The 72,089-nt window shown below is 47.5% G+C and overlaps 2 pseudogenes; both read left to right on the forward strand.

The window, feature by feature from the left end:
* The first annotated feature begins 2,480 nt into the window (after window positions 1–2,480).
* On the forward strand, window positions 2,481–45,851 carry LOC137345197 (uncharacterized; annotated as a pseudogene).
* A 307-nt stretch (window positions 45,852–46,158) lies between these two features.
* Window positions 46,159–46,699, forward strand: LOC137345344 (keratin-associated protein 12-2-like; annotated as a pseudogene).
* Window positions 46,700–72,089: the final 25,390 nt, after the last annotated feature.

Raw genomic sequence — 72,089 nt, forward strand, 5'->3', positions numbered from 1 at the left:
GACCGGACACACACAGACAGGGCACACACAGACCGGACACACACAGACAGGGCACACACAGACTGGACATTCTCAGATTGGACCCACTCAGATTGGAGACACACAGACTGGACACACACAGACCGGGCACACACAGACCGGACACACACAGACTGGGCACACACAGACCGGACACACACAGACCGGGCACACACAGACCGGACACACACAGACAGGGCACACACAGACTGGACATTCTCAGATTGGACACTCTCAGATTGGAGACACACAGACTGGACACACACAAACTGTACACTCTCAGATTGGACACACATTGACAGGAAACACAGACTGGACACTCTTAGACCAGTCTAGTACAGACTGGAAATATACAGACTTGACACACAAATACTGGTCGCATTACTGGACACACACAGACTGGACACACACAGACAGGGCACACACAGACTGGACAAACACAGACTGGATACTCGCAGATTAGACACACAAAGACTGGACTCACACAGAATGTACACACACGGCCTCGACACATACAGACTGGAAAAGAAATAAAGAACACACAGACTTTACACACACAGACTGGAAACACACAGGCTGGAAACACAATGACGGGGCATAAACAAATAGAAACACACAGACATGAAACACACAGACTCAAATGAAACAGTCGGGAAACCTATGGATTGGATACACATAGACTAAATATTAATAGACTGAGCAAACACAGACAGAATGCTAAGAGACTGGAAAAAGACAGACTGATCATTGGCAGAATAAACAACAAATGACTGAACACACAAGGACTGGATACACACACGGGATACAAACAGACTGGACAAACACTGACTGAACACACACAGATACATGATAGACATAGAGTGAAAACACTTAGAACAGAAATGTTCAGACTGGAAACACGAAGACTGAACACACAAACTGAACACACAGACAGTACACACACAGACTGAACATAAAGGAAGACAGGAAGCACAAGTAGTGGACACGTACAGACTCGGCACACAGACAGAACATACACAGGCTGAACACACACAGACTGAACAGACACAGACTGAGAACACACTGAAGGGATACACACTTATGGAACATTTGCTGACAGCACAAACACATAATTGACATACAGAGATGCTGCTCACATGGAGTTTGCATGGAGTCTCCCTGTGACCGCGTGGGTTTCCGCCGGATGCTCCAGTTTCCTCCCACAGTCAAAGACTTGCAGGTTGATCGTTAAATTGGCCATTGTAAATTGTCCCTAGTGTAGGTAGGTGGTAGGAGAATTGAGGGAAGGTGGGGATGTGGTAAGGAATATGGGATTAATGTAGGATTAGTATAAATGGGTGGTTGATGGTCGGCACAGACTCGGTGGGCCAAAGGGCCTGTTTCAGTTCTGTATCACTCGATGGCTCTATGTGGGATACACAGTGACTGGAGAGTGTAGATTATCCCGTGTGCCCTGGTGTCCATTGTATTCAGTATTTCAAGTGCAGCAATGTTTTCTACATCTTCACTTTAAGAGGAAGTTACCTTTAATGTAAAAAGCAGGCAGTGTGAACCATGTTATTGGGAAGACATGCTGCTGGCGCCACCTACTGTTTACAGACCAGTTTGTCAGGGTATAAAAGACCAGCACTGGGGCACAGTCTCTTCATCAAATATCATGCTGATGAGGTTACCAGGACAATATTCTGTCTTATGCACCTCGATGTGAATGGACTGGGATCCGAGGTTGAACTTTGCACCCACAGACTTGGCAAAGCAAAGCAAAACAAAGTAGAATTAGAAGGGAGGATGTATGAGCAGTTTTTGCAGGCTTGCAAGTGGATAAATCCCCAGGCCCAGATGAGATGTATCCCAGGCTGTTATGTGAGGCAAGGGAGGAGATTGCAGGGGCTCTGACGCAAATTTTCAAATCATCTCTGGTTACAGGAGAAATACCAGAGGACTGGAGGACAGGGAATGTGGTACCATTATTCAAGAATGGTAGTCGGGATAAACCAGGTAATTACAGGCCAATGAGTCTAACATCAGTGGTTGGGAAACTATTGGAATAAATTCTGAGGGACAGGATTAATCACCACTTGGAGAGACAGGGATTAATCAAGGATAGTCAGCATGGCTTTGTCAGGGGGAGATCATGTCTATCAAATTTGATTGAATTTTTCGAGGAGGTGACTCGGTGTGCACATGAGGGTAAAGCAGTTGATGTAGTCTACATGGACTTCAGTAAGGCCTTTGATGAGATGCCACATGGGAGATTGGTTAAGAAGGTAAGAGCCCATGGGATCCAGGGCAATTTGGCAAATTGGATGCAAAATTGGCTTCGTGACGTGAGGCAGAGGGTGATGGTCGAGGGTTGTTTTTGTGAGTGGAAGCCTGTGACCAGTGGTGTACCGCAGGGATCGGTGCTGGGATCCTTGATGTTTGAAGTGTAGATTAATGATTTAGATGTGAATATCGGAGGTATGATCAGTAAGTTTGCAGATGACACAAAAATTAGTGGTGTTGTAAATAATGAGGAGAAAAGCCTGAGATTACAGGACGATATAGATGAGTTGGTAAAATGGTCAGTGTAGTGGCAAATGGAATTTAATCCTGAGAAGTGTGAGGTGATGCATTTTGGGAGCAATTCAAGAGAATATCCAATGGATGGCAGGACCCTAGGAAGTACAGAATGTCAGGGGGACCTTGGTGTACTTCTCCCAGACACACACACACTGGACACCGACAGGCTGGACACACACAGAGCAGCTCTACACAGTTTGAACAGGCACCCTCGGAACGCAGTGAAAATAAACACACGGACTTGATTCACACAGTCTGCACATAAAAAGACAGGACATTCACAGAGAGATACACAGAATCTCGACATACAAAGTCTGGACACAGTGCAGACTGAAATCACTCAGACTGAAAAAATAAATTGTTAAGATACACTTAGGCTGGATGCACTGAGAATGGACACACGTAGGCTGGACAAACACAGAGTGGGCACAGAAACTGGACATACACAGACTGGACACACACAGATTAAATACACACAGACGGGACACACACAGAGTGGACACACACAGAGTGGACACAGAAACTGGACATACACAGACTGGACACACACAGATTAAATACACACAGACGGGACACACACACAGTGGACATACACAGAGTGGACACAGAAACTGGACATACACAGACTGGATACATACCCAGACTGTAAACAAAGAGACTGGAAATAGACAGAGACAGAACATACACAGAATAGACAGACAAAGATCATACAAACATAGACTGCACACACACACACACAGACTGGATACACACAGACAAGGCCGATACAGACTGGAAACACTCAGACCAGTCTAGTACAGACTGGAAATATAAAGACTTGACACACAAATACTGATCGCATTTCTGGACACACACAGACTGGACAAATACAGACCGGATACTCGGAGATTAGACACACAAAGACTGGACTCACACAGGCTCAACACACACAGCCTGGAAAATAAATAAAGAATACACAGTCTTTACACACACAGACTTTACACACACAGACTTTACACACACAGACTTTACACACACAGTCTTTACACACACAGACTTTACACACACAGACTTTACACACACAGTCTTTACACACACAGACTTTACACACACAGACTTTACACACACAGACTTTACACACACAGTCTTTACACACACAGACTTGACACACACAGACTTTACACACACAGACTTTACACACAAAGACTTTACACACACAGACTTTACACACACAGACTTGACACACACAGACTTTACACACACAGTCTTTACACACACAGACTTGACACACACAGACTTGACACACACAGACTTTACACACACAGACTTTACACACACAGACTTTACACACACAGCCTCGACACAGTCTGGAAACCCACGGATTGGATGCACATGGACTGAACATACATAGACTGGGCAAACACAGAGTGAACACAAAGAGACTGGAAAAAGACAGTGTAGATAATCCCGTGTGCCCTGGTGTCCATTGTATTCAGGATTTCAAGTGCAGCAATGTTTTCGACATCTTCACTTTAAGAGGAAGTTACCTTTAATGTAAAAAGCAGACAGTGTGAACCATGTTATTGGGAAGACATGCTGCTGGCGCCACCTACTGTTTACAGACCAGTTTGTCAGGGTATAAAAGACCAGCACTGGGGCACAGTCTCTTCATCAAATATCATGCTGATGAGGTTCCCAGGACAATATTCTGTCTTATGCACCTCAATGTGAATGGACTGGGATCCGAGGTTGAATTCGCACCCACAGACTTGGCAAAGTAAAGCAAAACCAATTCGCATTGAAAGGGAGGATGTATTAACTGTTTTAGCGGGCTTAAAAGTGGATAAATCCCTAGCTCCAGATGAGATGTATCACAGGCTGCGATGTGAGGCAAGGGAGGAGATTGCAGGAGCTCTGACACAAATTTTCAAATCCTCTCTGGCCACAGGACAGGTGCCAGAAGACTGTGTGTTTGTGTGTTTCCAGTCTGAACATGTCTGTTCTAAGTGTGTTCAGTCGATGAGTGTCATGTATCTGTGTGTGTCCAGTCTGTTTGTATCCCGTGTGTGTATCCAGTCCTTATGTCTTCAGTCAGTTTTGGTTTAGTTTGCCAACGATCAGTCTGTCTTTTTCCAGTCTCTTTGCATTCAGTCTGTGTTTCCCAGTCTGTGTGTATTCAGTCCATGTGTCTCCAATCTGTGGTTTTCCCGACTGTTTGTGTCAAAGCTGTGCGTGTAATGTCTGTGTGTGTCCAGAATGTGTGTAAAGACTGTGTGTTCTTTATTATTTTTCCAGTCTGTGTGTGTCGAGGCCGTTTGAGTTCATTCTGTGTGTGTCCAGTCTGTGTTTGCCCAGTCTGTGTGTGTCCAGTAATGTGACCAGTATTTGTGTGTCAAGTCTGTATATTTCCAGTCTGTACTAGACTGGTCTGTTTGTTTATTTGTTTGTTTGTATCTAATCAGTTAGTGTCCATTCTGTGTGTTTGTCCAGTGTGTTTTTGATGAGACTGAGTGTGTCCGGTCTGTGAGTGTACTGTATGTGTGTTTCTTGTTTGTGTCTGTCAATCTCATCGTGTCAATTTTGTGTGAGTCCATTCTTGATTTGTCCAGTCTGTGTGTTCTCAGCCTGTGCCTGAGCAGTCTGTTTGTTTCCAGTTGGTGTGTGTTCTCTCTATATGTGTCCAGCCTGTTAGTGCCCATTCTGTGTGTGTCCAGTATGTGTGTTCAGTCTATGTGTGTCTAGTTTGACTATGTTCATTTTTTAAAATATTCTTTCCTGGGATGTGGGCTTCGCTGGCCAGGCCAGCATTTATTGCCCATCCCTAATTGCCCTCGAGAAGGTGGTGGTGAGCTGCCTTCCTGAACCGCTGCAGTCCATGTGGGGTAGGTACACGCACAGTGCTGTTTGGAAGGGAGTTCCAGGATTTTGACCCAGCGACAGTGAAGGAACGGTGATATAGTTCCAAGTCAGGATGGTGTGTGACTTGGAGGGGAACTTGCAGGTGGTGGTGTTCCCATGCATGTGCTTCCCTTGTCCTTCTAGTTGGTAGAGGTCGCGGGTTTGGAAGGTGCTGTCTAAGGAGCCTTGGTGCATTGCTGCAGTGCATCTTGTAGATGGTACACACTGCTGCGACTGTGTGTCGGTGGTGGAGGGAGTAAATGATTGTAGATGGGGTGCCAATCAAGCGGGCTGCTTTGTCCTGGATGGTGTCGAGCTACTTGAGTGTTGTTGGAGCTGCACCCATCCAGGCAAGTGGAGAGTATTCCATCACACTCCTGACTTGTACCTTGTAGATGGTGGACAGGCTTTGGGGAGTCAGGAGGTGAGTTACTCACCTCAGGATTCATCGCCTCTGACCTGTTCTTGTAGCCACGGTATTTATATGGCTACTCCAGTTCAGTTTCTGGTCAATGGTAGCCCCTAGGATGTTGATAGTGGGGGATTCAGCGATGGTAATGCCGTTGAATGTCAAGGGGAGATGGTTAGTTTCTCTCTTGTTGGAGATGGTCACTGCCTGGCACTTGTGTGGCATGAATGTTACTTGCCACTTATCAGCCCAAGCCTGGATATTGTCCAGGTCTTGCTGTATTTCTACACAGACTGCTTCAGTATCTGAGGAGTCACGAATGGTGCTGAACATTGTGCAATCATCAGTGAACATCCCCACTTCTGACCTTATGATTGAAGGAAGATCATTGATGAAGCAGCTGAAGATGGTTGGGCCTAGGACACTACCCTGAGGAACTCCTGCAATGATGTCCTGGAGCTCAGATGATTGACCTCCAACAACCACAACCATTTTCCTTTGTGCTAGGTATGACTCCAACCAGCGGAGGGTTTTCCCCCTGATTCCCATTGACCTCAGTTTTCCTAGGGCTCCTTGATGCCATACTCGGTCAAATGCTGCCTTGATGTCAAGGGCAGTCACTCTCAGCTCACCTCTTGAGTTCAGCTCTTTTGTCCATGTTTGAACCAAGGCTGTAATGAGGTCAGGAGCTGAGTGGCCCTGGCGGAACCCAAACTGAGCATCACTGAGCAGGTTGTTGCTAAGCAAGTGCCACTTGATGGCACTGTTGATGACACCTTCCATCACTTTACTGATGATTGAGAGGAGGCTAATGGGGCAGTAGTTGGCCGGGTTGGATTTGTCCTGCTTTTTGTGTACAGGACATACCTGGGCAATTTTCCACATTGCAGGGTAGATGCCAGTGTTGTAGCTGTACTGGAACAGCTTGGCTAGGGGTGCGGCAAGTTCTGGAGCACAGATCTTCAGTACTATTGCCGGAATATTGTCAGGGCCCATAGCTTTTGCAGTATCCAGTGCCTTCAGTCGTTTCTTGATATCACGTGGAGTGAATTGAATTGGCTGAAGTCTGGCATCTGTGATGCTGGGGACTTCGGGAGGAGGCCGAGATGGATCATCAACTCGGCACTTCTGGCTGAAGATTGTTGCAAATGCTTCAGCCTTATCTTTCACACTGATGTGCTGGGCTCCCCCATCATTGAGGATGGGGATATTTGTGGAGCCACCTCCTCCAGTTAGTTGTTTAATTATCCACCACCATTCACGGCTGGATGTGGCAGGACTGCAGAGCTTAGATCTGATTCATTGGTTATGGGATCACTTAGCTCTGTCTATCGCATGCTGCTTACGCAGTTTGGCATGCAAGTAGTCCTGGGTTGTAGCTTCACCAGGTTGACACCTCATTTTGAGGTATGCCTGGTGCTGCTTCTGGCATGTCCTCCTGCACTCTTCATTGAACCAGGGTTGGTCACCTGGCTTGATGGTAATGGTAGAGTGGGGGATATGCCGAGCCATGAGGTTACAGATTGTGGTTGAGTACAATTCTGCTGCTGCTGATGGCCCACAGCGCCTCATGGATGCCCAGTTTTGCATTGTTACATCTGTTTGAAATCTATCCCATTTAGCACGGTGATAGTGCCACACAACACGATGGACGGTATCCTCAATGTGAAGGCGGGACTTCGTCTCCACAAGGACTGTGCGGTGGTCACTCCTACCAATACTGTCATGGACAGATGCATCTGCGGCAGGCAGATTGGTGAGGACGAGGTCGAGTATGTTCTTCCCTCGTGTTAGTTCCCTCACCACCTGCCGCAGACCCAGTCTCGCAGCCATGTCCTTTAGGACTCGGCCAGCTCAGTCAGTAGTGGTGCTACCGAGCCACTCTTGGTGGTGGACATTGAAGTCCCCCACCCAGAGTACATTCTGTGCCCTCCAAGTGGTGTTCAACATAGAGGAGTAATGAGTCATCAGCTAAGGGAGGGCAGTAGGTGGTAATCAGTAGGAGGTTTCCTTGTCCATGTTTGATCTGATGCCATGAGACTTCATGGGGTCCGGAGTCGATGTTGAGGACTCCCAGGGCAACTCCCTCCCTACTGTATACCACTGTGCCACCACCTCTGCTGGGTCTGTCTTGCCGGTGGGACAGGACATACCCGGGGATGGTGATGGCAGTGTCTGGGACATTGTCTGTAAGGTATGATTCCGTGAGTATGACTATGTCAGGCTGTTGCTTGACTAGTCTGTGGGACAGCTCTCCCAACTTTGGCACAAGCCCCCAGATGTTAGTAAGGAGGACTTTGCAGGGTCGACAGGGCTGGATTTGCCGTTGTCGTTTCCGGTGCCAAGGTCGATGCCGGGTGGTCCCTCCCGTTTCATTCCTTTTTATTGACTTCGTAGCGGTTAGGTACAACTGAGTGGCTTGCTCGGCCATTTCAGAGGGCATGTCAGAGTTAACCACATTGCTGTGGGTCTGGAGTCCAATCGACAATGGTTTCATGGCCATCATTAGACTAGTTTTAATTCCAGATTTATTAATTCAAATTCCACCTTCTGCTGTGGTGGGATTCGAACCCAGGTCCCCAGTGGAATACCCTGGTGCTCTGGGTTATTAGTCCAGTGATAATACCACTACGCCACCGCCTACCCCAGTCATTTTGTCTGTTTCCAGTCTGTGTGTGTCCAGTCTGTGTGTTTTCAGACTGTGTGTGTCCAGTCTGTGTGTTTTCAGACTGTGTGTGTCCAGTTTGTGTTTGCCTATTCACTCTGTGTCCAGCCTGGTCGTGTCCATTCTGTCTGAGTCATGTCATTATGTTTGTCCTGTTAAGTATTCCCTGTCAGTGTCTGTATTTATCCAGACATTGCACATCCAGTCTCTGTGTGTTCAGTCAGTGTGTTTTTTAGTCTGTATCTTTCCATTCTGTTTGTTACCTGTCTTGATGGATATCCAGACTGGGTGTCTTCCCTCTGTGTGTTTTCAGTCAGTATGTCTTCAGTCTTTATGTTGATGCTGTGTGTGTAGATAGTGTGTTAACAGTCTATATATGTCCAGTCTGTGTGTGCCAAATCTATGTGTTTTCAGTCTATGTGTTCTGTCTGTGTGACCAGTCTGTTTGTTTCCAGTCTGTGTGAATACAGTGTATGTGTGTTTGTGTGTTGCTTTTATGTTTAGGCAGTTTTTGTCCGTACAGCCATAATGTGTATCTCTGTCCTTTCTTAATATTCAGTCTGTGTGTGTCTAGTCTGTGTATATCCAGTCTTTGCGGCACAGTGGCGCAGTGGTTAGCACCGCAGCCTCACAGCTCCAGGGACCCGGGTTCGATTCCGGGTACTGCCTGTGTGGAGTTTGCAAGTTCTCCCTGTGTCTGCGTGGGTTTTCTCCGGGTGCTCCGGTTTCCTCCCACAAGCCAAAAGACTTGCAGGTTAATAGGTAAATTGGCCATTATAAATTGTCACTAGTATAGGTAGATGGTAGGGAAATATAGGGACAGGTGGGGATGTTTGTTGGGAATATGGGATTAGTGTAGGATTAGTATAAAAAATGGGTGGTTGATGTTCGGCACAGACTCGGTGGGCCGAAGGGCCTGTTTCAGTGCTGTATCTCTAATCTAATCTAATCAATCTGTGTGGTCACTCTGTCTGTATCAAGTGTGTACGCTCAGTTTGTGTGTGTGTCCACTCTGTGTTTGTCCAGTCTTTCTTCATGTTCAGTCTGTGTGTATCCAGTCTTTGTGTGCTTGCTGACAATGCTACCACTAGGTGGCGCCGCATTGGCACATGCGCAAATGCAGCCTCTGCCACTAAAACGTCACAATCTCTGACGTCAGACAACTGCCAGGACTAAAGATGGCGCTGCTCAAATAATCACACAGGGTCAACAAGATGCACTTGCAGCAGCGCAGCAAGGCTCCTCAGGCCGCTCATCATCTCCATCTGCTGGTGTCCCTCTCTCACTGCAGTTACTGCCCCTCTCTCACCATCGCCATCTGCTGGTATCCCTGTCTCACTGCAGTTACTGCCCCTCTCACCATCTCCATCTGCTGGTGTTCCTGTCTCACTGCAGTTACTGTCCACCCTCACCATCTCCATCTGCTGGTGTCACAGTCTCACTGCAATTACTGCCCACCCTCACCATCTCCATCTGCTGGTGTCCCTTTCTCACTGCAGTTTTTCTCTCACCCAGGACTCAGATCTGGGGGTGACTTGGAAAGGTTCTCCCTGGCTGAGAGACGGCGGTTAACCTTCTCCCCATCGGCTTCAGGGAATCAAACAGAGGGAGACACACACAAATACTCACACACACTGACTGGCACAGGGACGGGAGGAGGCCATTCAGCCCTTAGATCCTGTCTCACCCCATGTTAGATCATGGCTGATCTGTCCCTTCCCCCATCGGGCCACAACGAGACAGGCAGAGACAGTCGGGGAGCAGATACACAGAGAGGCAAAGAAACACTGGGCTGGACTCGGATGTGGTGCCAATGGTGCAAACCAGGGTGGAGGGGAGGAGGGTGCTTGTGAATCGGCTGCCCGTTCAGCATCTCTCCCCTGTTTTTACCTCAATGGGAGCTAAGCTGGACAGAGATGGAAAGCAGGATCCCGGTTCACAATCACCCTGTACAACACCAAGGCAGCGGGTTCAAATCCACCCCCAGACAGAGGGAGAGACACAGAAAACAGATCCCAGGATTAGGACAGAACAGAGCGAGAGAGAGAAATGGAGACATACACAGAGAGAGAGACAGAGCTGGAGGTGTAGAGAGCGAATGCAGCAGCAATGTCTTCTTCTTCTTCTTCTTCTTTGGCCTCCTTGTCTCGAGAGACAATGGATACGCGTCTGGAGGTGGTCAGTGGTTTGTGAAGCAGCGCCTGGAGTGGCTATAAAGGCCAATTCTAGAGTGACAGACTCTTCCACAGGTGTTGCAGAACAATTTGTTTGTCAGGGCTGTTACACAGTTGGCTCTCCCCTTGCACTTCTGTCTTTTTTCCTGCCAACTGCTAAGTCTCTTCGACTCGCCACACTTTAGCCCCGCCTTTATGGCTGCCCACCAGCTCTGGCGAACGCTGGCAACTGACTCCCACGACTTGTGATCAATGTCACAGGACTTCATGTCGCGTTTGCAGACGTCTTTGAAGCGGAGACATGGATGGCTGGTGGGTCTGATACCAGTGGCGAGCTCGCAGTACAATGTGTCTTTGGGGATCCTGCCATCTTCCATGCGGCTCACATGACCAAGCCATCTCAAGCGCCGCTGACTCAGTAGTGTGTATATGCTGGGGATGTTGGCCGCCTCGAGGACTTCTGTGTTGGAGATACGGTCCTGCCACCCGATGCCAAGTATTCTCCAGAGGCAACGGAGATGGAATGAATTGAGATATCGCTCTTGGCTGGTCAACACCAGGCCTCGCTGCCATAGAGCAAGGTACTGAGGACACAGGCCTGATACACTCGGACTTTTGTGTTCCGTGTCAGTGCGCCATTTTCCCACACTCTCTTGGCCAGTCTGGACATAGCAGTGGAAGCCTTTCCCATGCGCTTGTTGATTTCTGCATCTAGAGACAGGTTACTGGCGATAGTTGAGCCTAGGTAGGTGAACTCTTGAACCACTTCCAGAGCGTGGTCGCCAATATTGATGGTTGGAGCATTTCTGACGTCCTGTCCCATGATGTTCGTTTTCTTGAGGCTGATGGTTAGGCCAAATTCATTGCAGGCAGCCGCAAACCTGTCGATGAGACTCTGCAGGCACTCTTCAGTGTGAGATGTTAAAGCAGCATCGTCAGCAAAGAGGAGTTCCCTGATGAGGACTTTCCGTACTTTGGACTTCACTCTTAGACGGGCAAGGTTGAACAACCTGCCCCCTGATCTTGTGTGGAGGAAAATTCCTTCTTCTGAAGACTTGAACGCGTGTGAAAGCAGCAGGGAGAAGAAAATCCCAAAAAGTGTGGGTGCGAGAACACAGCCCTGTTTCACGCCACTCAGGATAGGAAAGGGGTCTGATGAGGTTCCGCTATGCTGAATTGTGCCTTTCATATTGTCATGGAATGAGGTGATGATACTTAAGTAGCTTTGGTGAGATCAATGAAAGCAATGTAGAGGGGCATCTGTTGTTCACGGTATTTCTCCTGTATCTGACGAAGGGAGAACAGCATGTCAATAGTGGATCTCTCTGCTCGAAAGCCACACTGTGCCTCAGGGTAGACACGCTCGGCCAGCTTCTGGACCCTGTTTAAAACGACTCGAGATATTGAGAAAGATCGCAGACAAAGAGAGAGATGCAGAGACAGAAAGATGTGGAGGGGCAGAGATACAAAGTAAGATGTGTTTACAGAATAGAGAGGGGTGTCCCGGGACAGGGCAGGTGGGGGGAAATGCGGAGATAATCTTGCAGGAAAGGAGGAGCAGAGATGGAAAGATTCAGAGATTTGGAAGTGAGTGAGAGAAGAAATGGACTGAGAGAGAGAGAGACAGATAAAGATACAGAGAGTCGCAGAAAGAGAGTGACAATGGAAACCTGTGAGACTCTGGAGAGGGGCAGAGATAGAAAGGATGTTGAGAGATACAGAGATAGGGATTTAAAGATGTGAAGAAACAGTGCTAGGAACAAAGAGGAAGGTGCAGGGAACAAGTTGCAGCAAGAGCTGGAGAGAGGGAAATGTATGGGATTACATTGACTCTTGTGGAGCAGAGATTCCCAAACTATTCCCTTCGGAGCACCATCCAGCCCCCTCCCTTGTGGTAAAGAAATCCACAGAGCCCCGAAAACACAAAATCAAAATCCTGCGGATGCTGGAAATCTGAAATAAAAACCGTGCTGGAAATACTGAACATTTCCAGCACTTTGTTTTTCTATCAGCTCCGAAAACACACAGTCTTCTTTTCTGTATCTAGAAATGAATTTGACAATGACACATATCTATTTATTATTATTTTCCCTCTCTGGTTAAAGCTCTTGTCGGAGAATTCCACGTGGCCAAAAGATTCTCCCTCTGCATCATCACAGCTGCAGCTTCCGAAAAGATTCTCCTTGGGAATAAGAGAAATAAAATTGATTCAAACAAAGCAAAGCATTTTTGCACAGAAATAAAACACAGCGAGAGCCCAGGGCTCTTTCTCTCATTCACTGACATAAAACAATCTCTCAGGTGACTTACAAACACATCCCCCGACACAGAGCCAGAGACTGGGAAGTGTGGATGTGTTTACCCTGTCATTTCCTGCTGTCTCTCTGTCTCTCTGTCTCTCTCTATTTCTCTGTGTGTCTCTCTACATCTGTTTCTGCCTCACTGTAAAAACACACAAACACTGGTGACCCCCATCCCCTCTCCCGTAGAAGGATAGAGAGAGAAATCCACATTCCCATCCCTGAAAATCTGAATTCAAATGGTCCCCCGGTGTTTCATTTCACTGTCAAATTCAGCCCACAGCCTCAAACACCAGCAATATTTGGGAATGAGAACAAGCCTTTACAAACCTTCTCATTTCAGCCATGTAACGGCTGATTCACAGAAGTATTTGACACTCAATGAATTAATTTTTAAAGTTCTCATCAATGTTGCAATGTTATAAATACTGTAGGCCATTGGTGCACAGCAAGATCCCACAAGCAGCAGTGTGATTACAGCCGGCTACCCCTCTCTCCCCCTTTGATTCCCTCCATGTTTCCCTCACTCTCCTGCGTCTCTCTCCCTCCTGTTACTCTCATTCAGAGAGAGAGAGAGAGATTGACAGAGAAATCCAGTCTCAGAACATCATTCACAATTCAATTGGCTGCTGCACATTTCATTTCACCCTCAAATTCACGGCACTGCCCAAAACACCAGCATTATTCGGGAATTATACCGGCTTCAAGCTCCGGACTTTAATTCCAGGCCATCGGGAGAGCTTTACACACAATGAATTCACTTCTAAAATGCAGTCACTGTTAGAATGCAGGGAATTCTGCAGGCAAGCTGTGCACAGCAAGATCCCAGCAATGGAGACACTTCAACATTCAGTTTACCACGGTTTTGATTGTGGATTCCTTTCTGTCTCTCTCTGTCTTTCTCCATCTTTCTCTGCCTTCCCTCCATCACCCACACTCTGCCTGTCTCTCTCTCTCTCTAACCTGCCACCTCCAGCTGTTTCTCTCTCTCCCTCTTTTTCTCTCCATCTGTTTCTGCCTCAGTGTTGTAATGTCGGAATTGATGCAGGGAATGTATGCACAGCAGGATCCCACAATGTGATATTAGCCAGATATCCCATCACAGTCCTCAGAAAATGCTAAACTCCATCTTTAAACTTATAACAAACCTTTAGACAGCTTCACGTTCAGCCTTTATAATTATTGGCCCTCAGGAGCAGTTGACACTCAATGAATTAATTTTGAAAGTGGTCCTCACTGTTGCAATGCAGGAAACCTGCAGGCAATTTGTGCACAGCAAGATCCCAGAGGCAGCAATATGACAATATGTAGATAATGTGTTTTCAGTGATGTAATTTTAGAGATCCCAGAGGGAGGAACATTCCTGCAGTTTGAGAATCTCAAACTCCCCTCTCCCTGTCTTTCTCCTGCTCCCCCCTCCCCACCCCGTCCACATCTGTTTCTTTCTCTCTCGATCTGGGATTTAATCTGGATTGAAACGTCCGCTGAAGTGTTTCTGCCACCGTTTAAAATAACCACACATCACATCCGAGTCATAGAGAGATACAACACTAAAACAGGCCCTTCAGCCCATCATTTATGCTAATCCTACATTAATGCCATTTTTTCCCCTCTCACATCCCCACAATTCTCCTACCACCTACCGACACTAGGGGAAAATTTTATAACGGCCAATTTATCGATTAACCTACAAGTCTTTGGCACGTAGGAGAAAACCCACACAGAGAACTTGCAAACCTCTGCACAGGCGAGGCCTAGAACTAAACCCAGATCACTGGAACTATGAGGCTGTGGTGCTAACCACTGCGCCACTGCAGGAACATCCGTCCCTCATTCATCTCTAAACTTACATCACTGAAAACAGATTATCTGCATATTATCATATTGCTGCCTTTGGGATCTTGCTGTGCACACATTGTGGCACCTATTGATTAATGGTTAAAATGTGTGTCTGTGTGTCTGTCTCTGTATCTCTCTCTCTCTCTCTGTTCCTATCTCAGTCGCTCCTGTGTCCCTCTCTCTCACTCTCTCTCTGTCCATACCAGGTTTTCCTCAATAAGCTATGAAAAAGTGGTTGTCACTGTTGCAATGTTGGAAATGCTGTCGGCCATTGGTGCACAGCAAGATCCCACAAATTGTGCGATAACAGCCGGCTACCCCTCCTCTCTCCCTCCGATTCCCTCCATGTTCTCATCACTCTCCTGCGTCTCTCTGCCTCCTGTTACTCTCATTCAGAGAGACAGGTGGGGAGAGACAGAGAGACAGAGAAATCCACTCTCAGAACCTCACTCTCATTTTAAATGGCTGCCGCACATTTCATTTAACCCTCAAATTCACGGCACTGCCCAAAACACCAGCATTATTCGGGAATTATAACAAGCCTTTAGACAGTTTCACCTTTTGGACGTTTAATTTAGTCCAGCGAGGTGGGCCCCAGAGAGGAAATTAAACCTGGGACTAATAAACAGACACAACTCACGTGGGCCCTTTGGGTGCAGCCTGTGGACAAGGCCTCAGTCCGTCCCCTCTGGAGGAAGCTCCTGTCCAAGGATTCCTCATCCCAAACTTTCCCTCTTTTCACCTTCACGGTGCAGTTTTCAGAATTAAAATTCCTCAGGGGAAAGAAGGAGAAAAATTTTCATTATAATACAAACTGAGGACATTTTTACACAAAATAGCACAGCAAGAGCCCAGGGTTTCCCCTCTCAGTTACACAGACAATCAGCAATATTCAAATACAATCAAATCACAGTTGTAAACCAGATTGAGACAGAGGGAGCACACACACACCCACACACACACACAGATACACAGACACACACACTGAACCAGACTGGGGAATGTGTCCACTCTCTCCAGAGAGAGAGTGAAAGGTGGGTTTTATGACTGGAACTGAGATCTTCCTGCCCAGTTATATCCTGAGTGAGCTGTTTGCAAACTCCACCCCTTGAGCCTCTGACATGTTGGGCTGTCTCTCAATCTCCTGCCTCAGGAGCGGGGGAGGGGGCCTGTCCATTGATATGTTAATCCCAGGACAGGACCTTCCTGACTCTTCCAGTCCATTGATATGTTAATCCCAGGACAGGACCTTCCTGACTCTTCCAGTCCATTGATATGTTAATCCCAGGACAGGACCTTCCTGACTCTTCCAGTCCATTGATATGTTAATCCCAGGACAGAAATGCTTTCAGCCATTTCTTGGTTAATTTTAAACCTTTAATTCTTTCCCTGCAGTTTGAAAATATCATACACTGATCCAACCCTCCCCCCTAAAACCCTCACACTAAACCCACAATACAGGACTGGGCAGATAATGGGGATTGTTACTGAGGTTGTGTTTGGGGATTTTTACTGACTTCAGTCTGGATTGTAAACTCTCTCCCCTTACCTCACTTCAAAGCCTCTCAGGATTGTTGTGCACTTGCAGCTTTTTCAGTGTCTAGCCCCTTTCAACTTTTAATAGATTTTTTTGAACACAAATAACTGTAAAGTTTCTCCAACAAGCTGTTTCGTCCTCACTCTTTCACTGTCTCTCTCTGTCTCTCTCAGGACAGGGCAGACACTGGGGATTGTTACTGTGAGAAACGTAGCCCACTTGATAATAATTTACACCAAGTCAAACTCTGAAGAAGTAAGTTTATTTAACGGTCTTGCAAGATCGGGTGTCCTACAAGCAGGCACACCGATCAACATATTCAGTTCATGTTTATACAATACAAATCCATTTGTCCACGCCTTTATTTTACATTATTGGTTATAACGTATTATGACACTAACCTATCCTATGGTTGCTACAGTCTCCTCCTCTGTTTACTTCTCCCCCTACTCTAACTTTCTAGCCCCTAACTCTTGTTTTTGTTTTACCTTATTTGGCTCTCCATTATGTGTTTTAACTTGCAGCTGTCAGCCTTTATCTTAGTGGGGCAGTTTCTTATTCACTACATCCGTTGTTCTAACTCTTGCTGTTTCTCTGTTATCTGCCTAAGCACAATTTTTAAGTGATGTACTGTCTTAAGGTCTCCACTTACATACCCTTATCAGTTCTCTTTTTCAGTAATTTCATTATGTTGTGCACAAATGACTTCTTGGTAACTTTCCACAAGCTGTAGAAACAACATTTCAATATTTCTTATTCTCACATTACTGAGGTTCTGTTGGCCATTTTTACTGACATCAGTGTGGATTGTAAAATCTGTGTGTGTGTGTGTGCTCCTGTGTTTGTCCCTGTGTGTGTTTGTCCCTGTGTGTGTTTGTCCCTGTGTGTTTGTGTCTCTGTGTGTCTCTGTGAGTCCCTGTGTGTGTGAGTCCGTGTGTGTTTGTGTCTCTGTGTGTCTGAGTGTGTCTGTCCCTGTGTGTCTGTGTGTTTGTGTCTGTGTGTGTGTGTGTCTCCGTGTGTTTGTGTCTCTGTGTGTCTCTGTGTGTTTGTGTGTCTGTGTGTCTCTGTGTCTCTGTGTCTGAGTGTCTCTGTGTCTGAGTGTGTGTGTCCCTGTGTGTCTGTGTTTGTGTCTGAGTGTGTGTGTCCCTGTGTGTCTGTGTGTGTGTGTGTGTCTGTGTGTGTGTGTCCCTGTGTGTGTGTCTCTCTGTGTGTTTGTGTCTCTGTGTGTCTGTGTGTCTCTGTGTGTTTGTGTCTCTGTGTGTCTGTGTCTCTGTGTGTCTCTGTGTGTCTCTGTGTGTTTGTGTCTCTGTGTGTCTGTGTGTGTCTGTGTGTGTTTGTGTGTGTCTGTGTGTGTCTGAGTGGCTGAGTGTCTCTGTGTCTGAGTGTGTGTGTCCCTGTGTGTCTGTGTTTGTGGCTGTGTGTGTTTGTCCCTGTGTGTCTCTGTGTCTGAGTTGTGTGTCCGTGTGTGTGTCCCTGTGTGTGTGTGTGTCTGTGTGTTTGTGTCTGTGTGTGTGTGTGTCTGTCTGTGTGTGTCTGTCTGTGTGTGTGTGTCCCTGTGTGTGTGTGTGTCTGTGTGTGTGTCCCTGTGAGTGTGTGTGTCTGTCTGTGTGTTTGTGTGTGTGTGTGTGTCCCTGTGTGTTTGTGTCTGTGTGTGTGTCCCTGTGAGTCTCTGTGTCTGAGTGTGTGTGTCACTGTGTGTCTGTGTCTTTGTGTCTGTGTGTGTGTGTCCCTGTGTGTGTGTGTGTGTCTGTGTGTTTGTGTCTCTGTGTGTCTGTGTGTCTCTGTGTGTTTGTGCGTCTGTGTGTCTCTGTGTGTCTGTGTGTCTCTGTGTCTGAGTGTCTCTGTGTCTGAGTGTGTGTGTCCCTGTGTGTCTGTGTTTGTGTCTGAGTGTGTGTGTCCCTGTGTGTCTGTGTGTGTGTGTGTGTCTGTGTGTGTGTGTCCCTGTGTGTGTGTCTCTCTGTGTGTTTGTGTCTCTGTGTGTCTGTGTGTCTCTGTGTGTTTGTGTCTCTGTGTGTCTGTGTCTCTGTGTGTCTCTGTGTGTCTCTGTGTGTTTGTGTCTCTGTGTGTCTGTGTGTGTCTGTGTGTGTTTGTGTGTGTCTGTGTGTGTCTGAGTGGCTGAGTGTCTCTGTGTCTGAGTGTGTGTGTCCCTGTGTGTCTGTGTTTGTGGCTGTGTGTGTTTGTCCCTGTGTGTCTCTGTGTCTGAGTTGTGTGTCCGTGTGTGTGTGTGTGTCTGTGTGTTTGTGTCTGTGTGTGTGTGTGTCTGCCTGTGTGTGTGTGTCCCTGTGTGTGTGTGTGTCTGTGTGTCCCTGTGAGTGTGTGTGTCTGTCTGTGTGTTTGTGTGTGTGTGTGTGTCCCTGTGTGTTTGTGTCTGTGTGTGTGTCCCTGTGAGTCTCTGTGTCTGAGTGTGTGTGTCCCTGTGTGTCTGTGTCTTTGTGTCTGTGTGTGTGTGTCCCTGTGTGTGTGTGTGTGTCTGTGTGTTTGTGGCTGTGTGTGTGTGTGTCCCTGTGTGTGTGTGTGTCCCTGTGTGTTTGTGACTCTGTGTGTCTCTGTGTCTGAGTGTGTGTGTCCCTGTGTGTCTGTGTGTTTGTGTCCCTGTGTGTGTGTGTGTGTGTCTGTGTGTGTGTGGCCCTGTGTGTCTGTGTGTGTTTGTGTGTGTGAGAGAGTCTCAGAGTCACCTTTCTCCATCTCTATCTCTCCTTCTATCTTTGTTTCTCCCTCTTTCTCTCCCTCTCTCTCAGTTCGCCTCTCTCATAGAAACATAGAAAACTGGAGCAGGAGTAGGCCATTCGGCCCTTCGGACCTACTCCGCCATTCAAAAAAGGTCATGGCCGATGATCTAATACAGTACCCTGTTCCCGCTTTCTCCCTATATCCTTTGATCCCTTTGACATTAAGAAATATATCTATCACCTTGAATAAATTTAATGAATTGGTCTCCACTGCCTTCTGTGGTAGAGAATTCCATAGGGTCACCATCCTCTTCCCCATCTCTCTTTCTCCCCTCCTCCCATCTCTCTCTCTATCATCCTCTCCCTCCATCTCACTTTCTCCCCTCTATCTCTCTCTCCCCAGGGAGAACTTGCAAACTCCACAGAGGCAGTCCCCAGAACTGAACCCAGCTGTGAAGCTAACCACTGCGCCACCCTTAGAAAGTTAAGAAGCGCAATTTAAAAGCAGCGCCTGACTTGAACCTTGGACCCTCAGATTAAAAGTCAAATGTTCAACCGACTGAGCTATCCGGGCTCGTGAAGTCTAATGTTGCAGACTGTGATGTTTTAGTTACAGAGACTGTATTTGCACATGTGCCACTGCAGTGCCACCTAGTGGTAGCAATGTCAGCAAATGAAGCCAACAAATAAACTGTACACACATATATAAGGCACAGACTGGATACACTCAGACCAGACACAAACAGGTTGGACACAAATAGACAGGACACACACCGACTGGACGCAGACAGAATTGACACTATCAGATTGAACAGACACAAACAAGAAACACGCACACAGTACACTCACAGACTGGACACACTCAGACTCGCCACAAACATACTGGACAAACACACAGAATGGAATCAGACAGAACGGAAACTAACTGATTGGATACAAACAAACTTGACACACAGGTACAGTACACTCACATACAGGGCACACACAGACTGTACACTGTCAGATTGGACACACATGGACAGGACATGCTCAGGCTGGACACTTTCAGACCAGTTTGGTACAGACTGGAAATATATAGACTTGACACACAAATACTGGTCGCATTACTGGACACACACAGACTGGACGCACACAGACTGGATTTCTTTCTTTTGGGCCTCCTTATCTCGAGAGACAATGGATACGCGCCTGGAGGTGGTCAGTGGTTTGTGAAGCAGCGCCTGGAGTGGCTATAAAGGCCAATTCTGGAGTAACAGGCTCTTCCACAGGTGCTGCAGAGAAATTTGTTTGTTGGGGCTGTTGCACAGTTGGCTCTCCCCTTGCGCCTCTGTCTTTTTTCCTGCCAACTACTAAGTCTCTTCGACTCGCCACAATTTAGCCCTGTCTTTATGGCTGCCCGCCAGCTCTGGCGAATGCTGGCAACTGACTCCCACGACTTGTGATCAATGTCACACGATTTCATGTCGCGTTTGCAGACGTCTTTATAACGGAGACATGGACGGCCGGTGGGTCTGATACCAGTGGCGAGCTCGCTGTACAATGTGTCTTTGGGGATCCTGCCATCTTCCATGCGGCTCACATGGCCAAGCCATCTCAAGCGCCGCTGACTCAGTAGTGTGTATAAGCTGGGGATGTTGGCCGCTTCAAGGACTTCTGTGTTGGAGATATAGTCCTGCCACCTGATGCCAAGTATTCTCCGAAGGCAGCGAAGATGGAATGAATTGAGACGTCGCTCTTGGCTGGCATACGTTGTCCAGGCCTCGCTGCCGTAGAGCAAGGTGCTGAGGACACAGGCCTGATACACTCGGACTTTTGTGTTCCGTGTCAGTGCGCCATTTTCCCACACTCTCTTGGCCAGTCTGGACATAGCAGTGGAAGCCTTACCCATGCGCTTGTTGATTTCTGCATCTAGAGACAGGTTACTGGTGATAGTTGAGCCTAGGTAGGTGAACTCTTGAACCACTTCCAGAGCGTGGTCGCCAATATTGATGGATGGAGCATTTCTGACATCCTGCCCCATGATGTTCGTTTTCTTGAGGCTGATGGTTAGGCCAAATTCATTGCAGGCAGACGCAAACCTGTCGATGAGACTCTGCAGGCATTCTTCAGTGTGAGATGTTAAAGCAGCATCGTCAGCAAAGAGGAGTTCTCTGATGAGGACTTTCCGTACTTTGGACTTCGCTCTTAGACGGGCAAGGTTGAACAACCTGCCCCCTGATCTTGTGTGGAGGAAAATTCCTTCTTCAGAGGATTTGAACGCATGTGAAAGCAGCAGGGAGAAGAAAATCCCAAATGGTGTAGGTGCGAGAACACAGCCCTGTTTCACACCACTCAGGATAGGAAAGGGCTCTGATGAGGAGCCACCATGTTGAATTGTGCCTTTCATATTGTCATGGAATGAGGTGATGATACTTAGTAGCTTTGGTGGACATCCGATCTTTTCTAGTAGTCTGAAGAGACCACGTCTGCTGACGAGGTCAAAGGCTTTGGTGAGATCAATGAAAGCAATGTAGAGGGGCATCTGTTGTTCACGGCATTTCTCCTGTATCTGACGAAGGGAGAACAGCATGTCAATAGTCGATCTCTCTGCACGAAAGCCACACTGTGCCTCAGGGTAGACGCGCTCGGCCAGCTTCTGGAGCCTGTTCAGAGCGACTCGAGCAAAGACTTTCCCCACTATGCTGAGCAGGGAGATTCCACGGTAGTTGTTACAGTCACCGCGGTCACCTTTGTTTTTATAGAGGGTGATGATGTTGGCATCGCGCATGTCCTGGGGTACTGCTCGCAGATTAGACACACAGAGACTGGACTCACACAGAATGTACACACGCGGCTTCGACACACACAGACTGGAAAAGAAATAAAGAACACACAGTCTTTGCACACACGGACTGGACACACACAGGCTGGAATCACAATGACAGAGCACAAACAAATAGAAACACACAGACTTGACACACACAGCCTCGACACAAACAGTCTGGAAACCCACGGATTGGATACACAAAGACTGAACATACACAGACTCGGCAAACACAGACTGAACGCAGAGACTGGAAAAAGACAGACTGATCAATGGAAAGCTAAACAACAAATGACTGAACACACAAGGGCTGGATACACACACGGGATACAAACAGACTGGACAAATACAGACTGAACATACTTTGAACAGACATGTTCAGACTGGAAACATGAAGACTGAACACACATACTGAACACACAGACAGTACACACACAGACTGAACATAAAAGGAAGACAGGAAGCACAAGAAGTGGACACGTACAGACTCGGCACACAGACAGAACATACACAGACTGAACATACACAGACTGAGAACACACAGAAGGGATACACACTTATGGAACATTTGCTGACAGCACAAACACATAATTGACATACAGAGATGCTGCTCACACCGACCAAACACACACTAACAGGACACACACTGACTGGACAGGTACAGACAGGAAACAAACAGACAGGCCAGATACAGACGGGACACACACTGGTGAAGCAGATAGATTAAGGGTGGCACAGTGGTGCAGTGGTTAGTACCACAGCCTCACAGCTCCAATGACCTGGGTTCGATTCTGGGTACTGCCTGTGTGGAGTTTGCAAGTTCTCCCTGTGACCGCGTGGGTTTCTGCCGGGTGCTCCAGTTTCCTCCCACAGCCAAAGACTTGCAGGTTGATAGGTAAATTGGCCATTGTAAATTGTTCCTAGTGTAGGTAGGTGGGAGGAGAATTGAGGGAAGGTGGGGATGTGGTAGGGAATATGGGATTAATGTAGGATTAGTATAAATGGGTGGTTGTTGGTCAGCACAGACTCGGTGGGCCCAAAGGCCTGTTTCAGTGCTGTATTTCTTTAAAAAAAACACTTAACAGGATAAACATAATGACATGATACACACAGACTCGACACGACCAGGCTGCAAACAAAGTGACTAGGCAAACGCAGACTGGAAACTGACTAACTGAACATAGGCAAACTGGACATACATAGACTGAAGACACAGACTGGGCACTAACAGATTATACACAAATAAACTGTACACACAGATATAGGGCATAAACAAACTGGATACAGGTAGACAGGACACACACAGATTGCACAGGCTGACAACACACATACTGGACACAGACACAGAATGGACTCACACAAAATTGACACTATCAGATTGGACAAACAAGAAACAGACAGACTGGACACACTCAGACTCATCACAAGCATACTGGACAACAGACAGAATGGTTAGTAACTGATTGCATACAAACAAACTGGACGCACACTCTCAGACCAGTTTAGTACAGACTGGAAATATACAGACTTGACACACAAACACTGGTCGCATTACTGGACAAACACAGACTGGATACTCGCAGACTGGATACGCAGAGAATGGACACAAACGACCTTGACACACCCAGCCTGGAAAAGAAATAAAGATACACAGATGGGTTGGAAACACAATGACGGAGCACAAACAAATAGAAACGCACAGCTTTGACACAAACAGTCTGAAAACCCACAGATTGGTTACACATGGACTGAATGCTAAGGGACTGTAAAAAGACAGACTCAGCATTGGCAGACTAAACACATAAGGACGGGATACAAACAGACTGAACACACACAGGTACATGATGCACATAGACTGAATACACTTAGAACAGACATGCTCAGACTAGAAACACACAGACTGAACATAAAGGAAGACTGGAAGCACAAGAAGTGAACACGCACAGACTGAGAACACACAGAAGGGATACACACTTATGGAACATTTGCTGACAGCACAAACACATAATTGACATACAGAGATGCTGCTCACACCGACCAAACACACACTAACAGGACACACACTGACTGGACAGGTACAGACAGGAAACAAACAGACAGGCCAGATACAGACGGGACACACACAGACGATGCAGATAGATGTGGGATACACAGTGACTGGACAGTGTAGATTATCCCGTGTGCCCTGGTGTCCATTGTATTCAGTATTTCAAGTGCAGCAATGTTTTCTACATCTTCACTTTAAGAGGAAGTTACCTTTAATGTAAAAAGCAGGCAGTGTGAACCATGTTATTGGGAAGACATGCTGCTGGCGCCACCTACTGTTTACAGACCAGTTTGTCAGCGGGTCCGGAGGGACATGAAGTTCAAACCTCTGGATAAGGGCGGGTAAAATGTACCCAACGTGGCCCTCATCCTGATGACCACCTTCGTGTGCAGCTGGATCAAGCTGTGTGTAGATCTCCAGTACGCAAACTCCAAGTGTCACTACCTGCTGAGGTTCTATCTGTCCCCGGTGTTGCGAAGGATGGGCCTGGTCACACATTGCCGTGGAACGCTCCATCCAGTTGGACCGTGCCGTACCACCTATCCTTCGTGGAGCAGTTTCTGTGGGAAAACACCTTTGACCACCGATCCATCAGGCAGTGGTCTGCACGGAATGTCCTCAAGGCCCTACGGGAAAAGGAGACGGTGGGTCCTGTCGGATGGTTCCCCGAGCAGTCCGCCAAAGTCATTTGGCAGAATGCCTCATCACCAGAACTTTCAAACAAGCACCAAGATGTAGCTTGGCTGGTGGTGAGTAGAGCCCTCCCCGTCAGATCCTTCCTGCACGCCTGAAGTCTCACCCCCTCTGCACAGTGCCCCCGCGGTGTCTGTGGTGGGGAAGAGACGGTTGCCCACTTCCTTCTGGAATGTGTCTTTGCAAAGCAGGTGTGGAAAGAGATGCAGTGGTTTTTGCCGAGGTTCATCCCAAGCAGCTCTGTAACACAGGAGTCTGTGCTCTGCGGGCTGTTCCCAGGGACGCACACCGAGACAAACATCAACTGCTGCTGGAGGACTATCAATTCAGTGAAAGATGCTCTTTGATCTGCCCGAAACTTGCTGGTCTTCCAGCGCAAAGAGTTGTCCACGACCGAATGTTGCAGACTGGCACATTCCAAGGTCCAGAGGCTCTGACACAAATTTTCAAATCCTCTCAGGCCACAGGAGAGGTGCCAGAGGACTGGAGGACAGGGAATGTGGTACCATTATTCACGAAGGGTAGCAGGGTTAAACCAGGTAATTACAGGCCAATGAGTCTAACATCAGTGGTTGGGAAACTATTGGAATAAATTCTGAGGGACAGGATTAATCACCACTTGGAGAGACAGGGATTAATCAAGGATAGTCAGCATGGCTTTGTCAGGGGGAGATCATGTCTATCAAATTTGATTGAATTTTTCGAAGAGGTGACTCGGTGTGCACATGAGGGTAAAGCAGTTGATGTAGTCTACATGGACTTCAGTAAGGCCTTTGATGAGATGCCACATGGGAGATTGGTTAAGAAGGTAAGAGCCCATGGGATCCAGGGCAATTTGGCAAATTGGATGCAAAATTGGCTTCGTGACGTGAGGCAGAGGGTGATGGTCGAGGGTTGTTTTTGTGAGTGGAAGCCTGTGACCAGTGGTGTACCGCAGGGATCGGTGCTGGGACCCTTGATGTTTGAAGTGTAGATTAATGATTTAGATGTGAATATCGGAGGTATGATCAGTAAGTTTGCAGATGACACAAAAATTAGTGGTGTTGTAAATAATGAGGAGAAATGCCTGAGATTACAGGACGATGTAGATGAGTTGGTAACATGGTCAGTGTAGTGGCAAATGGAATTTAATCCTGAGAAGTGTGAGGTGATGTATTTTGGGAGCAATTCAAGAGAATATCCAATGGATGGCAGGACCCTAGGAAGTACAGAATGTCAGGGGGACCTTGGTGTACTTCTCCCAGACACACACACACTGGACACCGACAGGCTGGACACACACAGAGCAGCTCTACACAGTTTGAACAGGCACCCTCGGAACACAGTGAGAATAAACACACGGACTTGATTCACACAGACTGCACATAAAAAGACAGGACATTCACAGAGAGATACACAGAATCTCGACATACAAAGTCTGGACACAGTGCAGACTGAAATCACTCAGACTGAAAAAATAAATTGTTAAGATACACTTAGGCAGGATGCACTGAGAATGGACACACGTAGGCTGGACAAACACAGAGTGGGCACAGAAACTGGACATACACAGACTGGACACACACAGATTAAATACACACAGACGGGACACACACAGAGTGGACACACACAGAGTGGACACAGAAACTGGACATACACAGACTGGACACACACAGATTAAATACACACAGACGGGACACACACACAGTGGACATACACAGACTGGATACATACCCAGACTGTAAACAAAGAGACTGGAAATAGACAGAGACAGAACATACACAGAATAGACAGACAAAGATCATACAAACATAGACTGCACACACACACACACACACAGACTGGATACACACAGACAAGGCCGACACAGACTGGAAATGCTTCGACCAGTCTAGTACAGACTGGAAATATAAAGACTTGACACACAAATACTGATCGCATTTCTGGACACACACAGACTGGACACACACAGACTGGATACTCGCAGATTAGACACACAAAGACTGGACTCACACAGGCTCAACACACACAGCCTGGAAAATAAATAAAGAATACACAGACTTTACACACACAACCTCGACACAGTCTGGAAACCCACGGATTGGATGCACATGGACTGAACATACATAGACTGGGCAAACACAGAGTGAACACAAAGAGACTGGAAAAAGACAGTGTAGATAATCCCGTGTGCCCTGGTGTCCATTGTATTCAGTATTTTCAATGCAGCAATGTTTTCTACATCTTCACTTTAAGAGGAAGTTACCTTTAATGTAAAAAGCAGGCAGTGTGAACCATGTTATTGGGAAGACATGCTGCTGGCGCCACCTACTGTTTACAGACCAGTTTGTCAGGGTATAAAAGACCAGCACTGGGGCACAGTCTCTTCATCAAATATCATGCTGATGAGGTTACCAGGACAATATTCTGTCTTATGCACTTTGATGTGAATGGACTGGGGATCCGAGGTTGAATTTCACACCCACAGACTTGGCAAAGTAAAGCAAAACCAATTCGCATTGAAAGGGAGGATGTATTAACTGTTTTAGCGGGCTTAAAAGTGGATAAATCCCTAGCTCCAGATGAGATGTATCTCAGGCTGCGATGTGAGGCAAGGGAGGAGATTGCAGGAGCTCTGACACAAATTTTCAAATCCTCTCTGGCCACAGGACAGGTGCCAGAAGACTGTGTGTTTGTGTGTTTCCAGTCTGAACATGTCTGTTCGAAGTGTGTTCAGTCTATGTGCGTCATGTATCTGTGTGTGTCCAGTCTGTTTGTATCCCGTGTGTGTATCCAGTCCTTATGTCTTCAGTCAGTTTTGGTTTAGTCTGCCAACGATCAGTCTGTCTTTTTCTAGTCTCTTTGCATTCAGTCTGTGTTTCCCAGTCTGTGTGTATTCAGTCCATGTGTCTCCAATCTGTGGTTTTCCAGACTGTTTGTGTCAAAGCTGTGCGTGTAATGTCTGTGTGTGTCCAGAATGTGTGTAAAGACTGTGTGTTCTTTATTATTTTTCCAGGCTGTGTGTGTCGAGGCCGTTTGAGTTCATTCTGTGTGTGTCCAGTCTGTGTGTGTCCAGTCTGTGTGTGTCCAGTCTGTGTGTGTCCAGTCTGTGTTTGTCCAGTCTGTGTTTGTCCAGTCTGTGTTTGTCCAGTCTGTGTGTGTCCAGTAATGCGACCAGTATTTGTGTGTCAAGTCTGTATATTTCCAGTCTGTACTAGACTGGTCTGTTTGTTTACTTGTTTGTTTGTATCTAATCAGTTAGTGTCCATTCTGTGTGTTTGTCCAGTGTGTTTTTGACGAGACTGAGTGTGTCCGGTCTGTGAGTGTACTGTATGTGTGTTTCTTGTTTGTGTCTGTCCAATCACATCGTGTCAATTTTGTGTGAGTCCATTCTTGATTTGTCCAGTTTGTGTGTTCTCAGCCTGTGCCTGAGCAGTCTGTTTGTTTCCAGTTGGTGTGTGTTCTCTCTATATGTGTCCAACCTGTTTGTGTCCAGTCTGAGTGTATCCAGTCTGTGTGTTCAGTATGTGTGTTCAGTCTATGTGTGTCTAGTTTGACTATGTTCATTTTTAAAAATATTCTTTCATGGGATGTGGGCTTCGCTGGCCAGGCCAGCATTTATTGCCCATCCCTAATTGCCCTCGAGAAGGTGGTGGTGAGCTGCCTTCTTGAACTGCTGCAGTCCATTGGGGGGGGGGGGGGGGTAGGTACACCCACAGTGCTGTTAGGAAGGGAGTTCCAGGATTTTGACCCAGCGATAGTGAAGGAACGGTGATATAGTTCCAAGTCTGGATGGTGTGTGACTTGGAGGGGAACTTGCAGGTGGTGGTGTTCCCATGTATGTGCTGCCCTTGTCCTTCTAGTTGGTAGAGGTCGCGGGTTTGGAAGGTGCTGTCTAAGGAGCCTTGGTGCATTGCTGCAGTGCATCTTGTAGATGGTACACACTGCTGCTGCTGTTCGTCGGTGGTGGAGGGAGTGAATGTTTGTAGATGGGGTGCTAATCAAGCGGGCTGCTTTGTCCTGGATGGTGTCGAGTTTCTTGAGTGTTGTTGGAGCTGCACCCATCCAGACAAGTGGAGAGTATTCCATCACACTCCTGACTTGTGCCTTGTCGATGGTGGACAGGCTCTGGGGAGTCAGGAGGTGAGTTACTCGTCTCAGGATTCCTAGTCTCTGACCTGCTCTTATAGCCACAGTATTTATACGGCTACTCCAGTTCAGTTTCTGTTCAATGGTAGCCCCTAGGATGTTGATAGTGGGCGATTCAGCGATGGTAATGCCGTTGAATGTCATGGGGAGATGGTTAGATTCTCTCTTGTTGGAGATGGTCATTGCCTGGCAGTTGTGTGGTGCGAATGTTACTTGCCTCTTATCAGCCCAAGCCTGGATATTGTCCAGGTCTTGCAGCATTTCTACACAGACTGCTTCAGTATCTGAGGAGTCACGAATGGTGCTGAACATTGTGCAATCATCAGCGAACATCCCCACTTCTGACCTTATGATTGAAGGAAGGTCATTGATGAAGCAGCTGAAGATGGTTGGGCCTAGGACACTACCCTGAGGAACTCCTGCAGTGATGTCCTGGAGCTCAGATGATTGACCTCCAACAACCACAACCATTTTCCTTTGTGCTAGGTATGACTCCAGCCAGCGGAGGGTTTTCCTCCTGATTCCCATTGACCTCAGTTTTGCTAGGGCTGCTTGATGCCATACTTGGTCGAATGCTGCCTTGATGTCAAGCGCAGTCACTCTCACCTTACCTCTTGAGTTCAGCTCTTTTGTCCATGTTTGAACCAAGGCTGTTATGAGGTCAGGAGCTGAGTGGCCCTGGCGGAACCCAAACTGAGCGTCACTGAGCAGGTTGTTGCTAAGCAAGTGCCGCTTGATGGCACTGTTGATGACACCTTCCATCACTTTACTGATGATTGAGAGGAGGCTAATGGGGCGGTAATTGGCCGGGTTGGATTTGTCCTGCTTTTTGTGTACAGGACATATCTGGGCAATTTTCCACATTGCAGGGTAGATGCCAGTGTTGTAGATGTACTGGAACAGCTTGGCTAGGGGCGCAGCAAGTTCTGGAGCACAGATCTTCAGTACTATTTCCTGAATATTGTCAGGGCCCGTAGCCTTTGCAGTATCCAGTGCCTTCAGTCGTTTCTTGATATCACGTGGAGTGAATCGAATTGGCTGAAGTCTGGCATCTGTGATGCTGGAGACTTCAGGAGGAGGCCGAGATGGATCATCAACTCGGCACTTCTGGCTGAAGATTGTTGCAAATGCTTCAGCCTTATCTTTCACTGATGTGTTGGGCTCCCCCATCATTGAGGATGGGGATATTTGTGGAGCCACCTCCTCCAGTTAGTTGTTTAATTGTCCACCACCATTCACGGCTGGATGTGGCAGGACTGCAGAGCTTAGATCTGATCCATTGGTTATGGGATCGCTTAGCTCTGTCTATCACATGCTGCTTACACAGTTTGGTATGCAAGTAGTCCTGGGTTGTAGCTTCACCAGGTTGACACCTCATTTTGAGGTATGCCTGATGCTGCTCCTGGCATGCCCTCCTGCACTCTTCATTGAACCAGGGTTGGAATCCTGACTTGATGGTAATGGCAGAGTGGGGGATATGCCGGGCCATGAGGTTACAGATTGTGGTTGAGTACAATTCTGCTGCTGCTGATGGCCCACAGCGCCTCATGGATGCCCAGTTTTGCATTGCTAGATCTGTTCGAAATCTATCCCATTCAGCACGGTGATCGTGACACACAACACGATGGAGGGTATTGTCAATGTGAAGGCGGGACTTCGTCTCCACAATGACTGTGCGGTGGTCACTCCTACCAATACTGTCACGGACAGATGCACCTGCAGCAGGCAGATTGGTGAGGACGAGGTCGAGTATGTTCTTCCCTCGTGTTGGTTCCCCCACCACCTGCCGCAGACCCAGTCTAGCAGCTATGTCCTTTAGGACTCGGCCAGCTCAGTCAGTCGTGGTGCTACCGAGCCACTCTTGGTGATGGACATTGAAGTCCCCCACCCAGAGTACATTTTGTGCCCTTGCCACACTCAGTGCTTCCTCCAAGTGGTGTTCAACATGGAGGAGTACTGAGTCATCAGCTGAGGGAGGGCGGTAGGTGGTAATCAGTAGGAGGTTTCCTTGCCCATGTTTGACCTGATGCCATGAGACTTCATGGGGTCCGGAGTTGATGTTGAGGACTCCCAGGGCAACTCCCTCCCGACTGTATACCACTGTGCCACCACCTCTGCTGGGTCTGTCCTGCCGGTGGGACAGGACATACCCGGGGATGGTGATGACAGTGTCTGGGACATTGTCTGTCAGGTATGATTCCGTGAGTATGACTATGTCAGGCTGTTGCTTGACTAGTCTGTGGGACAGCTCTCCCAACTTTGGCACAAGCCCCCAGATATTAGTAAGGAGGACTTTGCAGGGTCGACAGGGCTGGGTTTGCCGTTGTTGTTTCCGGTGTCTAGGTCGATGCCGGGTGGTCCGTCCGGTTTCATTCCTTTTTATTGACTTCGTAGCGGTTAGTTACAACTGAGTGGCTTGCTAGGCCATTTCAGAGGGCATGTAAGAGTTAACCACATTGCTGTGGGTCTGGAGTCCAATCGACAATGGTTTCATGGCCATCATTAGACTAGTTTTAATTCCAGATTTATTAATTCAAATTCCACCTTCTGCTGTGGTGGGATTCGAACCCAGGTCCCCAGTGGAATACCCTGGGTCTCTGGGTTATTAGTCCAGTGATAATACCACTACGCCACCGCCTACCCCAGTCATTTTGTCTGTATCCAGTCTGTGTCTGTTTCCAATCTGCGTGAGTCCAGTCTGTGTGTTTTCAGACTGTGTGTGTCCAGTTTGTGTTTGCCTATTCACTCTGTGTCCAGCCTGGTCGTGTCCATTCTGTCTGAGTCATGTCATTATGTCTGTTCTATTAAGTATTCCCTGTCAGTGTCTGTATTTATCCAGTCAGTGCATGTCCAGTCTCTGTGTGTTCAGTCAGTGTGTTTTTTAGTCTGTATCTTTCCATTCTGTTTGTTACCTGTCTTGCTGGATATCCAGACTGGGTGTCTTCCCTCTGTGTGTTTTCAGTCAGTCTGTGTTCAGTCTTTATGTTGATGCCGTGTGTGTAGATAGTGTGTTAACAGTCTATGTGTGTCCAGTCTGTGTTCCCAGTCTATATATGTCCAGTCTGTATGTGCCAAATCTATGTGTTTTCAGTCTATGTGTGTTCAGTCTGTGTGACCAGTCTGTTTGTTTCCAGTCTGTGTGAATACAGTGTATGTGTGTTTGTGCCTGTCTTTATGTTTAGGCAGTTTTTGTCTGTACAGCCATAATGTGTATCTCTTGCCTTTCTTAATATTCAGTCCGTGTGTGTCTAGTCTGTGTATATCCAGTCTTTGTGTGCTTTCGATCTGTGTGGTCACTCTGTCTGTATCAAGTGTGTACGCTCAGTTTGTGTGTGTGTCCACTCTGTGTGTGTCCAGTCTGTTTGTGTCCAGTATGTGTGAATGCAGTGCTGTCTCTATGTGTAGGCACTATGTGTTTGTCCAGTCTTTCTTCATGTTCAGTCTGTGTGTGTCCAGTCTTTGTGTGCTTGCTGACAATGCTACCACTAGGTGGCGCCGCATTGGCACATGCGCAAATGCAGCCTCTGCCACTAAAACGTCACAATCTCTGACGTCAGACAATTGCCAGGACTAAAGATGGCGCTGCTCAAATAATCACACAGGGTCAACAAGATGTACTTGCAGCAGCGCAGCAAGGCTCCTCAGGTCGCTCATCATCTCCATCTGCTGGTGTCCCTCTCTCACTGCAGTTACTGCCCCTCTCACCATCTCCATCTGCTGGTGTTCCTGTCTCACTGCAGTTACTGCCCCGCTCACCATCTCTATCTGCTGGTGTCACAGTCTCACTGCAATTACTGCCCACCCTCACCATCTCCATCTGCTGGTGTTCCTGTCTCACTGCAGTTACTGCCCACCCTCACCATCTCCATCTGCTGGTGTCACAGTCTCACTGCAATTACTGCCCACCCTCACCATCTCCATCTGCTGGTGTTCCTGTCTCACTGCAGTTACTGTCCACCCTCACCATCTCCATCTGCTGGTGTTCCTGTCTCACTGCAGTTACTGTCCACCCTCAGCATCTCCATCTGCTGGTGTTCCTGTCTCACTGCAGTTACTGCCCCTCTCACCATCTCCATCTGATGGTGTTCCTGTCTCACTGCAGTTACTGTCCACCCTCACCATCTCCATCTGCTGGTGTTCCTGTCTCACTACAGTTACTGTCCACCCTCACCATCTCCATCTGCTGGTGTCCCTTTCTCACTGCAGTTTTTCTCTCACCCAAGACTCAGATATCTGGGGGTGACTCGGAAAGGTTCTCCCTGGCTGAGAGACGGCGTTAACTGCAGTGAGACAGGGTTACCAGCAGATGGAGATGGTGAGAGGGGGACTGTAACTGCAGTGAGACAGGGTCACCAGCAGATAGAGATGGTGAGAGGGGGACTGGAACTGCAGTGAGACAGGGACACCAGCACACAGAGATGGTGAGATGGGGCAGTAACTGCAGTGAGACAGGGACACCAGCAGATGGAGATGGTGAGGGTGGACAGTAACTGCAGTGAGACAGGAACACCAGCAGATGGAGATGGTGAGAGGGGCAGTAACTGCAGTGAGAGAGGGACACCAGCACATCGAGATGGTGAGATGGGGCAGTAACTGCAGTGAGACAAGGACACCAGCAGATGGAGATGGTGAGAGGGGACAGAGTCAGAATCTCAATAAAATTTCGATACAACTTGTGTTAAATGGTAATTTTCCAACTATGTAAACGCTTGTAACGTTAACCTGGTTTCTGTTTGAAAAAATATTTTGAGTGAGCACACCCTAATGCAGAAATTAAACAAGAACATCAAATATAGTCCAAACATTTATTTACAAATAAAAATTCTCTGAATAAGTTGCGTTGAATTCTTCATCACTAAAGTTATGCCATCTCTCACTTCCCTTTTTGTGCTCTTATCTTCTCTACTATTAGTGAGAGGAATTGAAAATAGATATTAAATCTGCTTTCACCAAACTGTCAGACAGTGCATTCCAGACCAGAACAATTTGTTGGGGATTATTTCCCCTGATTATTTCCTCGCATCACTCTCCCATTTTTATTCACCTTCATTCTGTGCTCTCTGGTTCCTGACCCCTCTCTGCTACTGGACACAAACTGTCCTCGTTTATCCAAACTGAGTGAAAGAATTTGAATGCTATTTGTTTCACCAGGGCAGCTGCAGATTAACTAGTAACTCCTGAATTTGGACAGTGATGAACAAGTGACAAAATCCCTCTGAATCCCCCAGGAAAGTAGTGGATAGAAACAGTCAAGATGGAAAGTGAAACAAGTGACACTTTAATACAGCAGCAAAAACTCATTGCCACATTCTCGAGGTAGTTATTGCTGAACTTTATGTAAACTGGAAGTGAAAAGTGAGAGACTTTTCATAAAATTTGTGCTAAATGGCTGTTTCTCAACTTTGTAAACCCTTGTGATGTTACAGCGGTAAATGTTGAGAAAATTATTTTGAATGCTTACTGGCTAATGCATAAATACAACAACATCAAGAAACGAATCGTTTACAGATACAAGTGTAAATATGGGTCGGAATTGTTCTGTGAAATGTCACCAATTGTAAACGTTTTCTTGGCTGTAATTTCAGGGATTGTAACCCAGAGAAACTGAGAAACCTGATAAAAACATTCTGTTCCTCAAACTGCAGCAAACAGGCCTCGCCAGCAAAAACTCTTTGCCAGAATTTCAAGTTATTGCTGCACTTTCTGTAAACTGGAGATGAATAGTGAAAGGCATTTCATACAATTTATATCAAATGGCAATTTTTCAAACAGGCCACTCCAGGTTTTACATTGCAGCAGTTTTTCTACATTTAGTTGTTAATGAGGTCTTGGGGGTGGGGGGATGGTGGGCTGGGGTTGTGCAGGAGGAGAGGGAGAGAGAGATAGGGTCCTGAAATGAACCAATTCCAACATTTGCTGGAACAGCCCTACCCCATTCCCACACCATTCCCATCGGACGGCCTGAAATATCTCTTCTTTGAAGGTTTTTGTGTGTTTGTGTGCATGTGTGTGTGAATGTCATTGCATCCTTCTGGTCTCTGTGCAATGAGCTCTGTCAGCACAGATCCTGGAATTGGAACCTGGACCCTTTCCCATCTCAGAGTACCCACTAACCGAGCTCCCTTATTTTATTACATCTCATTCCTTTCCATTGACAAATGAGGTTTTTGGGGGAGGGAGAGAGACAGACAGACAGACAGGTTTCTGTCTGGAATGGTCCATTTGGGATATGGCTGGAATATCCCTCCCCCATTCCCTGTTTACACAGAGACTCATCTTGGACTGTCCCATACCTGGGAGGCAGTGTCCAGATGGAGGAAGCTGAGATCTGGTTGGATGAGCTGTATTTGGGGTGGACTGTCTGTTTTGAGTGACAGGTTCTGGGATATATTAGGACAACATCAGCCTCCATTCTTTCTTTCCATGCGGCTGGTTTGTGAAGGTGAGTTTCTGTGTCTCAGTGTCTCTGTGCCCAGGTGAATTGCAAGCTGATTACAGTGTGTGAGTGTGTGAGAGGGAGAGAGAGACAGTCCAGTCTGAATCCCCCTCTCTCTGTCCCAGTCCTGACCCTTTTCTCCAATTCCCTCCCCAATCTCCCTCTCCAGGATCTTTTCCCCATGGATGAGCTGAATGAGGGAAGGTGTTAGAGTCCAAAGATGGAGCGCAGACCGTGTGGGATGGTGAGTATCACATCTTTATTGTCTCTCTCTGCCTTTCTCCCTCCTTCTGACTCAATCTATCCCTCTGAATCTATCTCTCAATGTCCCACTCCCTCAGTCTCCCCCTCCCTCAGTGTTCCTCTCTCTCTCTGTGTTTCTCTCTCTCTCTCTCTTTGTTTCTCTCTCCCTCTCTCTGTTTCTCTCTCTCCTTCACTTTGTGTTTCTCTCTCTTTCTCTCTGAATGATTGTGTGTCTTTCTGTCTCACTGACTTTCTCTGGCTATCTCTCCCTCTCAATCTCTCTCTGTGTTTCTCTCTCTCTCTCTCTCTCTCTGATTCTCTGTGTCTTTCTCCCATTGGTTTTCTGTCTGTCTCTCTGGTGTCTGCAATTTCTTTGTGTCTCCATTCTTTCCCTCCACTTTTTCTGTCTTTTCTCCATTTCTCTGACTTATTCTTTATCTTTTTCTCTTTCTGACTTTCTCTCCCTCTCGAACTTTGTCTCTTTCTCTCTCTTTTTCTCTTTCCTTTTCTTCTGCTTTCTCTCTTTCTTTGCCTCCCCTCCACCCGCAAATTTCCTCCCCCCAAACTTTTCCCCCTGCAATATTGCCCCCCCCCCCGGAAAACATCCCCCCCACCTTGAACAGACCCCCCCATCTGAATAATCCTCATCTACAGACCCCTATCTGATATCCCCTGTTAACTGACCCCCATCTAATACCCTCCCCCCTGTTAAAAGACAAACCATCTAAATACCACCTGGGAAAAGACCTCCATCTAAATACCATCCCCCACCCCCACAGGAACTGACCCCTATCTGATACCTCCTGTTAACTGATCCCAATCTAATTCTCCCCCGCTGCCCCCACTGTAAACACTCCCCCCTTTCTAAATACCCTCCCTGTCCTGTAAAAGCCCCCACTCTACTAATTCCCACCCTGTATCATCTCCCCCGTGAACAGCCACCCTCGCCCGCCCACTGTGTAACTCCCGTCCCAGTCAACAGACCCGACCTCACCCCCACCCCACCCCCCCTCCCCCCCCACCCCGTATAATTCCCACCTCCATCACTTTCCTGGGTTTGGCTCCGTCTCCCGACATTCTTTCATTCACTTTAATTCCTGGTCTGGATAAGCCACTGGAATTCCATCAACTGGCTCCCAGATCCCCGGCACCTTTAACTCATGTCCGGCCAATGGCAGGGCCGGGTGTAGAGCAAGGACCCCACCACCACCACCCCCAGAGGCTAACTGGCATTCTGAGCCTTTAATGCACAGGAAGATCCCAGCCCCAGACACATCCCTCTCTGCAGAAAGGTGTTTCACCTGTTCTCCCCATCGGCTTCAGGGAATCAAACAGAGGGAGACACACACAAATACTCACACACACTGACTGGCACAGGGACGGGAGGAGGCCATTCAGCCCTTAGATCCTGTCCCACCCCATGTTAGATCATGGCTGATCTGTCCCTTCCCCCATCGGGCCACAAGGAGACAGGCAGAGACAGTCGGGGAGCAGATACACAGAGAGGCAAAGAAACACTGGGCTGGACTCGGATGTGGTGCCAATGGTGAAAACCAGGGTGGAGGGGAGGAGGGTGCTTGTGAATCGGCTGCCCGTTCAGCATCTCTCCCCTGTTTTTACCTCAATGGGAGCTAAGCTGGACAAAGATGGAAAGCAGGATCCCGGCTCACAATCACCCTGTACAACACCAAGGCAGTGAGTTCAAATCCACCCCCAGACAGAGGGAGAGACACAGAAAACAGATCCCAGGATTAGGACAGAACAGAGAGAGAGAGAGAGAGAAATGGAGACATCCAGAGAGACAGAGCTGGAGATGTAGAGAGAGAGAATGCAGCAGCAATGTCTTCTTCTTCTTCTTCTTCTTCCTCCTTGTCTCGAGAGACAATGGGTAAGCGCCTGGAGGTGGTCAGTGGTTTCTGGAGCAGCGCCTGGAGTGGCTATAAAGGCCAATTCTAGAGTGACAGACTCTTCCACAGGTGCTGCAGATAAAATTGGTTGTCGGGGCTGTTACACAGTTGGCTCTCCCCTTGCGCTTCTGTCTTTTTTCCTGCCAACTGCTAAGTCTCTTCGACTCGCCACACTTTAGCCCCGCCTTTATGGCTGCCCGCCAGCTCTGGCGATCACTGGCAACTGACTCCCACGACTTGTGATCAATGTCACAGGACTTCATGTCGCGTTTGCAGACGTCTTTAAAGCGGAGACATGGACGGCCGGTGGGTCTGATACCAGTGGCGAGCTCGCTGTACAATGTGTCTTTGGAAATCCTGCCATCTTCCATGCGGCTCACATGGCCAAGCCATCTCAAGCACCGCTGACTCAGTAGTGTGTATAAGTTGGGGATGTTGGCTGCCTCCAGGACTTCTGTGTTGGAGATATAGTCCTGCCACCTGATGCCAAGTATTCTCCGAAGGCAGCGAAGATGGAATGAATTGAGACGTCGCTCTTGGCTGACATACGTTGTCCAGACCTCGCTGCCTTAGAGCAAGGTACTGAGGACACAGGCCTGATACACACGGACTTTTGTGTTCCGTGTCAGTGCGCCATTTTCCCACACTCTCTTGGCCAGTCTGGACATAGCAGTGGAAGCCTTTCCCATGCGCTTGTTGATTTCTGCATCTAGAGACAGGTTACTGGTGATAGTTGAGCCTAGGTAGGTGAACTCTTGAACCACTTCCAGAGCGTGGTCGCCAATATTGATGGATGGAGCATTTCTGACGTCCTGCCCCATGATGTTCGTTTTCTTGAGGCTGATGGTTAGGCCAAATTCATTGCAGGCAGACGCAAACCTGTCGATGAGACTCTGCAGACATTCTTCAGTGTGAGATGTTAAAGCAGCATCGTCAGCAAAGAGGAGTTCCCTGATGATGACGTTCCGTACTTTGGTCTTCGCTCTTAGACGGGCAAGGTTGAACAACCTGCCCCCTGATCTTGTATGCAGGAAAATTCCTTCTTCTGAGGACTTGAACGCATGTGAGAGCAGCAGGGAGAAGAAGATCCCAAACAGTGTAGGTGCGAGAACACAGCCCTGTTTCACGCCACTCAGCATAGGAAAGGGGTCTGATGAGGCACCGCTATGCTGAATTGTGCCTTTCATATTGTCATGGAATGAGGTGATGATACTTAGTAGCTTTGGTGAACATCCAATCTTTTCTAGTAGTCTGAAGAGACCACGTCTGCTGACTAGGTCAAAGGCTTTGGTGAGATCAATGAAAGCAATGTAGAGGGGCGTCTGTTGTTCACGGCATTTCTCCTGTATCTGACGAAGGGAGGACAGCATGTCAATGGTCGATCTCTCTGCTCGAAAGCCACACTGTGCCTCAGAGTAGATGTGCTCGGCCAACTTCTGGAGCCTGTTTAAAGCGACTTGAGATATTGAGAAAGATCGCAGACAAAGAGAGAGATGCAGAGACAGAAAGATGTGGAGGGGCAGAGATACAAAGTAAGATGTGTTTACAGAATTGGGAAGGGTGTCCCGGGACAGGGGGGAAATGCAGAGATAATATTGCAGGAAAGGAGGAGCAGAGATGGAAGGATTCAGAGATTTGGAAGTGAGTGAGAGAAGAAATGGAGTGAGAAAGAGACAGATAAAGATACAGAGAGTCGCAGAAAGAGATTGACAATGGAAACCTGTGAGACTCTGGAGAGGGGCAGAGATAGAAATGATGTTGAGAGATACAGAGATAGGGATTTAAAGATGTGAAGAAACAGTGCTAGGAACAAAGAGGAAGGTGCTGGAAACAAGTTGCAGCAAGAGCTGGAGAGAGGGAAATCTATGGGATTACATTGACTGTTGTGGAGCAGCGATTCCCAAACTATTCCCTTCAGAGCACCATCCAGCCCCCTCCCTTGTGGTAAAAAAATCCACAGAACCCCGAAAACACACAGTCTTCTTTTCTGTATCTAGAAATGAATTTGACAATGACACATATATATTTATTATTATTTTCCCTCACTGGTTAAAGCTCTTGTCTGACAATTCCACGTGGAGAAAAGATTCTCCCTCTGCATCATCACAGCTGCAGCTTCCGAAAAGATTCTCCATGGGAATAAGAGAAATAAAATTGATTCAAACAAAGCAAAGCATTTTTGCACAGAAATAAAACACAACGAGAGCCCAGGGCTCTTTCTCTCACTCACTGACATAAAACAATCTCTCAGTTACTTACAAACACATCCCCCGACACAGAGCCAGAGACTGGGAAGTGTGGATGTGTTTACCCTGTCATTTCCTGCTGTCTCTCTCTCTCTCTGTCTCTCTCTATTTCTCTGTGTGTCTCTCTACATCTGTTTCTGCCTCACTGTAAAAACACACAAACACTGGTGACCCCCATCCCCTCTCCTGTAGAAGGATAGAGAGAGAAATCCACATTCCCATCCCTGAAATTCTGAATACAAATGGTCCCCCGATGTTTCATTTCACTGTCAAATTCAGCCCACAGCCTAAAACACCAGCAATATTCGGGAATGAGAACAAGCCTTTACAAACCTTCTCATTTCAGCCATTTCATTGCTGATTAACAGAAGAATTTGACACTCAATGAATTAATTTTTAAAGTTCTCATCAACGTTGCAATGTTATAAATACTGTAGGCCATTGGTGCACAGCAAGATCCCACAAGCAGCAGTGTGATTACAGCCGGCTACCCCTCTCTCCCCCTCTGATTCCCTCCATGTTTCCCTCACTCTCCTGCGTCTCTCTCCCTCCTGTTACTCTCATTCAGAGAGAGAGAGACAGAGAAATCCAGTCTCAGAACATCATTCACAATTCAATTGGCTGCTGCACATTTCATGTCACCCTCAAATTCACGGCACTGCCCAAAACACCAGCATTATTCAGGAATTATACCGGCTTCAAGCTCCGGACTTTAATTCCAGGCCATCGGGAGAGCTTTACACACAAGGAACTCACTTCTAAAATGCAGTCACTGTTACAATGCAGGGAATTCTGCAGGCAAGCTGTGCACAGCAAGATCCCAGCAATGGAGACACTTCAAAATTCAGTTTACCACGGTTTTGCTTGTGGATTCCTTTCTCTGTCTCTCTCTGTCTTTCTCCATCTTTCTCTGCCTTCCCTCCATCGCCCACACTCTGCCTATCTCTCTCTCTCTAACCTGCCACCTCCAGCTGTTTCTCTCATTCCCTCTTTTTCTCTCCATCTGTTTCTGCCTCAGTGTTGTAATGTAGGAATTGATGCAGGGAATGTATGCACAGCAGGATCCCACAATGTGATCATAGCCAGATATCCCATCACAGTCCTCAGAAAATGCTCAACTCCATCTTTAAACGTAAAACAAGTCTTTATACAGCTTCACGTTCAGCTCTTGTAACTGTTGTAAAATTCTTGTAAAAACACAGAAATCCACACTCACACCCTCAGGAAGCTGAATTTTAAAGTGTCCTCATTGTTGTCATGTAGGAATTGCTGCAGGGCACTAGATACACAGCAAGATCCCACAAGCTACAATGTGATAACAGCCAGATTTCAGTCCCCAGAAAGGGCGAAACGCCCTCTTTAAACTGGGAACAAGTAGCTGGTTGGAGAAGGAGAGTGTGAAACAGAGACAGAGAAGAGAAAGCATGGGGGGAGATAGAGAAACAGGGAAAGAATGTGGAGACAGAGAGAAAGCTAACCTTAGACCTACAGTAAAATGAATTAAAATGGGCACCGTGCATCTTATTTAACTGTAAGCTTCCTAGCATTGCCCAAAACACCAGCAAACCTCACAGACAGGGCTGGAAGGAGCAAGTGGCAAATGGGACTCCCTCCTGGGGCTGTTCCTTTAACCCCAGGCTTTCAATCTGGATAAAACTCCAGGGCTTCAATCCAATTTGTGCACAGCAAGATCCCAGAGGCAGCAATATAATATGCAGATTATCTGTTTTCAGTGATGTAAATTTAGAGATCCCAGAGGGAGGGACATTCCTGCAGTTTGAAAATCTCAAACACCCCTCTCCCTGTCTTTCTCCTGCTCCCTCCCCAAACTCGTCCACATTTGTTTCTTTCTCTCTCGATCTGGGATTTAATCTGGATTGAAACGTCCGCTGAAATGTTTCTGTCACCGTTTAAAATGACCACACATCACATTCGAGTCATCGAGAGATACAGCACTAAAACAGGCCCTTTGGCCCAACGCTGACCATCAGCCACCCATTTATGCTAATCCTGCACTCATGCCATTTTTACCCCTCTCACATCCCCACCTTCCCTCAATTCTCCTACCACCTACCTATACGAGGGGCAATTTTAAAAATGTCCAATTTACCTATCAACCCACAAGTCTTTGACATGTGGCAGGAAACCAGAGCACCCGGAGGAAACCCACACAGAGAACTTGCAAACTCTGCACAGTTAGGACCCAGAACCCAACCTGGGTTGCTGGACCTGTGAGGCTGCGGTACTAACCACTTAGCCACTGCAGGAAAGTCCCTCCCTCTGCCATCCCTAAACTTACATCACTGAAAACAGATGATCTGCATATTATCATATTGCTGCCTGTGGGATCTTGCTGTGCACACATTGTGGCACGTATTGATTAATGGTTAAAATAGAGAAAGTGTGGGGGAGAGAAAAGCAGACGAGATGGAGAGAAAACACAGAGAAATCCACAATCTGACCCTCACGAAGCTGAATTTTAAAGTGTCCTCATTACTGTGCAGGAAATGCTGCTGGGCACTAGATGCACAGCAAGATCCCACAAGCTGCAATGTGATAACAGCTACATTTCAGACTCCAGAAAGGGCGAAATTCCCTCTTTAAACTGGGAACAAGCTGCTGATTTTGTCTCTGCATTTCAAATAACAACAAATCACATTGCTGTGTGTGGCATGATTTTTTATTTATTAAAGGTTTAATTGGAGAAGGAGAGTGTGAAACCGAGACAGAGAAGAGAAAGCATGGGGGGAGATAGAGACACAGGGAAAGAATGTGGAGACAGAGAGAAAGCTCAGACCTACAGTAAAATGAATTAAAATGGGCACTGTGCATCTTATTTCACTGTAAGCTTCCTAGCATTGTCCAAAACACCAGCAAACCTCACAGACAGGGCTGGAAGGAGCAAGTGGCAAATGGGACTCCCTCCTGGGGCTGCTCCTTTAACCCCAGGCTTTCAATCTGTATAAAACTCCAGGAGCCCCAATCCAACATGGGCGGCACAGTGGCGCAGTGGTTAGCACCGCAGCCTCACAGCTCCAGCGACCCGGGTTCAATTCTGGGTACTGCCTGTGTGGAGTTTGCAAGTTCTCCCTGTGTCTGCGTGGGTTTCCTGCCAAAAGACTTGCAGGTTGATGGGTAAATTGGCCATTATAAATTGCCCCTAGTATAGGTAGGTGGTCGGGAAATGTGGGGATGTGGTAGGAATATGGGATTAGTGTAGGATTAGTATAAATGGGTGGTTGATGGTCAGCACAGACTTGGTGGGCTGAAGGGCCTGTTTCAGTGCTGTAACTAAAAACTAAACTAAACTATGAAATGGTTAACCCAGGGCCCCAGAGAGGAAATTAAACCTCAGGCTAATAAACAGAAACAACTCACGTGAGCCCTTTGGGTGCGGCCTGTGGACAAGGCCTCAGTCCGTCCCCTCTGGAGGAAGCTCCTGTCCAAGGATTCCTCGTCCCAGACTTTCCCTCTTTTCATCTTCACGATGCAGTTTTCAGAAGGAAAATTCCTAAGGCAAGAGGGAGAGAGAGAAAACTGATGAAAAGGCATTGTTAAACAAAACCGCACAGCAAGAGCCCAGGAATTGCCCTCGGTTACAGCAACACCCAAATACAGACAAATCACAGTTAATAAACTGAAGGATAAAGGGTTTGAGACAGCAACCTCCACCTCTGTGTGTGTGTGTGTGTCTGTCTCTGTCCCTATCTCATTTGCCCCCCAATCTCTCTCTCTCTCTCTGTGTCCAGATCTGTTTTTGTCCCTCTATCTCAAATGTAATGTTGACTGAAAATAGCTATGAAATATTTCTGTCTCACCATTTAAACCAACAACAAATCACACAGCTGTGTGTGTTTTTAACTATTAAAGGTTTAAATAGAGAGACAGAGGGAAAGAAAGCTGGAGAGAGACAGAGAGAGAAATGGAAACTCAGAACTTCAGTAAAATGAATTGTTTGAATCGGGAACATTTGACACTCAGTGAACTGTTTAAGTGTTGATCACTGTTGCAATGTTGGAAACACTGCATACCATTTGTGCACAGCAAGATCCCACAATTTCATTTCGCCCTCGAATTCACAGCACTGCCCAAAACACCAGCATCACTCGGGGATTATACCGGCTCCAAGCTCAGGACTTTAATTCTAGGCCTTCAGGAGAGCTTTACACACAATGAATTCACTTCTAAAATGCAGTCACTGTTACAATGCAGGGAATTCTGCAGGCAAGCTGCACACAGCAAGATCCCAGCAATGGTGACACTTCAACATTCAGTCGACCAAGGTTTTGAGTGTGGATTACTCTCTCTTTCTCTGCGTTTAACCTGCCACCTCCAGCTGTTTCTCTCTCTCCCTCTTTTTCTCTCCATCTGCTTCGGCCTCAGTGTTGTAATGTAGGAATTGATGCAGGGAATGTATGCACAGCAGGATCCCACAATGTGATACTAGCCAGATATCCCATCACAGTCCTCAGAAAATGCTAAACTCCATCTTTAAATGTATAACAAGCCTTTCTACAGCTTCATGTTCCCTTCAGGAGCAGTCGACACTCAATGAATTCATTTTTAAAGTGGTCCTCACTGTTGCAGGAAACCTGCAGGCAATCTGTGCACAGCAAGATCCCAGAGGCAGCAATATGACAATATGCAGGTAATCTGTTTTTAGTGATGTAAGTTTAGAGATCCCAGAGAGAGGAACATTCCTGTAGTTTGAGAATCTCAAACACCCCTCTCCCTGTCTTTCTCCTGCTCCCTCCACCCTGCACCCCATCCACATCTGTTTCTTTTTCTCTCGATCTGGGATTAAATCTGGATTGAAACGTCCTCTGAAGTGTTTATGTCACCGTTTAAAATAACCACACGTCACATTGTGGCTCCTATTGATTAATGGTTAAAATAGAGAGAGTGCGGGGGGAGAGAAAAGCAGAGGCAGATGGAGAGAAAACACAGAGAAATCCACACTCAGACCCTCAGGAAGCTGAATTTTAAAGTGTCCTCATTGTTGGAATGTAGGAAATGCTGCAGGGCACTAGATGCACAGCAAGATCCCACAAGCAGCAATGTGACAATAGCCAGATTTCCCCTCAGTCCCCAGAATGGGCGAAACTCCCTCTTTAAACTGGGAACGAGCCATTTGTGCAGAGCAAGATCCCACAAGCAGCAGGGTGATAACAACTGGCAACCCCTCTGATTCCCTCCATGTTTCCCTCACTCTCCTGCGTCTCTCTCCCTCCTGTTACTCTCATTCAGAGAGACAGATGGAGAGAGAGTCTTGCGAGGTGGGCCCTAGAGAGGAAATTGAACCTCGGGCTAATAAACAGACACAACTCACGTGGGCCCTTTGGGTGCAGCCTGTGGACAAGGCCTCAGTTCGTCCCCTCTGGAGGAAGCTCCTGTCCAAGGATTCCTCGTCCCAAACTTTCCCTCTTTTCACCTTCACGGTGCAGTTTTCAGAATGAAAATTCCTCAGGGGAAAGAAGGAGAAAAAAATTGGATTAAAATACAAAGTGAGGAACTTTTTAAACAAAATAGCACAGCAAGAGCCCAGGGTTTCCCCTCTCAGTTACACAGACAATCAGCAATATTCAAATACAATCAAATCACAGTTATAAACCAGATTGAGACAGAGGGAGCGCACACACCCACACACACACACAGATACACAGACACACACACTGAACCAGACTGGGGAATGTGTCCACTCTCTCCAGAGAGAGAGTGAAAGGTGGGTTTTATGACTGGAACTGAGATCTTCCTGCCCAGTTATATCCTGAGTGAGCTGTTTGCAAACTCCACCCCTTGAGCCTCTGACATGATGGGCTGTCTCTCAATCTCCTGCCTCAGGAGCGGGGGAGGGGGCCTGTCCATTGATATGTTAATCCCAGGACAGGACCTTCCTGACTCTTCCAGTCCATTGATATGTTAATCCCAGGACAGGACCTTCCAGACTCTTCCAGTCCATTGATATGTTAATCCCAGGACAGGACCTTCCTGACTCTTCCAGTCCATTGATATGTTAATCCCAGGACAGGACCTTCCAGACTCTTCCAATCCATTGATATGTTAATCCCAGGACAGGACCTTCCTGACTCTTCCAGTCCATTGATATGTTAATCCCAGGACAGCAATCCTTTCAGCCATCTCTTAGTTAATTTTAAACCTTTAATTCTTTCCCTGCAGTTTGAAAATATCATACACTGATCCAACCCTCCCCCCTAAAATCCTCACACTGAAGCCACAATACAGGACTGGGCAGATAATGGGGATTGTTACTGAGGTTGTGTTTGGGGATTTTTACTGACATCAGTGTTGAATTTTAAAGTATCTCCTCTTCCCTTACTTCTAAAGTCTCTCAGTGTTGTTGTTGTTGTGCTGACAGCTTTTTCAGTGTACAGTCCCTTTCAACTTTTAATAAAATCTGTGGCACACAAATAAATGTAAAGTTTCTCCTCCAAGATGTTTTGTCCTCCCTCTTCCATGGTCTCTCTGTCACTCCCTATCTCTCTCTCTGTCTCTCACAGGACTGGGCAGACACTGGGGATTGTTACTGAGGTTCTGTCGGTCATTTTTACTGACATCAGTGTGGAATGTAAAATCTGTGTCTGTCTGTCTGTGTGTGGCTGTGTGTCTGTCTGTGTGTCTGTGTGTGTCTGTCTGTGTGTGTGTCTGTGTGTGTCTGTGTGTCTGTGTGTGTCTGTGTGTGTCTGTGTGTCTGTGTCTGTGTCTGTCTGTGTGTCTGTCTGTGTGTCTGTGTGTGTCTGTCTGTGTGTGTGTCTGTGTGTGTCTGTGTGTCTGTGTGTGTCTGTGTGTCTGTGTCTGTGTGTGTCTGTCTGTGTGTCTGTGTGTGTGTCTGTGTGTCTGTCTGTGTCTGTCTGTCTGTGTGTGTCTGTCTGTGTCTGTGTCTGTCTGTGTGTGTGTCTGTGTGTCTGTCTGTGTGTGTGTCTGTGTGTGTCTGTCTGTGTCTGCGTCTGTCTGTGTGTGTCTGTCTGTGTCTGTGTGTGTGTGTCTGTGTGTCTGTCTGTGTCTGTCTGTGTCTGTGTCTGTCTGTGTGTGTCTGTGTGTGTGTCTGTGTGTCTGTCTGTGTGTGTGTCTGTGTGTGTCTGGCTGTGTCTGTGTCTGTCTGTGTGTGTCTGTCTGTGTGTCTGTGTGTCTGTCTGTCTGTGTGTCTGTGTGTCTGTCTGTGTCTGTCTGTGTGTCTGGATGTTTGTGTGAGTGAGAGAGAATATCAGGGTCACCTCTCTCCTTCTCTATCTCTCCTTCTCTCTCTGTTTCTCCCTCTATCTCTGTCTCTCCCTCTCTCTCAGTCAGCCTCTCTCATAGAAAGATAGATGCTGTATCTCTCAAACTAAAAACTAAACTAAAACAAGATCAGGAGCAGGCCATTCGGCCCCTCGGGTCTGCTCTGCCATTCAATAAAGATCATGACCGATGGTCTAATTCAGTTCCCTGTTCCCACTTTCTCCCCCTAGCCCTTTATCCCTTTGACATTAAGAAATATATCTTTCTCCTTCTTGAATTTATTTGATAACTTGGTCTTCACTGCCTTCTGTGGGTGAGATTTCACAGGTACCCCACCCTCTTCCCCATCTCACTCTCCCTCGCCCACTCTCTCCCTCTTCCCCATCTCACTCTCCCTCGCCCCCTTCTCTCTCCCTCGCCCACTCTCTCCCTCGCCCCCCCTCTCTCTCCCTCGCCCCCCTCTCTCTCCCTCGCCCCCCCCCTCTCCCTCACTCCCTCTCTCCCTCGCACCCTCTCCTTTCCTCGCCCCCTCTCCTTTCATCGCCCCCTCTCTCTCTCCCTCGCCCCTCTCTCTCTCCCTCGCCCCTCTATCTCCCTCTCCCCCCTCTATCTCTCTCCCTCTCCCCCCTCTATCTCTCTCCCTCTCCCCCCTCTATCTATCTCCCTCTCCCCCCTATCTATCTCCCTCTCCCCCCTCTATCTATCTCCCTCTCCCCCCTCTATCTCTCTCTCTCTCCCCCCTCTATCTCTCTCTCTCTCTCTCCCCCCACTATCTCTCTCTCTCTCTCCCCCTCTATCTATCTCTCTCCCCCCCTCTATCTATCTCTCTCTCCCCCCTCTATCTATCTCTCTCTCCCCCCTCTATCTATCACTCTCTCTCCCCTCTATCTATCTTTCTCTCCCCCTTCTATCTATCTCTCTCTCCCCCCGCTATCTATCTCTCTCTCCCCCCTCTATCTAACTCTCTCTCCCCCTCTATCTATCTCTCTCTCCCCCCTCTATCTATCTCTCTCTCCCCCCTCTATCTCCCTCTCCCCCTCTATCTATCTCCCTCTCCCTCCTCTATCTCTCTCTCTCTCTCTCCCCCTCTATCTCTCTCTCCCCCTCTATCTCTCTCTCTCTCTCTCCCCCTCTATCTCTCTCTCTCTCCCCTTGTATCTTTCCCTCCCCCCTCTATCTCTCTTTCTCTCCCCCATCTCTCTCTCTCGTTGTGTTTCTCTATCACTGTCTCTGTCTCTCTCTCTCACTGCCACTCCCTCTCTCTCTGTTTCCCTCTCTGTGTCTCTATCTCTCTCTTTCTGTCTGTCTGTCTCTCTCTCTCTGTTACTCTCTCTCTCTGTCTCTCCTTCTGTCTTTCTCTCTTTGTCTCTCCGTCAGTCTAGCCCCCCCACCCCCCCCGTCACTCCCTCTCTCTCTTTCTGTCTCTGTCGCACTCTCTCTATCCCTCCATCTGTCCTTCCCTCCCTGTCACTCCATCTCTCTCCTTCTCTCTCTGTCTCTCTCTTTGTCCCTCCATCTGCCTTTCCCTCTCTGTCACTCCATCTCTCTCCTTCTCTCTCTGCCTCTCTCTCTGTCCCTCCATCTGTCTTTCCGTCCCTGTCACTCCATCTCTCTCCTTCTCTCTCTGTCTCCCTCTCCGTCCCTCCATCTGTCTTTCCCTCCCTGTCACTCCATCTCTCTCCTTCTCTCTCTGTCTCTCTCTCTGTCCCTCCATCTGTCTTTCCCTCCCTGACACTCCCTCTCTCTCCTTCTATCTCTGTCTCGCTCTCTGTTCCTCCATTTCTGCTTCCCTCTCTGTCACTCCCCCTCTCTCCTTCTATCTCTGTCTCTGCCACTCTCTCTATCTCTCTCTCTGTCCCTCCATCCGTCGTTCCCTCTCTGTCTCTCCGTCCCTCTCCTTCTATCTCTGTCTCTGCCTCTCTCTATGTCTCTCTCTCTGTCCCTCCATCTGTCTCTCCCTCTCTGTTTCTCCTTCTCTCTGTGTCTCTCTCTCTGTCCTTCAATCTGTTGTTCCCTCTCTGTCTCTCCCTCTCTCTCCTTCTCTCTCTGTCTCTCTCTCTCTGTCTCTCCATCTATCTTCCCCACCCCCGTCACTCCCTCTCTCTCCTTCTAACTCTGTCTCTGCCTCTCTCTCTGTCTCTCTCTCTGTCCCACCATCTGCCTTTCCCTCTCAGACACTCCCAAGCTCCCTTCTATTTCTGTCTCTCTCTCTCTCTCTCTCTCTCTCTCTATCCCTCCATCTGTCCTTCCCTCCCTGTCACTCCATCTCTCTCCTCTCTCAGTCCTTCCATCTGTCTTTCCCTTCCTGACACACCCTCTCTCTCCTTCTATCTCTGTCTCTGCCACTCTCTCTGTCCCTCCATCTGTCTTTCCCTCTCTGTCTCTCCTTCTATCTCTGTCTCTCTCTCTCTTTCTCTCCATCTGCCTTTCCCTCTCTGTCTCTTCCTCTCTCTCCTTCTCTTTCTGTCCCTCAATTTGTCCCTCCATCTGTCTTTCCCTTCCTGACACTCCCTCTCTCTGCTTCTCTCTCTGTCTCTCTCTCTGTCTTTCCATCTGTCTTTCCCTCCCTGTCACTCCCTCTCCTTCCCTCGCCCCCTCTCTCTCTCCCACGCCCCCTCTCTCTCCCACGCCCCCTCTCTCTCTCTCTCTCTCTCCTCTCTATCTCTCTTTCTCTCCCCTCGATCTCTCTCTCTCTCCCCCCTCTATCTCTCTCTCTCTCTCCCCCCTCTATCTCTCTCTCTCTCTCCCCCCACTATCTCTCTCTCTCTCCCCCTCTATCTCTCTCTCTCCCCCCTCTATCTCTCTCTCTCTCCCCCCTCTATCTCTCTCTCTCTCCCCTCTATCTCTCTCTCTCTCTCTCTCTCTCCACCCGCTATCTCTCTCTCTCTCTCCCCCCCCTCTATCTCTCTCTCTCTCCCCCTGTATCTTTCCCTCCCACCTCTATCTCTCTTTCTCTCCCACCTACAACTCTCTCTCCCCCATCTCACTCTCTCGTTGTGTTTCTCTATCACTGTCTCTGTCTCTCTCTCTCACTGCCACTCCCTCTCTCTCTGTTTCCCTCTCTGTGTCTCTATCTCTCTCTTTCTGCCTCTCTCTCTCTCTCTGTTACTCTCTCTCCCACTGTGCCTCTGTCCATGACTCTATTCGTGTCTCTCTCACACCATCTCTGCCTTTCTCTCTCTCTGTATCTCTCTCTCTCACTCTCACTGTCTCTGTATCCTCCTCCCTATATCTCTGTCTTCCTCTCTATTTCTGCCTCTTCCTCTCTGTCTCTCTCACTGTCCCTCCATCTGTCTTTCCCTCCCTGTCACTCCATCTCTCTCCTTCTCTCAGTCCCTCCATCTGACTTTCCCTCTCTGTCACTCCCTCTCTCTGCTTCTATCTCTGTCTCTCCCTCTCTTTCTTTGTCTCTGTCCATAACTCTGTCTGTGTCTCTATGACACCATTTCTCCCTTTCTCTTTCCCCCACTCTCTTTCTTTTCATCTCACCCTTCCTCCCTCGATCCCAGGACAACAATGGCTTCAAACATTTCTCCTTCTTTCTTTATCCCTCCCTCTCTGTCCCACTCTCTCCTTCTATCTCAGTCTCTGCCTCTCTCTCTGTCTCCCTCTGTCCCTCCACCTGTCGTTCCCTCTCTGTAACTCCCTCTCCCTCCTTCTATCTCTGTCTCTCTCTCTGTCCGTCCATCTGTCTTTCCCTCCCTGTCACTCCCTCTCTCTCCTTCTTTCTCTGCCTCTCTCTCGCTCTCTGTCCCTCCGTCTGTCTTTCCCTCCCTGACGCTCTCTCTCTCTCCTTCCATCTCTGACTCCCTCTCTCTCTGTCTCTCCATCTGTCTTTCCCTCTCTGTCTCTCCCACTCTCTCCTTCTCTCTCTGTCTTTCTCTCTCTGTCTCTCCGTCAGTCTCCACCCCTCCCAACTTCCGTCACTCCCTCTCTCTCTTTCTGTCTCTGTCGCTCTCTCTCTATCCCTCCATCTGTCCTTCCCTCCCTGTCACTCCATCTCACTCTGTCTCTCACTCTGTCCCTCCATCTGTCTTTCCCTCTCTGTCACACCCTCTCTCTCCTTCTCTCTCTATCCCTCCATCTGTCCTTCCCTCCCTGTCACTCCATCTCACTCTGTCTCTCACTCTGTCCCTCCATCTGTCTTTCCCTCTCTGTCACTCCCTCTCTCTCCTTCTATCTCTGTCTCTGCCATTCTCTCCATCTATCTCTCTGTCCCTCCATCTGTCTTTCCCTCCCTGTCACTCCATCTCTCTCCTTCTCTCTCTGTCACTCTCTCTGTCCCTCCATCTGTCTTTCCCTCCCTGACACTCCATCTCTCTCCTTCTCTCTCTGTCTCTCCATCTGTCCCTCCATCTGTCTTTTCCTCTCTGTCTCTCCGTCTTTCTCCTTCTACCTCTGTCTCTCCATCTGTCGTTCCCTCTCTGTCTCTCGCTCTCTCTCTGCCTCTCTCTCTCTGTCCCTCTCTCTGTCCCTCCATCTGTCTTTCCATCTCTGTCTCTCCGTCTTTCTCCTTCTATCTCTGTCTCTCCATCTGTCGCTCTCTCTCTGTCTCTCGCTCTCTCTCTGTCTCTCGCTCTCTCTCTAAATCTGCCTCTCTCTGACTCTGCCTCTCTCTCTGTCCCTCCATCTGTCTTTCCCTCTCTGTCTCTCCTTCTATCTCTGTCTCTCTCTCTCTGTCCCTCCATCTGTCTTTCCCTCTCTTTCACTCCCTCTCTCTCCTTCTATCTCTGTCTCTGCCACTCTCTCTATCTATCTCTCTGTCCCTCCATCTGTCTTTCCCTCCCTGTCACTCCATCTCTCTCCTTCTCTCTCTGTCTCTCTCTCTGTCCCTCCATCTGTCTTTCCCTCCCTGACACTCCCTCTCTCTCCTTCTATCTCTGTCTCGCTCTCTGTTCCTCCATTTCTGCTTCCCTCTCTGTCACTCCCCCTCTCTCCTTCTATCTCTGTCTCTGCCACTCTCTCTATCTCTCTCTGTCCCTCCATCCGTCGTTCCCTCTCTGTCTCTCCGTCCCTCTCCTTCTATCTCTGTCTCTGCCTCTCTCTATGTCCCTCCATCTGTCTCTCCCTCTCTGTTTCTCCTTCTCTCTGTGTCTCTCTCTCTGTCCTTCAATCTGTTGTTCCCTCTCTGTCTCTCCATCTCTCTCCTTCTCTCTCTGTCTCTCTCTCTGTCCCTCCATCTGTCTTTCCCTCTCTGTTTCTCCTTCTCTCTGTGTCTCTCTCTCTGTCTTTCAATCTGTTGTTCCCTCTCTGTCTCTCCCTCTCTCTCCTTCTAACTCTGTCTCTGCCTCTCTCTCTGTCCCACCATCTGCCTTTCCCTCTCAGACACTCCCAAGCTCCCTTCTATTTCTGTCTCTCTCTCTCTCTCTCTCTCTCTATCCCTCCATCTGTCCTTCCCTCCCTGTCACTCCATCTCTCTCCTCTCTCAGTCCTTCCATCTGTCTTTCCCTTCCTGACACACCCTCTCTCTCCTTCTATCTCTGTCTCTGCCACTCTCTCTGTCCCTCCATCTGTTTTTCCCTCTCTGTCTCTCCTTCTATCTCTGTCTCTCTCTCTCTTTCTCTCCATCTGCCTTTCCCTCTCTGTCTCTTCCTCTCTCTCCTTCTCTTTCTGTCTCTGCCTCTCTCTGTCTCTCTCTCTATCCCTCCATCTGTCCTTCCCTCCCTGTCACTCCATCTCTCTCCTTCTCTCTCTGTCCCTCAATTTGTCCCTCCATCTGTCTTTCCCTTCCTGACACTCCCTCTCTCTGCTTCTCTCTCTGTCTCTCTCTCTGTCTTTCCATCTGTCTTTCCCTCCCTGTCACTCCCTCTCCTTCCCTCGCCCCCTCTCTCTCTCCCACGCCCCCTCTCTCTCCCACGCCCCCTCTCTCTCTCTCTCTCTCCCCCTCTATCTCTCTCTCTCTCCCCTCTATCTCTTTCTCTCTCCCCCCTCTATCTCTCTCTCTCTCCCCCCTCTATATCTCTCTCTCTCTCCCCCCTCTATATCTCTCTCGCTCTCCCCCCTCTATCTCTCTCTCTCTCTCCCCCCACTATCTCTCTCTCTCTCCCCCTCTATCTCTCTCTCTCCCCCCTCTATCTCTCTCTCTCTCCCCCCTCTATCTCTCTCTCTCTCCCCTCTATCTCTCTCTCTCTCTCTCCCCCCCTCTATCTCTCTCTCTCCCCCTGTATCTTTCCCTCCCACCTCTATCTCTCTTTCTTTCCCCCCTACAACTCTCTCTCCCCCATCTCACTCTCTCGTTGTGTTTCTCTATCACTGTCTCTGTCTCTCTCTCTCACTGCCACTCCCTCTCTCTCTGTTTCCCTCTCTGTGTCTCTATCTCTCTCTTTCTGCCTCTCTCTCTCTCTCTCTCTCTCTGTTACTCTCTCTCTCACTGTGCCTCTGTCCATGACTCTATTTGTGACTCTCTCACACCATCTCTGCCTTTCTCTCTCTCTGTATCTCTCTCTCTCACTCTCACTGTCTCTGTATCCTCCTCCCTATATCTCTGTCTTCCTCTCTATTTCTGCCTCTTCCTCTCTGTCTCTCTCACTGTCCCTCCATCTGTCTTTCCCTCCCTGTCACTCCATCTCTCTCCTTCTCTCAGTCCCTCCATCTGACTTTCCCTCTCTGTCACTCCCTCTCTCTGCTTCTATCTCTGTCTCTCCCTCTCTTTCTTTGTCTCTGTCCATAACTCTGTCTGTGTCTCTATGACACCATTTCTCCCTTTCTCTTTCCCCCACTCTCTTTCTTTTCATCTCACCCTTCCTCCCTCGATCCCAGGACAACAATGGCTTCAAACATTTCTCCTTCTTTCTTTATCCCTCCCTCTCTGTCCCACTCTCTCCTTCTATCTCAGTCTCTGCCTCTCTCTCTGTCTCTCTCTGTCCCTCCACCTGTCGTTCCCTCTCTGTAACTCCCTCTCCCTCCTTCAATCTCTGTCTCTCTCTCTGTCCGTCCATCTGTCTTTCCCTCCCTGTCACTCCCTCTCTCTCCTTCTTTCTCTGCCTCTCTCTCGCTCTCTGTCCCTCCGTCTGTCTTTCCCTCCCTGACACTCTCTCTCTCTCCTTCCATCTCTGACTCCCTCTCTCTCAGTCTCTCCATCTGTCGTTCCCTCTCTGTCTCTCCCACTCTCTTCTTCTCTCTCTGTCTTTCTCTCTCTGTCTCTCCGTCAGTCTCCACCTCCCCCCAACTTCCGTCACTCCCTCTCTCTCTTTCTGTCTCTGTCGCTCTCTCTCTATCCCTCCATCTGTCCTTCCCTCCCTGTCACTCCATCTCACTCTGTCTCTCACTCTGTCCCTCCATCTGTCTTTCCCTCTCTGTCACACCCTCTCTCTCCTTCTCTCTCTGTCTCTCTCTCTCTGTCCGTCCATCTGTCTTTCCCTCCCTGACACTCCCTCTCTCCCCTTCTCACTCTGTCCCTCCATCTGTCTTTCCCTCTCTGTCACACTCTCTCTCTCCTTCTCTCTCTGTCTCTACCTCTCTGTCCGTCCATCTGTCTTTCCCTCCCTGACACTCCCTCTCTCCCCTTCTATCTCTGCCTCTCTCTCTGTCTCTCTCTCTCTGTCTCTCTCTCTGTCCCTCCATCTGTCTTTCCCTCTCTGTCTCTCCGTCTTTCTCCTTCTACCTCTGTCTCTCCATCTGTCGTTCCGTCTCTGTCTCTCGCTCTCTCTCTGCCTCTCTCTCTCTGTCCCTCTCTCCGTCCCTCCATCTGTCTTTCCATCTCTGTCTCTCCGTCTTTCTCCTTCTATCTCTGTCTCTCCATCTGTCACTCTCTCTCTGTCTCTCGCTCTCTCTCTGTCTCTCGCTCTCTCTCTAAATCTGCCTCTCTCTGACTCTGCCTCTCTCTCTGTCCCTCCATCTGTCTTTCCCTCTCTTTCACTCCCTCTCTCTCCTTCTCTCTCTGTCTCTCCCACTCTCTCTATCTATCTCTCTGTCCCTCCATCTGTCTTTCCCTCTCTGTCTCTCCCTCTCTCTCCTTCTATCTCTGTCTCTCCATCTGTGTCTCCCTCTCTCTCTGTCTCTCCCTCTCTCTCTGAATCTGCCTCTCTCTCTGCCTCTCTCTCTGTCCCTCCATCTGTCATTCCCTCTCTGTCACTTCCTCTCTCTCCTTCTATCTCTGTCTCTCTCTCTGTTCCTCCATCTGTCATTCCCTCTCTGTCACTTCCTCTCTCTCCTTCTATCTCTGTCTCTCTCTCTGTTCCTCCATCTGTCTTTCCCTCTCTGTCACTCCCGCTCTCTCCTTCTATCTTGGTCTCTCTCTCTCTGTCCCTCCATCTGTCTTCCCCATCGTCACTCCCTCTCTCTCCTTCTATCTGTCTCTCCTTCTCCCTCTGTCTCTCTCTCTGTCCCTCCATCTGTCTTTCCCTCTCTGTCTCTCCCTCTCTCTCCTTCTATCTCTGTCTCTCTCTCTCTCTGTCCCTCCATCTGTCTTTCCCTCTCTGTCACTCCCTCTCTCTCCTTCTATCTCTGTCTCTCTCTCTGTTCTTCCATTTTTCCTTCCTCCCTGTCACTCCCTCTCTCTCCTTCTATCTCTGTCTCTGCCACTCTCTCTGTCCCTCCATCTGTCTTTCCCTCTCTGTCTCTCTGTCTTTCTCCTTCTATCTCTGTCTCTGCCTCTCTCTCTGTCTCTCTCTCTCTGTCCCTCCATCTGTCTTTCCCTCTCTGTCACTCCCTCTCTCTCCTTCTATCTCTGCCTCTCTCTCTGTCTGTCCATCTGTCTTTCCCTCTCTATCTCTCCGTCGCTCTCCTTCTATCTCTGTCTTTCTCCGTCTCTCCATCTGTCTTTCCATTCCTATCACTCTCTCTCTCTCTCTCTCCTTCCATCTCTGCCTCACTCTCTCATTCTCTCCATCTGTCTTTCCCTCTCTGTCTCTCCCTCTCACTACTTCTCTCACTCTCTGTCTCTCCATCTGTCTTGCCCTGCCCCCCCCACCCCCCGTCACTCCCTATCTCTCCTTCTATCTCTGTCTCTGCCTCTTTCTCAGTCTCTCCCTCTGTCCCTCCATCTGTCTGTCCCTCTCTGTCACTCCCTCTCTCTCCTTCTATCTCTGTCTCTCTATCCCTCCATCGGTCCTTCCCTCCCTGTAACTCCATTTCTCTCCTTCTATCTCTGTCTTTCTCTCTGTCCCTCCATCTGTCTTTCCCTCCCTGACACTCCCTCTCTCTCCTTCTATTACTGTATCTCTGTGTCCCTCCATCTGTCTTTCCCTCTCTGTCTCTCCATCTCTCTCCTTCTATCTCTGTCTCTCTCTCTCTGTCTCTCCATCTGTTTTGCCCGCCCTGTCACTCCCTCTCTCTCCCTCTATCTCTGTCTCTCTCTCTCTCTCTGTCTCTCCATCTGTCTTTCCCTCTCTGTCTCTCCATCTCTCTCCTTCTATCTCTGTCTCTCTCTCTCTGTCTCTCCATCTGTTTTGCCCGCCCTGTCACTCCCTCTCTCTCCCTCTATCTCTGTCTCTCTCTCTCTCTCTGTCTCTCCCTTTCTCTCCTTCTATCTCTGTCTCTCTCTCTGCTATCACTGACACTAGGAGAGCGACAGAGGGAGGGTGGGTTTGATATGAAGGCATAGAGAGGGCTGTAGAGAGGGACAAAGTTGGAGAGAGAGATTGTTGAGGTGGATGAAGAGGAGAATATAAGATATATTAATTTGATGTAATCCTTCACTGCTGTGTACACAAACATATAAGAGATAGGTATGGAGAGAAAAAAAACATTGGGAGAGGGGGAAATGTAGATGAAGTTGGGGCCCAGGCGGACACTTTTCATGATCCAGAAGGAATAGCCTCCATTTTAAATATTCAGCAAGCTATTCCACTGTGGGAGCCATCACACCCTCACGATATTGGTTGTGGAAATTTCATGCTGGCATATTGGTTAATTTCTAATCCTGTGATTGATAGATTCTTGTTTACCAAAGGTATAAAGAGATAAGGGGCAAAGGCAGGATATATGGTGTAAGTTACATCACAGATCAGCCAAGATCTCATTTGATGCCGGAACAGAGTCGTGGGGTTAAATTGCATCCTCCTCTTCCAACATCCCCTGTTAAATATCATTCTTTCTCTGTCAGTCACCCTGTCAGTCTGTGTCTCTCTGTTTCTCTCTTTCTGTCTCTCTCTCTCTCTCTGTTTCGGACAGTGTAGAGTGAGATTCACTCTGTATCCACCCCATGATGTTCCTGCCCTGGGAGTGTTGGATGGGACAGTGTAGAAGGAGCATTACTCTGTATCTAATCCATGCTGTACCTGTCTGGGGAATTTTGATGGGAGAGTGGAAACAGAGAGGTCTGGGACCAGGGTCCTCATGGGGAGGACTTAATGGTGCCTCCTAATTGACCAGTTCGCAATATTGGTGCTCCATGGATGAAAGGGGCAGTGGCTGATTGGATACGACATTGGCTGAGAGAGTGGACAATGGTTGTTTCAGACTGGAGGGAGGTATACAGTGGAGGTTTATATTAGGACCACTGCTCTTTTTGATATATACTAATGACTTGGACTTGTGTTTACAGGGCATAACTTCAATGTTTGCCAATGTTTGTGACATCTGCAATGTAATAAACAGGGAAGGGACTAGTCGCAGACTTCAGGAGGATAGAGGCAGTCTGGTGAAATGGAACACACAAGAACAAATGAATTAGGAGCAGGAGTAGGCCATTCGGCCGCTCGACCTGCTGTGCCATTCAATGGCTGATCTGATTGTGAACTCAACTCCACTTTCGTGTCTGCTTCCCAGAACCCTAGACTCCCTGGTTGACAATAAATTATCTAACTCAGCCTTGAATATATTCAATGATCCAGCCTCCACTGCTCTCTGGGGAAGAGAATTCCACAGACTAACCTGCCTCTGAGAGAAAAACATTTCTCCTCATCTCAGTCTTAAATGGGAGAGCCCTCATTTTAAGCTGTGTCCCCTCGTTCTAGACTCCCCAACAAGGGAAACACCCTCTCAGCATCCACCCTGTCCAGTCCCCTCAGGACCTGAGATGTTTCACTCAGATCACCTCTCATTCTTCTAAACTCCAGTGGGTATCGGCCCGACCTGTTCAACCTTTCCTCATAAGATAACCCCTTCATCCCAGGAATCAGTCAAGTGAACCTTCTCTGAACTGCTTCTAATGCAGTTATATCCTTGATTAAGTAAGGAGACCAAAACAGTCCACATCACTCCAGATGTGGTCTAACTGAGGTCCTGTACAGCTGTAGCTACACTTCCCTACTTTTATATATTCTATTCCCCTTGTAATAAACAACACTGTTCCATTTGCCTTCTAATCACTCGCTGTACCTGCATAGTAACATTTAGTGATTCATGTACCAGGACCCCCAGATCCCTCTGTCCCATAGAGTTCTGCAGTCTCTCTCCATTTCAATAATATACTGCTATTTATTCTTCCTGACACATTCTACTCCATCTGCCAAATCTTTGTCCACTCTCTTAACCTATGGAAATCTTTTTGTAGACTCTTTATGTCCTCTTGACAGTTTACTTTGCAACCTATCATTGGACAGACACAGGGCAGGTTAACTTCAATGCTGAGAAATGTGAAGTGATGGATTTTGGAAGGAAGACTGTGGGATAGGCAATCGAAACTAAATGGTACAATGTTAAAATGGGTGCAGCAACAGCGAACCCTTACACATACAGGAGCTGACAGTGTCTCTCTCTCTCTCTCTTCCCCCCCCCGCCCCCACCACCGCCCTTTTTGCTGTTTCTCTTTCTCTTTCAATACCAATCCTGACTTTTCTCGGAATCCTTTTTGGTTGAATAGTACCCTGAAATGTTTCAGTCTCACTGTTACAAGGAACAAGTCACATTTCTGTGGTATTTTCTATATCTTAATGATTCAATTTGGAGCTTGGATTGTGTCAGGTAAATGTGGTTTCTCATTCAGACACTCCTGCATTGTGGAACTGTCAGTTATCTGTGCAGGGACAGGATATCGGGGTGTTTGAATGGAGTTGAAGATTTTGGTTGATTGAATAGGGTGTGAATTAGATTGTGGATTGTGTCCCTGAAGGTCTTTAAACCGATGTCCTGAGAGAATGAAGTGGTTTACCAATGTCTGAATAACATCAAAGTCTTTAGACACATGAAAGAACAAGATTGGGGACAATATACAAAAGCTGAGACAGTCAGGCAACAACAGGAGGAAGGTGAATGTCTTTTACAGTTTGTAATCTGAAAGCCTGAGCTAATGACTGAAAAAGCAGGAGTTCAAATCCCACATTGGGCTCTTGTGTATTTGAATTTCTCTGAAAATAAAAAATAACTCTGGAATAATAAATCCTCCAGGATGAAATGATTCACTCTCACTGCTCTGACACTCATTTACCTTCAAGTAGTTTTCTCCAGTCCACTTTTTCTAAATCGCCTTCCACTGGCCCAGCTTCATTCCCTAAAACTAAGTGTCAAACTGACCCATCTCTTGTTGACCTTGCTATGTACTGACCTAAAAAAGTTCCCCTGAATGTATATTTAGAATTCTGCATCCTCGATATATTTTACACTAGTCTCAGTTTTCAATATACTGGTTAGGTCTGCACTAGACCCCGTCTCTGTTTATATTACACATGGCCCTGTCTCTGCTATAAAAATGGCTTAAAAAGTGGAGAGAAAACCCTCCATGTTATACAGGAGATCATAAGAATTAGGAGCAGGAGTAGGCCATTCAGCCCATTGAGCCTGCTCAACCATTCAATACTATCATGACTGATCTGACAGTGACCATAACACCACTTTCCTGTCTGCCCCCCCATAACCCTTGACTCCCTTGTCGATCATAAATCTGTCCAACTCAGCCTTGAATATATTCAATGACCCAACCTCCACTGCTCTCTGGGGAAGAGAATTCCAAAGTCTAGCCAACCACTGAGAGAAAGAAAATTCCTCCTCATCTTTGTCATAAATGGGAGAGCCTTTATTTTTAAACTGTGCCCCCTCATTCTAGACTCCCCCACAAGGGGAACATCCTCCCAGCATCCGCCCTGTAAAGTCCCTTCAGAATCTTGTATGTTTCAGTTCCATTAGACATGAATCCATGAGTCGTTCCAAGGCTGGCGGGAGGGTTTAGGGGAGACCAGAGAGAACCCCCGACCTGGTCGTCTCTTTTCAAACAGGAAACCATCAGTACATTGGCAGTGATATTCCTGAAGCCCTGAGGAAGACAGGAGGAGGCCATTCAGCCCCTCGAGCCTGTCCTGCCCATTCACTCAGGTCATGGCTGATTTGCTCCTTATCCACATCGAGCTGTCTCGGCTCCGTAAACATTAATACCCTTTCCTAACAAATCTCTACCGACAATCAGGAATTAATGTCACTGCCTGTTAACACTGGGGAATTCCTTCTCTCAACCTCTCCGTCTCTCTATCTCTCATTCCTGCTTAAAGCCGTTCCTTAAAACTAACCTCTTTGACCAAGCTTTTGGTCATCAGCCTTAATCTCAACTTCTGTGGGTTTGGTGTCAGATTTTGTTTTATAATGCACCCTGTGTAGCACATTTGGGACTTTTTATTCCTCACCTTCTCCCTTACCCTGTCTCTCTCTCTCTCTACCTCACCCCATCTCTATCTCTCCTCCTCACCTCTAAGACAAGTATATCCTTCCTTCAGTACCGAGACAAGGACTGTACATAGTACTCCAGGTGTGGTCTCACCAAACCCTGTACTATTACAGCAAGACTTCCTCACTCTTGTACTCTAACCCCCTTGCAATAAAGGCCAACACTCCATTTGCTGTACCTGCATGTTAACTTTCTGTGATTTGTGTACAAGGATACCCAAATCCCTCTGAACACCAACATTTAATAGTTTCTCACCAATTTAAAAATGTTCTGTTTCTATTCTTCCTGCCAAAGTGAAGAACCTCACATCTCTCCGCATGATATTCCAGCTGCCACTTTCTTGCCCACTCACTTAACCTGTCAATCTCCCTTTGCAGTCTCTTTGTGCCCTCCTCACAGCTCACAGTACCACCTAACTTTGTATCATCAGCCCATATTAACCTAAAATAGGCCGTGTTTGAGAGAGGCACTTTTGTCCTGACAAGTATTAAGATGCAACTGCTTGATATTTTGTGGAGGATATTTCTGTACATTCGTCAGAGTTGTTAAGATGGAAGATCTTTAATAAGAGATTAGAGAGTGTCCTTCTGTGTCCTCTCCCACCCTCACATCCAGAATTGAAAACACAAACACAGAGAGACACAAACCCACACACAGACACAAAGACAGCCACGTAAACACAGACAGACTAACACGTCCAGATAAACACACACACACGCACACATAGAAATCCACACCCAGGCACATCCATTCCCACTGACTGAGAGAGAGAGAGAAAGCCACACAGAGACACATATATTCACATTGACCAACTTAGACAGATAAACACAAACACTTCCCTCTGTGTATATAATGTTTTTACAAACATCAAAATCTCTCTTTTCTCCTTTTATATTTTACTCTCGGGGTTTCAATTTATTGTGAATCTGATTTCACAGGGACCAGGAGAATTCTTGGCTCTCCTTTTCTTGTCTTGGGGGTCAGGGGGTCATGGGTCAATCCCAATGTCTGTGACCCCTGACCCAGCGCTGTGACCCTGAGGGGGGTGGGGGGGAAGCAGGGAGAGGGTCAGTCCCAACCTCTTAAAGGGATCCCGCACCGTCCGAACTGCTGCTTAGGTTTAAACCTTCGAGTGAGTCAGTAGGAGTTTGAACAAGGATGGGAACAAAGAGACATGGAATCTTCCAATATTTATTTATTCAGTGATAATAAAAAGCAAATTATCTGTCAAGCCCAAATTCACACAAGTAATATTGTGAATTTGGATTAATAATTTTAAAGGAGAACCTGTTGCTAATTAATTCCATTTCATTTGCCAGAAATATCATCAGTAACATTCTACACTCCTCTCGGCTTTCTGTGGTATTGAGCTCTCGGTATCTGACATAAGTTTCCCTTTTGTGCCTTATCCTACCCGGTTTGATCCTTGACATCCAAGGGGCTCTAGATTTGGGAGTCTCACCCTGTTTGTCTTTGTGTGAACATATTTGTTCACACCCCTTCACTAACTCTCACTGCTCTGACACTGATTGACCTTCAAGTAGCTGTTTCCAGTCCACTTTGCTAAAATCCCCCATCGCTGGATCCACCATCCCCTCTGCTCCCTCCAATGGACCTTCACATCCTTCCTAAAGTCTGGTCACCAGAATAGGATGCAGTATTCTGGTCGTGGCCTAACCAGAGGCTTCAGCATAACTATCATGCTTTTGTACTCCAAACCTCTATTTATGAAGCCCAAGATCCCATATGCTTTGCTGACTACTTTCTCAATATGTCCTGCCACCTTCAAAGATGTATGTACATGTATCCCCAGGTCCCTCTGTCCCTGCACACTCTCTAGAACGGGGCTATTAATTCTATGTTGCCTCTCCCTATCCCTTCTCCCCAAATACTCCACCTCATATTTCCCTGTATTAATTTCCTTCTGACACTTGTCTGCCCATTCTGCTCACCTATCTATGTCCTGCTGTAGTCGATTGGTGTCATCCTCACTGTTTGCATCTCCTCCAAGTTTGGGATCATCGGCAAATATTAAAATTTTACAAGAAGCACTGACTTTTGGGGAACACTGCTGTCTACCATCTTCCAGTCTGAAAAACAACCATTTACCACAACTCGCTGTTTTCTGTCCTTCCACCAATTTTTGATCCAAGCTGACACAGGCCCTCCTATCCTATGAGCCTCGGTTTTGTTAACCAGATTTTTATGTGCTACTTTGTCAAATGCTTTCTTCAAATCCATATAAAATCCATTGAATTCCCTTCATCAACCTTCTCTGTTACTTCATCAAATCCATGCTGCTTTCCCTAATGAACTCAAACCTCTCTAAGTGCCTGTTGATTTTTTTCTCTTTCAATGATTTCTCCAATTGTCCTTTTGAAAGCTACTATTGAATCTGTCTCCACCACTATCAGGCATTGCATTTCAAATCTGAAGCACTTGCGTGGAAAAAAAAACCTTTTCCTCATGTCGCCAATGTTTGTTTTTGCCGATCACCTTCAATCTGTGCTCTCTGGTTATCAGTCCTTCAGCCATTGGAAACACTTTCTCTTTATTTCCTCCATCTAAAGCTTTCATGATTTTATACACCTCTATCAAATCTCCTTTTAATCTTCTCTGCTCTAAGGAGAACAACCCCAGTTTCTCCAGTCTATCAGTGTAACTGTAATAATCTCATCCAGGAACCGTTCTAGTAAATCTCTTCTGTACATTCACCAAAGCCTCCATGTCTTTCCTAAAGTGTGGTTCCAGAATTGGACACAATACTGCAGCTGGGGACAAACTATTATTTTATAAATGTTTAACATCACTTCCTGACTTTTACACTCTAGACCTGTTTATAAAGCTCAGGATCCCATCGGCTTTATTAACCCATCAGCAAAGGGGGAAATTCTACCAGAACAATTGATCAGTTCCCTCAGACATGAATCCGTGAGTCGTTCCAAGGCTGGCGGGAGGGTTTAGAGAGAACCCCAAACTGGTCATTTTTTGAAGCAGAAAACCATCAATGCATTGGCAGGGATATTAATAAAGCCCTTCCAAAGACAGGAGGAGGCCATTCTTCCCCTCGAGACTGTCCTGCCCATTCATTCAGGTCATGGCTGATTTGCTCCTTATCCACATTGAGCTGTCTCGGCTCTGTAAACATTAATTCCCTTTCCTAACAAATCTCGACCGACAAACAGGAATTAATGTCACTGCCTGTTAATACTGGGGAATTCCTTCCCTAAACCTTTCCATCTCTCTATCTCTCAGTCCTGCTTAAAGATGTTCCTTAAAACTAACCTCTTTGACCAAGCTTTTGGGCATCAGCCTTAATCTCAACATCTGTGGGTTTGGTGTCAGATTTTGTTTTATAATGCACCCTGCGTAGCGCCTTTGGAACTTTCTATTCCTCACCTTCTCCTTCACTCCATCTCTCTCTCTCTCTCCCCCTCCCCCCATGGTCTCTCACTCTCGCTCTCTCTTCATCCCCCCACCCCCTCTCTCTTTTTCTCCCCCTCAACCCCCTCTCTCTCTCTTTCTCCCCCTCACTCCCTCTTTCCCTCTCTCTCTCTTTATCCCCCCTGCCCCTCTCTCTCTTTCTCCCCCTCACCCCCCGTCTCTCTCTCTATCTCTGAAAAATTCGGCGGTGGGATAATGCTTTGAATGCCAAGGGAAGGTGGTTGGATTCTGTCTTGTTGCAGATGGTCATTGCCTGGCACTTGTGTGACGTGAATGTTACTTGCCACTGGTCGGCCCAAGAATGAATGTTGTCCGGATCTTTGTGCATGTGGCTATGGACTGCTTCATTATCTGAGGCAAAATACTGTGGATGCTGGAAATCTGGAATGCATCGAGCTGAATCACTAACTCTGTTTTTCTCTCTCCACAGATGCTGCCTGACCTGCTCAGTCTTTCCAGCATTTTCTGCTGGGATTTCATTATCTGAGGAGGTGCGAATGGAACTGAACACTATGCAACCATCAGTGAACATCCCCACTTCTGACCTTACGATGGAGGGCAGGTCATTGAGGAAGCAGCTGAAGATGGTTGGGCCTCGGACACTACCCTGAGGAACTCCTGCAGCGATGTCCTGGGACTGAGATGATTGACCTCCAACAACCACAACCATCTTCCTTTGTGCTCGATATCATTCCAACCAGCGGATTCCCACTGACTTCAATTTTACTCGGGCTCCTCGATGCCACACTCGGTCAAATGCTGCCTTGATGTTAAGGTCAGTCTCTCTTCCCAGTCGCAGACTGGAGTGAATCGTTCCTTTGACCCGTTGTTCACTGAACAAGCTGTGCTTCTTCACAGCCTGATACAGGACTGTAAATGGCCGATTAATGTAGCCCATCAAACACTCCCAGAGCAGGTTCAGCACAGCTTAGGAACAGAGTACAGTTCCTTCAACATTCTCTCCCTGTCTTCCTCTCTGTCTCTCCCTCCTGCTATCTCTCACACTACGAGAGAGACAGAGGGGGAGAGGGTTAGATATGCGGACAGAAAGAGTGCTGTATAGAGGGGCAAGGTTGGAGAGAGAGAGATTGTTGGGATGGATTGAAAAGGAGAATGTAAGATATATTAATTTGATGTAATACTTCACTGCTGTGTACACAAACATATAAGAGATAGGGATGGAGAGAGAAACATTGGGAGAGATCCAGAGGGTATATCCTCCACTTTAAATATCCATCCAGCTATTCCACTGTGGGAGGCATCACACCATTATGATATTGGTTGTGGAAATTTTGAAATCTATGTCCCCGCTTATGAACCTCTGTGCGAAGGGAAATAGATCCTTCCTATCCACTCTATCGAGGCCCCTCATAATTTTATACACCTCAACTCAATCTCCCCTCAGCCTGCTCTGTTCCAAAGAAAACAACCTCAGCCTGTCCAATCATTCCTTTGGATTTCTTTGTAATTATGGGTCTCTCATCTGCAAACAGGAATTCATGCTGGCTTAATTGATGATTTTTAAATCTGGGATTGATAGATTGTTGTTGACCAAAGGTTTTAAGAGATAAGGGGCAAAGGCAGGATATATGGTGTTAGTTAGATCACAGATCAGCCCTGATCTCATTGAATGCTGGAACAGGATTGAGGGGCCAAATGGCCTCCTCCTCTTCCTCTGTCCTCTGACAAATATCCTGCTATCGCTCTCGGTGTCTGGATCACCCTCTCGGTCTGTGTCTCCCTCTTTGTGTTTCTTTCTGTCTGTCTGTCTCTCTTTCCCTCCTCTCTCAAAACATCAGTCAGCTATTTTAGGTGTGTTCACAGTGGCCAATTTATGTTACCACAACACTGGGACATTTATTTCAGAGACTGACTCCTCACTAATGTAAGGTCAGTGTTTAAAACTTGACAGATAAACAGATCCTGGGATTCAGTTGAATGTAGCTTCTCGTCCCGAAAAGTGTTAGCAAACGTGTTTTTCAAATCAATTCAGCAACAACCTCAACAGAAGAAAAAACACCAACAAATGCAACAACAACCTCAACAGAAGAAAAAACACCAACAAATGCAACAACAACCTCAACAGGAGAAAAAACACCAACAAATGCAACAACAACCTCAACAGGAGAAAAAAACACCAACAAATGCAACAACAACCTCAACAGGAGAAAAAGCACCAACAAACGCAACAATTTCAACAGGAAAAGAGCTTCCCGAGGACCAAAAAAAATACAACAACAACTTCAGTAGGAGAAAAGCCACTAACAAATTCATCATCATCAGAGGGGAAAACACACCGATAAATAGGGCAATGGCACAAGCTGTTGGAGGGTCAGGAAATCGTTTACGGAGGGACAGAGTATCTGATCACACCCGGGATGGTGTAATTGTTACCAACAAAGCCCATTTCAGCCTGCAATATGAAAAGCAGGGAAAGAGAGCTGAGAGGGAATGAGTTGACTTTGACTGAGTTACTGAGGGAGCAATGGCGTCATGCGGCCCCCACAATGCCCCGCGACTGGGAAAGGCCCCTATCTGTAGGAATGGCCGCGCTGCTCTCTGGGAGGCGGCTCCGCACATGCGCAACTCCACAAGCGGGTTAACCGCCGCTTTTTTTAATCCTCCCGCGGCTCAGACTTTAAAGTTTCCTCCATTGAGATCGAGAACTGAAGCCGCTTCTCCTTTTACTTTCAGCTAATTTTTTACGGAAATAAACGGCTGGCCGTTGACGTCACGCAAACATGGCGGCTGAGGACGCCACAGCCCCTCCAGGGCGTCGCTGACCTCTGATTGGCTGCCTCGCCCCACGTGTTTGGAGGTCAACGGGTCAACAGGCACCTCCAGCTTCTGCGCAGCCGCGGTTTGGGCGACATGTGACCACCTGCGGTTGGGGAGGGGGTCAGGACCAGACTCTTAAAGGGACCCTGCACCACCAGAACTGTCCCAAACTCTTAAAGGGACCCAACATGGACAGACAGAGCAAGAGAGTTAGAGAGCAAGTAATAGAGAGGGAAATAGAAAAGAGAGAGTGATGGAGAGAGAGAGAGAAATGAGATTGAAAGAATAATAGAGAGATGGAGAGACTGAGAGAAAAGAGGTGATAGGAAGAGAGTGAGAGAGCAAGAGATGGTGAGAAATGGAGGCAGAATTTCCTCAATTGGACAGAGATGGAGAGAGAGTGATAGAGAGATGTGAAGAGAGATCAAAGAGAAAGGAAGGTGGAGAGTGAGGGAGAGGGAGAGTTTGAGAGTGAGGAAACAGATAAATGGAGAGATAAAGGTGAGGAGAGAGTAACAGAGCGAAAGAGAGAGAGCTGGAGAGAGTGGGAAGGAAAATGAGAAATTAGAGGAAAGGAGCAGACACAGGGTGTACAGAAAGAGTGAAAAATGAATGAGAGATAGAGTGTCCATCAGAGAGAGAGGGAAAGTCTGGGATAGATGTGGGCAGAGAGAGAGGCAGATAGTGTGTGTGTGTGAGAGAGAGAGAGAGATCAGCACACGTTCACAGTAAATAAAGTCTCGCCGTGTCAAACAGTCATTTAATTGGGTGCACAGCCAGACAAAATTAACTTTATCCCCGGGAGAATGAGTGGAGTCAGACATCTCAAAACAGATTGCAGGTTAATGCCCAGATAAGCTTTATTAAAGGTTAAAAGTTGCAGAGAGAAATCACCCAGTAATCCTGGTTGCAACCCATTGGACTCAAAACAATGGTCCAAAAATATTATCACTGCCAATCAAACAAATTCATCAGCTCAACAGCAATCAGTGAAATGATCCATAAACTGCAGTGTTCAATGATTGGAGGAAGATTACAGAGCATGACTGAGAACATGTAGACAGACACAAAGTATTTGTTTAGTTTCTCTGCCATTGTCCTATGATGAGAGGCTGAGTAAATTGGACCTGTATTCTCTGGAGTTTAGAAGAATGAGAGGTGATCTCATTGAAACATATCAGATTCTAAAGGGACTGGATAGGGTCGACACTGAGAGATTATTTCCGCTGGTCGGGAAATGAAAGTCTCCCTTATCCCTTCCTAACCAGATTATCCACCTGTCCTGTCAGCCTCAGGAATCAGTGAACATTCATTCCAAGGTCCCGCTGTTCACAGACACAGAGATAATGTTGGAGACAGTCACGTTGTTAGGTTAGATCGAAAGGGCAAATGTAAAATATAAGCATAGTCTGATGTAATCCTGTGTTCGGAGACGTACAAGAAATAGGCATAGAGAGTGAAACGTCAGGACAGAGGGAAAAATATAGATGGAGAGAGGGTAACAGTGAGAAAGGGAGAGATAGGCATGGAGAGAGAAGTGGAGAGCTACTCTTAGTGGTAACCTCTCTCCATCTCTGTCTTCCCCTCTCTCTTACTCACTCAATCACTAGTTCCCCTCTGCTACTCTCTCCATGTTTATCTCTCTCCTCTTCTCTCTCTATCTCTATTTCCCTCTGTACCCTCTCAATCCCAATCTCTCGCTATGTCATACCTTCAACGATGCTGCACACAGATTTGTGGGAACATTGACTGACACTCTCCATCCCAAACTCCCTCTGTCTCTCTCCCTCTCTATCTCGGTCTCTGCCCCTATCGCTGTCTCTCTCATTGTCTTTCCCTATCACTGTCTCTGTCTCTCTCTGTGCTTCTGTCTTTCCCTCTCTCCGTCTCTCTCTTTCTCAATCCCTCTCTCACTGTCTATCTCTCCCTGTCTCTCTTTCTCTGTCTCTGTGCATGACTCTGTCTGTGTCTCTATGACACCATCTCTCCCTCTCTCTTTCCTTTCATCTCTCCCTCACTCTCTCCCAGGACAGCAATGCTTTCAGCCATTTTTTGGTTAATTTTGAACCTTTATCTCTTGCCCTTGTTGAGAATGTCACTGCAGTTTGAAAATATCAAACACTGATCCAACACTCACCCCTAAAACACTCTCACTAAACCCTCAACACAGGTCATGGTGCATGCAGCTATGAACTGCTTCATTATTTGAAGTAAAATACTGTAGATGCTGGAAATCTGCAAACCATCGAGCTGAATGGCTGATTCTGTTTCTCTCTCCACAGATGCTGCCTGGTCTATAAATGGAACTGAACACTGTGTAATCATCAGTGAACATCCCCACTTCTGACCTTACGATGGAGGGCAGGTCATTGAGGAAGCAGCTGAAGATGGTTGAGCCTCGGACACTACTCTGAGGAACTCCTGCAGTGATGTCCTGGGACTGAGATGATTGACCTCCAACAACCACAACCATCTTCCTTTGTGCTCGGTATGATTCCAGTCAGTGGTGAGTTTTCCCCCTGATTCCCACTGACTTCAACTCTACTCGGGCTCTATGATGCCCCACTCAGTCAAATGCTGCCTTGAGGTTCAGGGCAGTTACTCTCACCTCACTTACTGATCTATTGGATCATATGAGTGACCAGGATCATTTGGAGAGGTACCGGAGAGCCCTGGACACAGCCATCGAGATATCGGCCTCGCACAATGTCCCTCCTGTGCCGGGTCGCACTGTCGCCATGTGCTGCGTGGAGTGGAATATGAATGCACCCTGCATCACCGCGAAAGGCCTGTACATCCCCAGGGCTGACACCCAGGGCGAAGAGGATGAGGGCAAAGTCAGGGGCCCACAGGTAAGGTTGGAGAGTTGGAGGGGAGGGAGCCAATCAGCTGGCGATTGACTGCCCTGAAACCTCAAACAGCATCGGATTACTCTACGGTACTGAGGTCCACACACAGCAGGCAGAGTCTAATCCTGCTGTGTGCTGAATGAACTGATCCCTGGATCAAAAGGTTGGGGTGGGGAGGGGATGTCAGCCATGATTCCTGCTCTTGATCCCTGCTCAGAGACTCCTGCTGGAAAGTGCCTTGGGGTGGGAGGGGGACAGGGAGCGGGCGATGCCAAGCTGGGAGCACAATGAGGTCTCGAATTGTGATGATGCTACCTACGATTAAATATCATGCTAATCCTCTGGGTTCATATGTGAGCACCCATCAAATCTGAGCCAGGGTGCTGTCAGGAATCACTGAGGAAGGTAATGGAAAGCTTGGATTCTGTCCCGTTCGATCTCCTGGTATTATACTGATGAATCTGTTCCAATGTTATGTGAGGCAAGAGATTGCAGGGGGTGTGACACAAATTTTCAAATCCTCTCTGGCCACAGGAGAGGTACCAGAGGATTGGAGGATAGCGAATGTGGTACCATTATTCAAGAAGGGTAGCAGGGATAAACCAGGTCATTACAGGCCGGTGAATCTAACATCAGTGGTTGGGAAACTATTGGAAAAAATTCTGAGGGACAGGATTAATCTCCACTTGGAGAGGCAGGGATTAATCAGGGATAGTCAGCATGACTTTGTCAGGGGGAGAGCGTGTCTAACTGACTTGATTGAATTTTTCGAGGAAGTGACTAGATGTGTAGATGAGGGTAAAGCAGTAGATGTAGTCTACATGGATTTCAGTAAGGCTTTTGATAAGGTCCCGCATGGGAGATTGGTTAAGAAGGTAAGAGACCTTGGGATCCAGTGTAATTTGGCAAATTGGATCCAAAATTGGCTTAGTGGCAGGAGGCAGAGGGTGATGGTTGAGGGTTGTTTTTGCGATTGGAAGCTTGTGACCAGTGGTGTACTGCAGGGATCGGTGCTGGGACCCTTGCTGTTTGTAGTGTACATGAATGATTCAAACGTGAATATGGGAGGTATGATCAGTAAGTTTGCAGATGACATGAAAATTTGTGGTATAAATAGTGAGGAGGAAATCCTTAGATTACAGGGAGATATAGATGGGCTGGTAAGATGGGCGGAGCAGTGGCAAATGGAAATTTAATCCTGAGAAGTGTGAGGTAATGCATTTTGGGAGGATTAACAAGGCAAGGGAATACACAATGGATGGTAGAACACTAGGAAGTACAGAAGGTCCGAAAGACCTTGGTGTACTTGTCCATCGATCACTGAAGGCAACAGCACAGGTAGATAAGGTAGTTAGGAAGGCATATAGGATACTTGCCTTTATTAGCCAAGGCATGGAATATAAGAGCAGGGAGGTTATGATGGAGCTGTGTAAAACACTAGTTAGGCCACAGCTGGAGTGTTGTGTACATTTCTGGGCACCACACAATAGGGAGGATGTGATTGCACTGGAGAGGGTGCAGAGGAGATTCACCAGGATGTTGCCTGGGCTGGAGCATTTCAGCTATGAAGGGAGACTGGAAAGGCTAGGGTTATTTTCCTTGGAGCAGAGAAGGCTGAGGGGGGACATGATTGAAGTGTACAAGATTATGAGGGGCATTGATAGGTTAGATAGGAAGAGACTTTTTCCCTTAGCGGAGGGGTCAAGAACCAGGGGGCATAGACTTAGGGTAAGAGGCAGGAGGTTTAGAGGGGATTTGAGGAAAACTTTTTCACCCAGAGGTTGGTTGGAATCTGGAACGCTCTGCCTGAAGAGGTGGTAGAGGCAGGAACCCTGACAACATTTAAGAAGTATTTAGATGAGCACTTGAAATGCCATAGCATACAAGGCTACAGGCCAAGTGCAGGAATATGGGATGAGAATAGTTGGGTGTTGGATGGCTGGCACAGACACGATGGGCCGAAGGGCCTGTTTCTGTGCTGTATAACTCTATGAGATGTATACGGGTCATAGAATAGCAGACAAGAGTGAATGGTTCTGTTTTACCTGCTGTGTTATCCTCTTCACAGACTGGTACAGGACTGTGCACAACAGATTAATATGTCCCATTAAACACTTCCAGAGCAGGTTCAGCATGTATTAGATAGAGTACAGTTCCTTCCACTCTCTCTCCCACTCTCTATCTGCTGTGAAACATCGGATATAGATGGATAGAGAGTAACAGAGAAAAGGAGTGATAAGCATGAAGAGAGTGCTGGAGATTTACTCTTGCTGGTAATCTCTCCATCTCTATCTCTCCTTCCTCTGTCTTTTACTCTCTCAAGCTCTGTCTCACCTCTCGGTTCCTCTTTATCCATGTGTTACGAACACTGGACTTTGTCTCCCATCTTCTCTCTTCATCTCTATTTCTCCCTCTATTACCCTCTGAATCCCAGTCTCTCCCTCTCTGTTACCCTCTGAATCCCAGTCTCTCCCTCTCTGTTACCCTCTGAATCCCAGTCTCACTCTCCGTTACCCTCTGAATCCCAGTCTCTCACTCTCCGTTACCCTCTGAATCCCAGTCTCACTCTCCGTTACCCTCTGAATCCCAGTCTCTCCCTCTCTGTTACCCTCTGAATCCCAGTCTCACTCTCTGTTACCCTCTGAATCCCAGTCTCTCCCTCTCTGTTACCCTCTGAATCCCAGTCTCATTC

This window comes from Heterodontus francisci, chromosome 28 (assembly GCF_036365525.1).
Source record: "Heterodontus francisci isolate sHetFra1 chromosome 28, sHetFra1.hap1, whole genome shotgun sequence".
In the NCBI taxonomy this organism is placed as follows: Eukaryota; Metazoa; Chordata; class Chondrichthyes; order Heterodontiformes; family Heterodontidae; genus Heterodontus; species Heterodontus francisci.